The sequence below is a fragment of the Pan troglodytes genome, chromosome 13 (assembly GCF_028858775.2).
Source record: "Pan troglodytes isolate AG18354 chromosome 13, NHGRI_mPanTro3-v2.0_pri, whole genome shotgun sequence".
Lineage (NCBI taxonomy): Eukaryota > Metazoa > Chordata > Mammalia > Primates > Hominidae > Pan > Pan troglodytes.
In genome coordinates, this window is record NC_072411.2 from 3862728 (window position 1) to 3934816 (window position 72089).

Consider the following 72089-nt stretch of genomic DNA (forward strand, 5'->3'; position numbering starts at 1 on the left):
TCTACGCCGCCATCTGTATAAACATGGAAATATCTACACTGCTATCTCTATAAACATGGAAATATCTACACCGCTATCTGTATAAACATGGAAATATCTACACAGCTATCTCTATAAACATGGAAATACCTACACCGTGATCTGTATAAACATGGAAATATCTACACAGCTATCTCTATAAACATGGAAATATCTACACCGCTATCTGTATAAACATGGAAATATCTACACAGCTATCTGTATAAACATGGAAATATCTACACCGTTATCTGTATAAATATGGAAATATCTACACGGCTATCTCTATAAACATGGAAATATCTACACCGCTATCTGTATAAACCTGGAAATATCTACACAGCTATCTCTATAAACATGGAAATACCTACACCGCCATCTGTACAAACATGTAAATACCCACAAAGTCATCTGCATAAACATGGAAATATCTACACAGCCATCTGTATAAACATGGAAATATCTACACAGCCATCTGTATATACATGGAAATATCTACACCGCTATCTGTATAAACATGGAAATATCTACACCGCCTTCTACATATCCATGGAAATATCTGCGCCGTCTTCTGTATAAACATGGAAATATCTACACGGTCATCTGTGTATAGATGGAAATATCAACACCGCCATCTGTACAAACATGGAAATATCTGCACCGCTATCTGTATAAACATGGAAATATCTACACCGCGGTCTGTATAAACATGGAAATAGCTAAACCGCTATCTGTATAAACATGGAAATATCTACACTGCTATCTCTATAAACCTGGAAATATCTACACCGTGATCTGTTTAAACATGGAAATATTTACACTGCTATCTGCATAAACATGGAAATATCTACACCGTTATCTGTATAAATATGGAAATATCTACACCGCTATCTCTATAAACAGGGAAATATCTACACCGCCATCTGTATAAACATGGAAATATCTACACCGCTATCTGTATAAACATGGAGATATCTACACTGCGGTCTGTATAAACATGGAAATTTCTACACTGGTATCTGTATAAACATGGAAATATCTACACCACGATCTGTATAAACATGGAAATATTTACACCGCTATCTGTATAAACATGGAAATATCTGCACCGCTATCTCTATAAACATGGAAATATCTACAAAACCATCTGTATAAACATGGAAATACCTACACAGTCATGTGTAGGAACATGGAAAAATCTACACTGCCATCGGTATAAACATGGAAATATCTACAGAGCCCTCTGTATAAATATGGAAATATCTGCATAGGCATCTGTATAAACATGGTAATATCTGCACCGCTATCTGTATAAACATGGAAGTAACTACACCGCTGTCTCTATAAACATGGAAATATGTACAACGCTATGTGTATAAACATGGAAATATCTCCACTGCTGTCTGTATAAACATGGAAATATCTACACCGTGATCTGTATAAACATGGAAATAACTACACCGCTGTCTCTATAAACATGGAAATATGTACACCGCTATGTGTATAAACATGGAAATATCTCCACTGCTGTCTGCATAAACATGGAAATATCTACACCGCGATCTGTATAAACATGGAAATATCTACACCGCTATCTGTATAAACATGGAAATATCTACACAGCTATCTCTATAAACATGGAAATACCTACACCGCCATCTGTATAAACATGGAAATATCTACACAGCTATCTCTATAAACATGGAAATACCTACACCGCCATCTGTATAAACATGGAAATACCTACAAAGTCATCTGTATAAACATGGAAATATCTACACAGCCAACTGTATAAACATGGAAATATCTACACAGCCATCTGTATATACATGGAAATATCTACACCACTATCTGTATAAACATGGAAATATCTACACCGCCTTCTTCATATCCATGGAAATATCTGCGCAGCCTTCTGTATAAACATGGAAATATCTACACAGTCATCTGTGTATAGATGGACATATCAACACCGCCATCTTTACAAACATGGAAATATCTGCACCGCTATCTGTATAAACATGGAAATATCTACACCGCGGTCTGTATAAACATGGAAATAGCTAAACCGCTATCTGTATAAACATGGAAATATCTTCACTGCTATCTGTATAAACCTGGAAATATCTACAACGTGATCTGTATAAACATGGAAACATTTACACTGCTATCTGTATAAACATGAAAATATCTACACCGTTATCCGTATAAATATCGAAATATCTACACCGCTATCTCTATAAACATGGAAATATCTACACCGCTATCTGTATAAACATGGAAATATCTACACAGCTATCTCTATAAACATGGAAATACCTACACCGCCATCTGTATAAACATGGAAATAACTACAAAGTCGTCTGTATAAACTTGGAAATATCTACACAGCCATCTGTATGAACATGGAAATATCTACACAGCAATCTGTATATACATGGAAATATCTACACTGCTATCTGTATAAACCTGGAAATATCTACACCGGGATCTGTATAAACATGGAAATATTTACACTGCTATCTGTATAAACATGGAAATATCTACACCGTTATCTGTATAAATATGGAAATATCTACACCGCTATCTCTATAAACATGGAAAAATCTACATCGCCATCTGTATAAACATGGAAATATCTACACTGCTATCTCTATAAACATGGAAATATCTACAATGCCATCTGTAAAAACATGGAAATACCTATACAGTCATCTGTATAAACATGGAAATATCTACACCACCATCTGTAGAAACATGGAAATATCTACAATGCCATCTGTATACACATGGAAATACCTACACGGCAATCTGTGTATAGATGGAAACACCAACACCGCCATCTGTACAAACATGGAAATATCTACACCTCTATCTGTATAAACATGGAGATATCTACACTGCGGTCTGTATAAACATGGAAATTTCTACACCGGTATCTGTATAAACATTGAAATATCTACACCACGATCTGTATAAACATGGAAATATTTACACCGCTATCTGTATAAACATGGAAATATCTACACCGCTATCTCTATAAACATGGAAATATCTACAAAGCCATCTGTATAAACATGGAAATACCTACACAGTCATGTGTAGGAACATGGAAAAATCTACACTGCCATCTGTATAAACATGGAAATATCTACAGAGCCCTCTGTATTAATATGGAAATATCTTCACAGGCATCTGTATAAACATGGAAATATCTGCACCGCTATCTGTATAAACATGGAAATACCTACACCGCTGTCTCTATAAACGTGGAAATATGTACACCGGTATGTGTATAAACATGGAAATATCTACACTGCTGTCTGTATAAACATGGAAATATCTACACCGCGATCCCTATAAACATGGAAATATCTACACCGCTATCTGTATATACACGGAAATATCTACACAGCTATCTCTATAAACATGGAAATACCTTCACCGCCATCTGTATAAACATGGAAAAACCTACAAAGTCATCTGTATAAACATGGAAATATCTACACGGTCATCTGTGTATAGATGGAAATATCAACACCGCCATCTGTACAAACATGGAAATATCTGCACCGCTATCTGTATAAACATGGAAATATCTACACCGCCTTCTACATATCCATGGAAATATCTGCGCCGTCTTCTGTATAAACATGGAAATATCTACACGGTCATCTGTGTATAGATGGAAATATCAACACCGCCATCTGTACAAACATGGAAATATCTGCACCGCTATCTGTATAAACATGGAAATATCTACACCGCGGTCTGTATAAAGATGGAAATAGCTAAACCGCTATCTGTATAAACATGGAAATATCTACACTGCTATCTCTATAAACCTGGAAATATCTACACCGTGATCTGTATAAACATGGAAATATTTACACTGTTATCTGCATAAACATGGAAATATCTACACCGTTATCTGTATAAATATGGAAATATCTACACCGCTATCTCTATAAACATGGAAATATCTACACCGCCATCTGTATAAACATGGAAATATCTACACTGCTATCTCTATAAACATGGAAATATGTACAATGCCATCTGTAAAAACATGGAAATACCTATACAGTCATCTGTATAAACATGGAAATATCTACACCACCATATGTATAAACATGGAAATATCTACAATGCCATCTGTATACACATGGAAATACCTACACGGCAATCTGGGTATAGATGGAAACACCAACACCGCCATCTGTACAAACATGGAAATATCTACAACGCTATCTGTATAAACTTGGAGATATCTACACTGCGGTCTGTATAAACATGGAAATTTCTACACTGGTATCTGTATAAACGTGGAAATATCTACACCACGATCTGTATAAACATGGAAATGTTTACACCGCTATCTGTATAAACATGGAAATATCTGCACCGCTATCTCTATAAACATGGAAATATCTACAGAGCCCTCTGTATAAATATGGAAATATCTGCATAGGCATCTGTATAAACATGGTAATATCTGCACCGCTATCTGTATAAACATGGAAGTAACTACACCGCTGTCTCTATAAACATGGAAATATGTACAACGCTATGTGTATAAACATGGAAATATCTCCACTGCTGTCTGTATAAACATGGAAATATCTACACCGTGATCTGTATAAACATGGAAATAACTACACCGCTGTCTCTATAAACATGGAAATATGTACACCGCTATGTGTATAAACATGGAAATATCTCCACTGCTGTCTGCATAAACATGGAAATATCTACACCGCGATCTGTATAAACATGGAAATATCTACAACGCTATCTGTATAAACATGGAAATATCTACACAGCTATCTCTATAAACATGGAAATACCTACACCGCCATCTGTATAAACATGGAAATATCTACACAGCTATCTCTATAAACATGGAAATACCTACACCGTCATCTGTATAAACATGGAAATACCTACAAAGTCATCTGTATAAACATGGAAATGTCTACACAGCCAACTGTATAAACATGGAAATATCTACACAGCCATCTGTATATACATGGAAATATCTACACCACTATCTGTATAAACATGGAAATATCTACACCGCCTTCTTCATATCCATGGAAATATCTGCGCCGCCTTCTGTATAAACATGGAAATATCTACACGGTCATCTGTGTATAGATGGACATATCAACACCGCCATCTGTACAAACATGGAAATATCTGCACCGCTATCTGTATAAACATGGAAATATCTACACCGCGGTCTGTATAAACATGGAAATAGCTAAACCGCTATCTGTATAAACATGGAAATATCTACACTGCTATCTGTATAAACCTGGAAATATCTACAACGTGATCTGTATAAACATGGAAATATTTACACTGCTATCTGTATAAACATGGAAATATCTACACCGTTATCTGTATAAATATGGAAATATCTACACCGCTATCTCTATAAACATGGAAATATCTACACCGCTATCTGTATAAACATGGAAATATCTACACAGCTATCTCTATAAACATGGAAATACCTACACCGCCATCAGTATAAACATGGAAATAACTACAAAGTCGTCTGTATAAACATGGAAATATCTACACAGCCATCTGTATGAACATGGAAATATCTACACAGCCATCTGTATATACATGGAAATATCTACACTGCTATCTGTATAAACCTGGAAATATCTACACCGTGATCTGTATGAACATGGAAATATTTACACTGCTATCTGTATAAACATGGAAATATCTACACCGTTATCTGTATAAATATGGAAATATCTACACCGCTATCTCTATAAACATGGAAATATCTTCATCGCCATCTGTATAAACTTGGAAATATCTACACTGCTATCTCTATAAACATGGAAATATCTACAATGCCATCTGTAAAAACATGGAAATACCTATACAGTCATCTGTATAAACATGGAAATATCTACACCACCATCTGTAGAAACATGGAAATATCTACAATGCCATCTGTATACACATGGAAATACCTACACGGCAATCTGTGTATAGATGGAAACACCAACACCGCCATCTGTACAAACATGGAAATATCTACACCTCTATCTGTATAAACATGGAGATATCTACACTGCGGTCTGTATAAACATGGAAATTTCTACACCGGTATCTGTATAAACATGGAAATATCTACACCACGATCTGTATAAACATGGAAATATTTACACCGCTATCTGTATAAACATGGAAATATCTACACCGCTATCTCTATAAACATGGAAATATCTACAAAGCCATCTGTATAAACATGGAAATACCTACACAGTCATGTGTAGGAACATGGAAAAATCTACACTGCCATCTGTATAAACATGGAAATATCTACAGAGCCCTCTGTATAAATATGGAAATATCTTCATAGGCATCTGTATAAACATGGAAATATCCGCACCGCTATCTGTATAAACATGGAAATACCTACACCGCTGTCTCTATAAACGTGGAAATATGTACACCGCTATGCGTATAAACATGGAAATATCTCCACTGCTGTCTGTATAAACATGGAAATATCTACACCGCGATCTGTATAAACATGGAAATATCTACACCGCTATCTGTATAAACATGGAAATATCTACACAGCTATCTCTATAAACATGGAAATACCTACACCGCCATCTGTATAAACATGGAAATACCTTCAAAGTCATCTGTATAAACATGGAAATATCTACACAGCCACCTGTATAAACATGGAAATATCTACACAGCCATCTGTATATACATGGAAATATCTACACCGCTATCTGTATAAACATGGAAATATCTACACGGCCTTCTACATATCCATGGAAATATCTGCGCCGCCTTCTGTATAAACATGGAAATATCTACACGGTCATCTGTGTATACATGGAAATATCAACACCGCCATCTGTACAAACATGGAAATATCTGCACCGCTATCTGTATAAACATGGAAATATTTTCAAAGCGGTCTATATAAACATGGAAATATCTACACCGTGATCTGTATTAACAAGAAAATATTTACACTGCTATCTGTATAAACATGGAAATATCTACACCGATATCTGTATAAATATGGAAATATCTACACCGTTATCTCTATAAACATGGAAATATCTACAATGCCATCTGTAAAAACATGGAAATACCTATACAGTCATCTGTATAAACATGGAAATATCTACACCACGGTCTGTATAAACATGGAAATATCTACAATGCCATCTGTATACACATGGAAATACCTACACGGCAATCTGTATATAGATGGAAACATCAACACCGCCATCGGTACAAACATGGAAATATCTACACCGCTATCTGTATAAACATGGAAATATCTACACCACGGTCTGTATAAACATGGAAATATTTACACCGATATGTGTATAAACATGGAAATATCTACACCGCTATCTCTATAAACATGGAATTATCTACAAAGCCATCTGTATAAACATGGAAATAACTACACAGTCATGTGTAGGAACATGGAAAAATCTACACTGCCATTTGTATAAACATGGAAATATCTACAGAGCCCTCTCTATAAATATGGAAATATCTGCATAGGCATCTGTATAAACATGGAAATATCTGCACCGCTATCTCTATAAACATGGAAATACCTACATCGCTGTCTCTATAAACATGGAAATATGTACACCGCTATCTGTATAAACATGGAAATATCTACACAGCTATCTCTATAAACATGGAAATAGCTACAGCGCCATCTGTATAAACATGCAAATACCTACAAAGTCATCTGTATAAACATGGAAATATCTACACAGCCATCTGTATAAACATGGAAATATCTACACAGCCATCTGTATATACATGGAAATATCTACACCGCTATCTGTATAAACATGGAAATATCTACACCGCCTTCTACATATCCATGGAAATATCTGCGCCGCCTTCTGTATAAACATGGAAATATCTTCACGGTCATCTGTGTAAAGATGGAAATATCAACACCGCCATCTGTACAAACATGGAAATATCTGCACCACTATCTGTATAAACATGGAAATATCTACACCGCGGTCTGTATAAACATGGAAATAGCTAAACCGCTATCTGTGTAAACATGGAAATATCTACACCGCTATCTCTATAAACCTGGAAATATCTACACAGTGATCTGTATAAACATGGAAATATTTACACTGCTATCTGTATAAACATGGAAATATCTACACCGTTATCTGTATAAACATGGAAATATCTACACGGCCATCTGTATAAACATGGAAATATCTACACTGCTATCTCTATAAACATGGAAATATCTACAATGCCATCTGTAAAAACATGGAAATACCTATACAGTCATCTGTATAAACATGGAAATATCTACACCGCTATCTGTATAAACATGGAAATATCTACACCGCCTTCTACATATCCATGGAAATATCTGCGCCGCCTTCTGTATAAACATGGAAATATCTACACGGTCATCTGTGTATAGATGGAAATATCAACAACGCCATCTGTAAAAACATGGAAATATCTGCACCGCTATCTGTATAAACATGGAAATATCTACACCGCGGTCTGTATAAACATGGAAATAGCTAAACCGCTATCTGTATAAACATGGAAATATCTACACTGCTATCTCTATAAACATGGAAATATCTACTATGCCATCTGTAAAAACATGGAAATACCTATACAGTCATCTGTATAAACATGGAAATATCTACACCACCATCTGTATAAACATGGAAATATCTACAATGCCATCTGTATACACATGGAAATACCTACACGGCAAACTGTGTATAGATGGAAACACCAACACCGCCATCTGTACAAACATGGAAATATCTACACCGCTATCTGTATAAACATGGAGATATCTACACTGCGGTCTGTATAAGCATGGAAATTTCTACACCGGTATCTGTATAAACATGGAAATATCTACACCACGATCTGTATAAACATGGAAATATTTACACCGCTATCTGTATAAACATGGAAATATCTACACCGCTATCTCTATAAACATGGAAATATGTACAAAGCCATCTGTATAAACATGGAAATACCTACACAGTCATGTGTAGGAACATGGAAAAATCTACACTGCCATCTGTATAAACATGGAAATATCTACAGAGCCCTCTGTATAAATATGGAAATATCTGCATAGGCATCTGTATAAACATGGAAATAACTGCACCGCTATCTGTAGAAACGTGGAAATACCTACACCGCTGTCTCTATAAACAAGGAAATATGTACACCGCTATGCGTATAAACATGGAAATATCTCCACTGCTGTCTGTATAAACATGGAAATATCTACACCGTGATCTGTATAAACATGGAAATATCTACACCGCTATCTGTATAAACATGGAAATATCTACACAGCAATTTCTATAAACATGGAAATACCTACACCGCCATCTGTACAAACATGGAAATATCTACACAGCTATCTCTATAAACATGGAAATACCTACACCGCCATCTGTATAAACATGGAAATACCTACAAAGTCATCTGTATAAACATGGAAGTATCTACACAGCCATCTGTATCAACATGGAAATATCTACACAGCCATCTGTATATACATGGAAATATCTACACCGCTATCTGTATAAACATGGAAATATCCACACGGCCTTCTACATATCCATGGAACTATCTGCGCCGCCTTCTGTATAAACATGGAAATATCTACACGGTCATCTGTGTATAGATGGAAATATCAACACCGCCATCTGTACAAACATGGAAATATCTGCACCGCTATCTGTATAAACATGGAAATATCTTCAAAGCGGTCTGTATAAACATGGAAATATCTACACCGTGATCTGTATAAACATGGAAATATCTACACTGCTATCTGTATAAACATGGAAATATCTACACCGTTATCTGTATAAATATGGAAATATCTACACCGCTATCTCTATAAACATGGAAATATCTACAATGCCATCTCTAAAAACATGGAAATACCTATACAGTCATCTGTATAAACATGGAAATATCTACACCACCATCTGTATAAACATGGAAATATCTACAATGCCATCTGTATACACATGGAAATACCTACACGGCAATCTGTGTATAGATGGAAACACCAACAACGCCATCTGTACAAACATGGAAATATCTACACCGCTATCTGTATAAACATGGAGATATCTACACTGCGGTCTGTATAAACATGGAAATTTCTACACCGGTATCTGTATAAACATGGAAATATCTACACCACGATCTGTATAAACATGGAAATATTTACACCGCTATCTGTATAAACATGGAAATATCTACACCGCTATCTCTATAAACATGGAAATATCTACAATGCCATCTGTATAAACATGGAAATACCTACACAGTCATGTGTAGGAACATGGAAAAATCTACACTGCCATCTGTATAAACATGGAAATATCTACAGAGCCCTCTGTATAAATATGGAAATATCTTCATAGGCATCTGTATAAACATGGAAATATCTGCACCGCTATCTGTATAAACATGGAAATACCTACACCGCTGTCTCTATAAACGTGGAAATATGTACACCGCTATGCGTATAAACATGGAAATATCTCCACTGCTGTCTGTCTAAACATGGAAATATCTACACCGCGATCTGTATAAACATGGAAATATCTACACCGCTATCTGTATAAACATGGAAATATCTACACAGCTATCTCTATAAACATGGAAATAACTACACCGCCATCTGTATAAACATGGAAATACCTACAAAGTCATCTGTATAAACATGGAAATATCTACACAGCCATCTGTATAAACATGGAAATATCTACACAGCCATCTGTATATACATGGAAATACCTACACCGCTATCTGTATAAACATGGAAATATCTACACGGCCTTCTACATATCCATGGAAATATCTGCGCCGCCTTCTGTATAAACATGGAAATATCTACACGGTCGTCTGTGTATAGATGGAAATATCAACACCGCCATCTGTACAAACATGGAAATATCTGCACCGCTATCTGTATAAACATGGAAATATTTTCAAAGCGGTCTGTATAAACATGGAAATATCTACACCATGATCTGTATAAACAAGGAAATATTTACACTGCTATCTGTATAAACATGGAAATATCTACACCGATATCTGTATAAATATGGAAATATCTACACCGTTATCTCTATAAACATGGAAATATCTACAATGCCATCTGTAAAAACATGGAAATACCTATACAGTCATCTGTATAAACATGGAAATATCTACACCACCATCTGTATAAACATGGAAATATCTACAATGCCATCTGTATACACGTGGAAATACCTACACGGCAATCTGTGTATAGATGGAAACACCAACACCGCCATCTGTACAAACATGGAAATATCTACACCGCTATCTGTATAAACATGGAGATATCTACACTGCGGTCTGTATAAACATGGAAATTTCTACACCGGTATCAGTATAAACATGGAAATATCTACACCACGATCTGTATAAACATGGAAATATTTACACCGCTATCTGTATGAACATGGAAATATCTACACCGCTATCTCTATAAACATGGAAATATCTACAAAGCCATCTGTATAAACATGGAATTACCTACTCAGTCATGTGTAGGAACATGGAAAAATATACACTGCCATCTGTATAAACATGGAAATATCTACAGAGCCCTCTGTATAAATATGGAAATATCTGCATAGGCATCTGTATAAACATGGAAATGTCTGCACCGCTATCTGTAGAAACATGGAAATACCTACACCGCTGTCTCTATAAACATGGAAATATGTACACCGCTATGCGTATAAACATGGAAATATCTCCACTGCTGTCTGTATAAACATGGAAATATCTACACCGCGATCTATATAAACATGGAAATATCTACACCGCTATCTGTATAAACATGGAAATATCTACACAGCTATCTCTATAAACATGGAAATACCTTCACCGCCATCTGTATAAACATGGAAATACCTACAAAGTCATCTGTATAAACATGGAAATATTTACAAAGCCATCTGTATAAACATGAAAATATCTGCACAGCCATCTGTATATACATGGAAATATCAACACCGCCTTCTGTACAAACATGGAAATATCTGCACCGCTATCTGTATAAACATGGAAATATCTACACCGCGGTCTGTAGAAACATGGAAATAGCTAAACTGCTATCTGTATAAACATGGAAATATCTACACTGCTATCTCTAAAAACCTGGAAATATCTACACCGTGATCTGTATAAACATGGAAATATTTACACTGCTATCTGTGTAAACATGGAAATATCTACAGCGTTATCTGTATAAATATGGAAATATCTACACTGCTATCTCTATAAACACGGAAATATCTACACCGCCATCTGTATAAACATGGAAATATCTACACTGCTATCTCTATAAACATGGAAATATCTACAATGCCATCTGTAAAAACATGGAAATACCTATACAGTCATCTGTATAAACATGGAAATATCTACACCACCATCTGTATAAACATGGAAATATCTACAATGCCATCTGTATACACATGGAAATACCAACACGGCAATCTGTGTATAGATGGAAACAGCAACACCGCCATCTGTACAGACATGGAAATATCTACACCGCTATCTGTATAAACATGGAAATATCTACACTGCGGTCTGTACAAACATGGAAATTTCTACACCAGTATCTGTATAAAATGGAAATATCTACACCACGATCTGTATAAACATGGAAATATTTACACCGCTATTTGTATAAACATGGAAATATCTACACCACTATCTCTATAAACATGGAAATATCTACACCGCCATCTCTATAAACATGGAAATATCTATACCGTGATCAGTATAAACATGGAAATATCTACACCGGTATCTGTGTAAACATGGAAATATCTCCACCGCTATCTCTATAAAAATCAAAATATCTACACCGCCATCTGTATAAACATGGAAGTACTTACAAAGTTATCTGTATAAACATGGAAATATCTACACCGCCATCTGTAAAAACATGGAAATACGTATACAGTCATCTGTATAAACACGGAAATATCTACACCGCCATCTGTATAAACATGGAAATATCTACAATGCCATCTGTATACACATGGAAATACCTACACGGCAATCTGTGTATAGATGGAAACCTCAACACCGCCATCTGTACAGACATGGAAATATCTACACCGCTATCTGTATAAACATGGAAATATCTACACTGCGGTCTGTATAAACATGGAAATTTCTACACCGGTATCTGTATAAACATGGAAATATCTACACCACGATCTGTATAAACAAGGAAATATTTACACCGCTATCTGTATGAACATGGAAATATCTACACCGCTATCTGTATAAACACGGAAATATCTACAAAGCCATCTGTATAAACATGGAAATACCTACACAGTCATGTGTAGGAACATGGAAAAATCTACACTGCCATCTGTATAAACATGGAAATATCTACAGAGCCCTCTGTATGAATATGGAAATATCTGCATAGGCATCTGTATAAACATGGAAATATCTGCACCGCTAACTGTATAAACATGGAAATACCTACAGCGCTGTCTCTATAAACATGGAAATATGTACACCGCTATGTGTATAAACATGGAAATATCTCCACTGCTGTCTGTATAAACATGGAAATATCTACACCGCGATCTGTATAAACATGGAAATATCTACACCGCTATCTGTATAAACATGGAAATATCTACACAGCTATCTCTATAAACATGGAAATACCTACACCGCCATCTGTATAAACATGGAAATACCTACAAAGTCATCTGTATAAACATGTAAATATCTACAAAGCCATCTGTATAAACATGGAAATATCTACACAGCCATCTGTATATACATGGAAATATCTACATCACTATCTGTATAAACATGGAAATATCTACACCGCCTTCTACATATCCAAGGAAATATCTGCACCGTCTTCTGTATAGCTTGGAAATATCTACACAGTCATCTGTGTATAGATGGAAATATCAATACCGCCATCTGCACAAACATGGAAATATCTGCACCGCTATCTGTATAAACATGGAAATATCTACACCGCGGTCTGTATTAACATGGAAATAGCTAAACAGCTATCTGTATAAACATGGAAATATCTACACTGCTATCTCTATAATCCTGGAAATATCTACAACGTAATCTGTATAAATATGGAAATATTTACACTGCAATCTGTGTAAACATGGAAATATCTACACCGTTATCTGTATAAATATGGAAATATCTACACCGCTACCTCTATAAACACGGAAATATCTACACCGCCATCTGTATAAACATGGAAATATCTACACTGCTATCTCTATAAACATGGAAATATCTACAATGCCATCTGTAAAAACATGGAAATAACTATACAGTCATCTGTATAAACATGGAAATATCTACACCACCATCTGTATAAACATGGAAATATCTACAATGTCAACTGTATACACATGGAAATACCTACACGGCAATCTGTGTATAGATGGAAACATCAACACCGCCATCTGTACAAACATGGAAATATCTACACCGCTATCTGTATAAACATGGAAATAGCTACACTGCGGTCTGTATAAACATGGAAATTTCTACACCGGTATCTGTATAAACATGGAAATATCTACACCACGATCTGTATAAACATGGAAATATTTACACCGCTATCTGTATAAACATGGAAATATCTACACCGCTATCTCTATAAACATGGAAATAACTACAAAGCCATCTGTATAAACATGGAAATACCTACACAGTCATGTGTAGGAACATGGAAAAATCTACACTGCCATCTGTATAAACATGGAAATATCTACAGAGCCCTCTGTATAAATATGGAAATATCTGCATAGGCATCTGTATAAACATGGAAATATCTGCACCGCTCTCTGTATAAACATGGAAATACCTACACCGCTGTCTCTATAAACATGGAAATATGTACAATGCTATGAGTATAAACATGGAAATATCTCCACTGCTGTCTGTATAAACATGGAAATACCTACACCACCGTCTGTATAAACATGGAAATACGTACAAAGTCATCTGTATAAACATGGAAATATCTACACAGCCATCTGTATAAACATGGAAATATCTACACAGCCATCTGTATATACATGGAAATATCTACACCGGTATCTGTATAAACATAGAAATATCTACAACACGATCTGTATAAACATGGAAATATTTACACCGCTATCTGTATAAACATGGAAATATCTACACCGCTATCTCTATAAACATGGAAATATCTACACCGCCATCTCTATAGACATGGAAATATCTACACCGTCATCAGTATAAACATGAAAATATCTACATGGCTAACTGTATACACATGGAAGTATCTCCACCGCTATCTCTATAAACATCGAAATATCCACACCGCCATCTGTAAAAACATGGAAATATTTACAAAGTTATCTGTATAAACATGGAAATATCTACACCGCCATCTGTAAAAACATGGAAATACGTATACAGTCATCTGTATAAACATGGAAATATCTACAGCGCCATCTGTATAAACATGGAAATATCTACAATGCCATCTGTATACACATAGAAATACCTAAACGGCAATCTGTTTATAGAAGGAAACCTAAACACCGCCATCTGTACAGACATGGAAATATCTACACCGCTATCTGTATAAACATGGAAATATCTACACTGCGGTCTGTATAAACATGGAAATTTCTACACCGGTATCTGTATAAACATGGAAATAACTACTCCACGATCTGTATAAATATGGAAATATTTACACCGCTATCTGTATAAACATGGAAATATCTACACCGCTATCTCTATAAACATGGAAATATCTACAAAGCCATCTGTATGAACATGGAAATACCTACACAGTCATGTGTAGGAACGTGGAAAAATCTACACTGCCATCTGTATAAACATGGAAATATCTACAGAGCCCTCTGTATAAATATGGAAATAACTGCATAGGCATCTGTATAAACATGGAAATATCTGCACCGCTATCTGTATAAACATGGAAATACCTACACCGCTGTCTCTATAAACATGGAAATATGTACACCGCTATGTGTATAAACATGGAAATATCTCCACTGCTGTCTGTATAAACATGGAAATATCTACACCGCGATCTGTATAAACATGGAAATACCTACACCGCCATCTGTATAAACATGGAAATATCTACACTGCTATCTCTATAAACATGGGAATATCTACAATGCCATCTCTAAAAACATGGAAATACCTATACAGTCATCTGTATAAACATGGACATATCTACACCACCATCTGTATAAACATGGAAATATCTACAATGCCATCTGTATACACATGAAAATACCTACACGGCAATCTGTGTATAGATGGAAACACCAACACCACCATCTGTACAAACTTGGAAATATCTACACCGCTATCTGTATAAACATGGAAATATCTACACCGCCTTCTACATATCCATGGAAATATCTGCGCCGCCTTCTGTATAAACATGGAAATATCTACACGGTCATCTGTGTATAGATGGAAATATCAAGAACGCCATCTGTACAAACACGGAAATATCTGCACCGCTATCTGTATAAACATGGAAATATTTACACTGCTATCTCTATAAACATGGGAATATCTACAATGCCATCTGTAAAAACACGGAAATACCTATACATTCATCTGTATGAAGATGGAAATATCTACACCACCATCTGTATAAACATGGAAATATCTACACTGCGGTCTGTACAAACATGGAAATACCTACAGGGTAATCTGTGTATAGATGGAAACATCAACACCGCCATCTGTACAAACATGGAAATCTCTGCACCGCTATCTGTATAAACATGGAAATATCTACTCCGCCTTCTACATATCCATGGAAATATCTGCGCCGCCTTCTGTATAAACATGGAAATATCTACACGGTCATCTTTGTATAGATGGAAATATGAACACCGCCATCTGTACAAACATGGAAATATCTGCACCGCTATCTGTATAAACATGGAAATATCTACACCGCGGTCTGTATAAACATGGAAATAGCTAAACAGCTATCTGTATAAACATGGAAATATCTACACTGCTATCTCTGTAAACCTGGAAAGGTCTACACCGTGATCAGTATAAACATGGAAATATTTACACTGCTATCTGTATAAACATGGAAATATCTACAACGTTATCTGTATTAATATGGAAATATCTACACCGCTATCTCTATAGACATGGAAATATCTACACCGCCATCTGTATAAACATGGAAATATCTACACTGCTATCTCTATAAACATGGAAATATCTACAATGCCATCTGTAAAAACATGGAAATACCTATACAGTCATCTGTATAAACATGGAAATATCTACACCACCATCTGTATAAACATGGAAATATCTACAATGCCATCTGTATACACATGGAAATACCTACACGGCAATCTGTTTATAGATGGAAACATCAACACCGTCATCTGTACAAACATGGAAATATCTACACCGCTATCTGTATAAACATGGAAATATCTACACTGTGGTCTGTATAAACATGGAAATTTCTACACCGGTATCTGTATAAACATGGAAATATCTACACCACGATCTGTATAAACATGGAAATATTTACACCGCTATCTGTATAAACATGGAAATATCTACACCGTTATCTCTATAAACATGGAAATATCTACAAAGCCATCTGTATAAACATGGAAATACCTACACAGTCATGTGTAGGAACATGGAAAAATCTGCACTGCCATCTGTATAAACATGGAAATATCTACAGAGCCCTCTGTATAAATATGGAAATATCTGCATAGGCATCTGTATAAACATGCAAATATCTGCACCGCTATCTGTATAAACATGGAAATACCTACACCGCTGTCTCTATAAACATGGAAATATGCACAACGCTATGTGTATAAACATGGAAATATCTCCACTGCTGTCTATATAAACATGTAAATATCTACACCGTGATCTGTATAAACATGGAAATATCTACACCGCTATCTGTATAAACATGGAAATATCCACACAGCTATCTCTATATACATGGAAATACCTACACCGCACTCTGTATAAACATGGAAATACCTACAAAGTCATCTGTATAAACATGTAAATATCTACACAGCCATCTGTATAAACATGGAAATATCTACACAGCCATCTGTATATACATGGAAATATCTACACCGCTATCTGTATAAACATGGAAATATCTACACGGCCTTCTACATATCCATGGAAATATCTGCACCGCCTTCTGTATAAACATGGAAATATCTACACGGTCATCTGTGTATAGATGCAAATATCAACACCGCTATCTGTACAAACATGGAAATATCTACTCTGCTATCTGTATAAACATGGAAATATCTACACTGTGGTCTGTATAAACATGGAAATTTCTACAGCGGTATCTGTATAAACATGGAAATATCTACACCACGATATGTATAAACATGGAAATATTTACACCGCTATCTGTATAAACATGGAAATATCTACACCGCTATCTCTATAAACATGGAAATATCTACAAAGCCATCTGTATAAACATGGAAATACCTACACACTCATGTGTAGGAACATGGAAAAATCTACACTGCCATCTGTATAAACATGGAAATATCTACAGAGCCCTCTGTATAAATATGGAAATATCTGCATAGGCATCTGTATAAACATGGAAATATATGCACCGCTATCTCTATAAGCATGGAAATACATATACCGCTGTCTCTATAAACATGGAAATATGTACACCGCTATGTGTATAAACATGGAAATATCTCCACTGCTGTCTGTATAAACATGGAAATATCTACACCGCGATCTGTATAAACATGGAAATATCTACACCGCTATCTGCATAAACATGGAAATATCTACACAGCTATCTCTATAAACATGGAAATACCTACACCGCCATCTGTATAAACATGGAAATACCTACAAAGTCATCTGTATAAACATGGAAATATCTACAAAGCCATCTTTATAAACATGGAAATATCTACAGAGAAATCTGTATATACATGGAAATACCTACACCGCTATCTGTATAAACATGGAAATATCTACACCGCCTTCTACATATCCATGGAAATATCTGCGCCGCCTTCTGTATAAACATGGAAATATCTACACGGTCATCTGTGTATAGATGGAAATATCAACACCGCCATCTGTACAAACATGGAAATATCTGCACCGCTATCTGTATAAACATGGAAATATCTACACCGCGGTCTGTATGAACATGGAAATAGCTAAACCGCTATCTGTATAAACATGGAAATATCTACACTGCTATCTCTATAAACCTGGAAATATCTACAACGTGATCTGTATAAACATGGAAATATTTACACTGATATCTGTATAAACATGGAAATATCTACACCGTTATCTGTATAAATATGGAAATATCTACACCGCTATCTGTATAAACACGGAAATATCTACACCGCCATCAGTATAAACATGGAAATATCTACACTGCTATCTCTATAAACATGGAAATATCTACAATGCCAACTGTAAAAACATGGAAATACCTATACAGTCATCTGTATAATCATGGAAATATCTACACCACCATCTGTATAAACATGGAAATATCTACAATGCCATCTGTATACACATGGAAATACAAACACGGCAATCTGTGTATAGATGGAAACAGCAACACCGCCATCTGTACAGACATGGAAATATCTACACCGCTATCTGTATAAACATGGAAATATCTACACTGCGGTCTGTATAAACATGGAAATTTCTACACCGGTATCTGTATAAACATAGAAATATCTACACCACGATCTGTATAAACATGGAAATATTTACACCGCTATCTGTATAAACATGGAAATATCTACACCGCTATCTCTATAAACATGGAAATATCTACACCGCCATCTCTATAAACATGGAAATATCTACACCGTGATCAATATAAACATGGAAATATCTACACCGCTATCTGTAGAAACATGGAAATATCTCCACCGCTATCTCTATAAACATCGAAATATCTACACCGCCATCTGTATAAACATGGAAGTACTTACAAAGTTATCTGTATAAACATGGAAACATCTACACCGCCATCTGTAAAAACATGGAAATACGTATACAGTCATCTGTATAAACATGGAAATATCTACACCGCCATCTGTATAAACATGGAAATATCTACAATGCCATCTGTATACACATGGAAATACCTACACGGCAATCTGTGTATAGATGGAAACCTCAACACCGCCAACTGTACAGACATGGAAATATCTACACCGCTATCTGTATAAACATGGAAATATCTACACTGCGGTCTGTGTAAACATGGAAATTTCTACACCGGTATCTGTATAAACATGGAAATATCTACACCACGATCTGTATAAACATGGAAATATTTACACCACTATTTGTATAAACATGGAAATATCTGCACCGCTATCTCTATAAACCTGGAAATATCTACAAAGCCATCTGTATAAACATGGAAATATCTACACAGCCATCTGTATATACATGGAAATATCTACACCGCTATCTGTATAAACATGGAAATATCTACACCGCCTTCTACATATCCATGGAAATATCTGTACCGCCTTCTGTATAAACTTGGAAATATCTACACGGTCATCTGTGTATAGATGGAAATATCAACACCGCCATCTGTTCAAACATGGAAATATCTGCACCGCTATCTGTATAAACATGGAAATATCTACACCGCGGTCTGTATTAACATGGAAATAGCTAAACCGCTATGTGTATAAACATGGAAATATCTACACTGCTCTCTCTATAAACCTGGAAATATCTACAACGTGATCTGTATAAACATGGAAATATTTACACTGCTATCTGTATAAACATGGAAATATCTACACCGTTATCTGTATAAATATGGAAATATCTACACCGCTATCTCTATAAACACGGAAATATCTACACCGCCATCTGTAGAAACATGGAAATATCTATACTGCTATCTCTATAAACATGGAAGTATCTACAATGCCATGTGTAAAAACATGGAAATAACTATACAGTCATCTGTATAAACATGGAAATATCTACACCACCATTTGTATAAACATGGAAATATCTACAATGCCATCTGTATACACATGGAAATACCAACACGGCAATCTGTGTATAAAAGGAAACAGCAACACCGCCATCTGTACAGACATGGAAATATCTACACCGCTATCTGTATAAACATGGAAATATCTATACTGCGGTCTGTATAAAGATGGAAATTTCTACACTGGTATCTGTATAAACTTAGAAATATCTACACCACGACCTGTATAAACATGGAAATATTTACACCGCTATCTGTATAAACATGGAAATATCTACACCGCTATCTCTATAAACATGGAAATATCTACACCGCCATCTCTATAAACATGGAAATATCTACACCGTGATCAGTATAAACATGGAAATATCTACACCGCTATCTGTATAAACATGGAAATATCTCCACCGCTATATCTATAAACATCAAAATATCCACACCGCCATCTGTATAAACATGGAAATACTTACAAAGTTATCTGTATAAACATGGAAACATCTACACCACCATCTGTAAAAACATGGAAATACGTATAAAGTCATCTGTATAAACATGGAAATATCTACAATGCCATCTGTATACACATGGAAATACCTACACGGCAATCTGTGTATAGATGGAAACCTCAACACCGCCACCTGTACAGACATGGAAATATCTACACCGCTATCTGTATAAACATGGAAATATCTACACTGCGGTCTGTATAAACATGGAAATTTCTACACCGGTATCTGTATAAACATGGAAATATCTACTCCACGATCTGTAGAAACATGGAAATATTTACACCGCTATCTGTATAAACATGGAAATATCTACACCGCTTTCTCTATAAACATGGAAATATCTACAAAGCCATCTGTGTAAACATGGAAATACCTACACAGTCATGTGTAGGAACATGGAAAAACCTACACTGCCATCTGTATAAACATGGAAATATCTACAGATCCCTCTGTATAAATATGGAAATATCTGCATAGGCATCTGTATAAACATGGAAATATCTGCACCGCTATCTGTATAAACATGGAAATACCTACACCGCTGTCTCTATAAACATGGAAATATGTACACCGCTATGTGTATAAACATGGAAATATCTCCACTGCTGACTGTATAAACATGGAAACATCCACACCGCGATCTGTATAAACATGGAAATATCTACACCGCTATCTGTATAAACATGGAAATATCTACACAGCTATCTCTGTAAACATGGAAATACTTACACCACCATCTGTATAAACATGGAAATACCTACAAAGTCATCTGTATAAACATGGAAATATCTACAAAGCCATCTGTATAAACATGGAAATATCTACACAGCCATCTGTATATACATGGAAATATCTACACCGCTATCTGTATAAACATGGAAATATCTACACCGCCTTCTACATATCCATGGAAATATCTGCGCCACCTTCTGTATAAACTTGGAAATATCTACACGGTAATCTGTGTATAGATGGAAATATCAACACCGCCTTCTGTACAAACATGGAAATATCTGCACCACTATCTGTATAAACATGGAAATATCTACACCGCGGTCTGTAGAAACATGGAAATAGCTAAACTGCTATCCGTATAAACATGGAAATATCTACACTGCTATCTCTATAAACCTGGAAATATCTACACCGTGATCTGTATAAACATGGAAATATTTACACTGCTATCTGTGTAAACATGGAAATATCTACAGCGTTATCTGTATAAATATGGAAATATCTACACTGCTATCTCTATAAACACGGAAATATCTACACCGCCATCTGTATAAACATGGAAATATCTACACTGCTATCTCTATAAACATGGAAATATCTACAATGCCATCTGTAAAAACATGGAAATACCTATACAGTCATCTGTATAAACATGGAAATATCTACACCACCATCTGTATAAACATGGAAATATCTACAATGCCATCTGTATACACATGGAAATACCAACACGGCAATCTGTGTATAGATGGAAACAGCAACACCGCCATCTGTACAGACATGGAAATATCTACACCGCTATCTGTATAAACATGGAAATATCTACACTGCGGTCTGTACAAACATGGAAATTTCTACACCAGTATCTGTATAAAATGGAAATACCTACACCACGATCTGTATAAACATGGAAATATTTACACCGCTATTTGTATAAACATGGAAATATCTACACCACTATCTCTATAAACATGGAAATATCTACACCGCCATCTCTATAAACATGGAAATATCTATACCGTGATCAGTATAAACATGGAAATATCTACACCGGTATCTGTATAAACATGGAAATATCTCCACCGCTATCTCTATAAACATCAAAATATCTACACCGCCATCTGTATAAACATGGAAGTACTTACAAAGTTATCTGTATAAACATGGAAATATCTACACCGCCATCTGTAAAAACATGGAAATACGTATACAGTCATCTGTATAAACATGGAAATATCTACACCGCCATCTGTATAAACATGGAAATATCTACAATGCCATCTGTATACACATGGAAATACCTACACGGCAATCTGTGTATAGATGGAAACCTCAACACCGCCATCTGTACAGACATGGAAATATCTACACCGCTATCTGTATAAACATGGAAATATCTACACTGCGGTCTGTATAAACATGGAAATTTCTACACCGGTATCTGTATAAACATGGAAATATCTACTCCACGATCTGTAGAAACATGGAAATATTTACACCGCTATCTTTATAAACATGGAAATATCTACACCGCTTTCTCTATAAACATGGAAATATCTACAAAGCCATCTGTGTAAACATGGAAATACCTACACAGTCATGTGTAGGAACATGGAAAAACCTACACTGCCATCTGTATAAACATGGAAATATCTACAGATCCCTCTGTATAAATATGGAAATATCTGCATAGGCATCTGTATAAACATGGAAATATCTGCACCGCTATCTGTATAAACATGGAAATACCTACACCGCTGTCTCTATAAACATGGAAATATGTACACCGCTATGTGTATAAACATGGAAATATCTCCACTGCTGACTGTATAAACATGGAAACATCCACACCGCGATCTGTATAAACATGGAAATATCTACACCGCTATCTGTATAAACATGGAAATATCTACACAGCTATCTCTGTAAACATGGAAATACTTACACCACCATCTGTATAAACATGGAAATACCTACAAAGTCATCTGTATAAACATGGAAATATCTACAAAGCCATCTGTATAAACATGGAAATATCTACACAGCCATCTGTATATACATGGAAATATCTACACCGCTATCTGTATAAACATGGAAATATCTACACCGCCTTCTACATATCCATGGAAATATCTGCGCCACCTTCTGTATAAACTTGGAAATATCTACACGGTAATCTGTGTATAGATGGAAATATCAACACCGCCTTCTGTACAAACATGGAAATATCTGCACCGCTATCTGTATAAACATGGAAATATCTACACCGCGGTCTGTAGAAACATGGAAATAGCTAAACTGCTATCTGTATAAACATGGAAATATCTACACTGCTATCTCTATAAACCTGGAAATATCTACACCGTGATCTGTATAAACATGGAAATATTTACACTGCTATCTGTGTAAACATGGAAATATCTACAGCGTTATCTGTATAAATATGGAAATATCTACACTGCTATCTCTATAAACACGGAAATATCTACACCGCCATCTGTATAAACATGGAAATATCTACACTGCTATCTCTATAAACATGGAAATATCTACAACGCCATCTGTAAAAACATGGAAATACCTATACAGTCATCTGTATAAACATGGAAATATCTACACCACCATCTGTATAAACATGGAAATATCTACAATGCCATCTGTATACACATGGAAATACCAACACGGCAATCTGTGTATAGATGGAAACAGCAACACCGCCATCTGTACAGACATGGAAATATCTACACCGCTATCTGTATAAACATGGAAATATCTACACTGCGGTCTGTACAAACATGGAAATTTCTACACCAGTATCTGTATAAAATGGAAATATCTACACCACGATCTGTATAAACATGGAAATATTTACACCGCAATTTGTATAAACATGAAAATATCTACACCACTATCTCTATAAACATGGAAATATCTACACCGCCATCTCTATAAACATGGAAATATCTATACCGTGATCAGTATAAACATGGAAATATCTACACCGGTATCTGTATAAACATGGAAATATCTCCACCGCTATCTCTATAAACATCAAAATATCTACACCGCCATCTGTATAAACATGGAAGTACTTACAAAGTTATCTGTATAAACATGGAAATATCTACACCGCCATCTGTAAAAACATGGAAATACGTATACAGTCATCTGTATAAACATGGAAATATCTACACCGCCATCTGTATAAACATGGAAATATCTACAATGCCATCTGTATACACATGGAAATACCTACACGGCAATCTGTGTATAGATGGAAACCTCAACACCGCCATCTGTACAGACATGGAAATATCTACACCGCTATCTGTATAAACCTGGAAATATCTACACTGCGGTCTGTATAAACATGGAAATTTCTACACCGGTATCTGTATAAACATGGAAATATCTACACCACGATCTGTATAAACAAGGAAATATTTACACCGCTATCTGTATGAACATGGAAATATCTACACCGCTATCTGTATAAACACGGAAATATCTACAAAGCCATCTGTATAAACATGGAAATACCTACACAGTCATGTGTAGGAACATGGAAAAATCTACACTGCCATCTGTATAAACATGGAAATATCTACAGAGCCCTCTGTATAAATATGGAAATATCTGCATAGGCATCTGTATAAACATGGAAATATCTGCACCGCTAACTGTATAAACATGGAAATACCTACACCGCTGTCTCTATAAACATGGAAATATGTACACCGCTATGTGTATAAACATGGAAATATCTCCACTGCTGTCTGTATAAACATGGAAATATCTACACCGCGATCTGTATAAACATGGAAATATCTACACCGCTATCTGTATAAACATGGAAATATCTACACAGCTATCTCTATAAACATGGAAATACCTACACCGCCATCTGTATAAACATGGAAATACCTACAAAGTCATCTGTATAAACATGGAAATATCTACAAAGCCATCTGTATAAACATGGAAATATCTACACAGCCATCTGTATATACATGGAAATATCTACATCACTATCTGTATAAACATGGAAATATCTACACCGCCTTCTACATATCCAAGGAAATATCTGCACCGCCTTCTGTATAGCTTGGAAATAGCTACACGGTCATCTGTGTATAGATGGAAATATCAATACCGCCATCTGTACAAACATGGAAATATCTGCACCGCTATCTGTATAAACATGGAAATATCTACACCGCGGTCTGTATTAACATGGAAATAGCTAAACCGCTATGTGTATAAACATGGAAATATCTACACTGCTCTCTCTATAAACCTGGAAATATCTACAACGTGATCTGTATAAACATGGAAATATTTACACTGCTATCTGTATAAACATGGAAATATCTACACCGTTATCTGTATAAATATGGAAATATCTACACCGCTATCTCTATAAACACGGAAATATCTACACCGCCATCTGTAGAAACATGGAAATATCTATACTGCTATCTCTATAAACATGGAAGTATCTACAATGCCATGTGTAAAAACATGGAAATAACTATACAGTCATCTGTATTAACATGGAAATATCTACACCACCATCTGTATAAACATGGAAATATCTACAATGCCATCTGTATACACATGGAAATACCAACACGGCAATCTGTGTATAAAAGGAAACAGCAACACCGCCATCTGTACAGACATGGAAATATCTACACCGCTATCTGTATAAACATGGAAATATCTATACTGCGGTCTGTATAAAGATGGGAATTTCTACACTGGTATCTGTATAAACTTAGAAATATCTACACCACGATCTGCATAAACATGGAAATATTTACACCGCTATCTGTATAAACATGGAAATATCTACACCGCTATCTCTATAAACATGGAAATATCTACACCGCCATCTCTATAAACATGGAAATATCTACACCGTGATCAGTATAAACATGGAAATATCTACACCGCTATCTGTATAAACATGGAAATATCTCCACCGCTATATCTATAAACATCAAAATATCCACACCGCCATCTGTATAAACATGGAAATACTTACAAAGTTATCTGTATAAACATGGAAACATCTACACCACCATCTGTAAAAACATGGAAATACGTATAAAGTCATCTGTATAAACATGGAAATATCTACAATGCCATCTGTATACACATGGAAATACCTACACGGCAATCTGTGTATAGATGGAAACATCAACACCGCCATCTGTACAGACATGGAAATATCTACACCGCTATCTGTATAAACATGGAAATATCTACACTGCGGTCTGTATAAACATGGAAATTTCTACACCGGTATCTGTATAAACATGGAAATATCTACTCCACGATCTGTAGAAACATGGAAATATTTACACCGCTATCTGTATAAACATGGAAATATCTACACCGCTTTCTCTATAAACATGGAAATATCTACAAAGCCATCTGTATAAACATGGAAATACCTACACAGTCATGTGTAGGAACATGGAAAAACCTACACTGCCATCTGTATAAACATGGAAATATCTACAGATCCCTCTGTATAAATATGGAAATATCTGCATAGGCATCTGTATAAACATGGAAATATCTGCACCGCTATCTGTATAAACATGGAAATACCTACACCGCTGTCTCTATAAACATGGAAATATGTACACCGCTATGTGTATAAACATGGAAATATCTCCACTGCTGACTGTATAAACATGGAAATATCCACACCGCGATCTGTATAAACATGGAAATATCTACACCGCTATCTGTATAAACATGGAAATATCTACACAGCTATCTCTGTAAACATGGAAATACTTACACCACCATCTGTATAAACATGGAAATACCTACAAAGTCATCTGTATAAACATGGAAATATCTACAAAGCCATCTGTATAAACATGGAAATATCTACACAGCCATCTGTATATACATGGAAATATCGACACCGCTATCTGTATAAACATGGAAATATCTACACCGCCTTCTACATATCCATGGAAATATCTGCGCCACCTTCTGTATAAACTTGGAAATATCTACACGGTAATCTGTGTATAGATGGAAATATCAACACCGCCTTCTGTACAAACATGGAAATATCTGCACCGCTATCTGTATAAACATGGAAATATCTACACCGCGGTCTGTAGAAACATGGAAATAGCTAAACTGCTATCTGTATAAACATGGAAATATCTACACTGCTATCTCTATAAACCTGGAAATATCTACACCGTGATCTGTATAAACATGGAAATATTTACACTGCTATCTGTGTAAACATGGAAATATCTACACCGTTATCTGTATAAATATGGAAATATCTACACTGCTATCTCTATAAACACGGAAATATCTACACCGCCATCTGTATAAACATGGAAATATCTACACTGCTATCTCTATAAACATGGAAATATCTACAATGCCATCTGTAAAAACATGGAAATACCTATACAGTCATCTGTATAAACATGGAAATATCTACACCACCATCTGTATAAACATGGAAATATCTACAATGCCATCTGTATACACATGGAAATACCAACACGGCAATCTGTGTATAGATGGAAACAGCAACACCGCCATCTGTACAGACATGGAAATATCTACACCGCTATCTGTATAAACATGGAAATATCTACACTGCGGTCTGTACAAACATGGAAATTTCTACACCAGTAACTGTATAAAATGGAAATATCTACACCACGATCTGTATAAACATGGAAATATTTACACCGCTATTTGTATAAACATGGAAATATCTACACCACTATCTCTATAAACATGGAAATATCTACACCGCCATCTCTATAAACATGGAAATATCTACACCGTGATCAGTATAAACATGGAAATATCTACACCGGTATCTGTATAAACATGGAAATATCTCCACCGCTATCTCTATAAACATCAAAATATCTACACCGCCATCTGTATAAACATGGAAGTACTTACAAAGTTATCTGTATAAACATGGAAATATCTACACCGCCATCTGTAAAAACATGGAAATACGTATACAGTCATCTGTATAAACACGGAAATATCTACACCGCCATCTGTATAAACATGGAAATATCTACAATGCCATCTGTATACACATGGAAATACCTACACGGCAATCTGTGTATAGATGGAAACCTCAACACCGCCATCTGTACAGACATGGAAATATCTACACCGCTATCTGTATAAACATGGAAATATCTACACTGCGGTCTGTATAAACATGGAAATTTCTACACCGGTATCTGTATAAACATGGAAATATCTACACCACGATCTGTATAAACAAGGAAATATTTACACCGCTATCTGTATGAACATGGAAATATCTACACCGCTATCTGTATAAACACGGAAATATCTACAAAGCCATCTGTATAAACATGGAAATACCTACACAGTCATGTGTAGGAACATGGAAAAATCTACACTGCCATCTGTATAAACATGGAAATATCTACAGAGCCCTCTGTATGAATATGGAAATATCTGCATAGGCATCTGTATAAACATGGAAATATCTGCACCGCTAACTGTATAAACATGGAAATACCTACAGCGCTGTCTCTATAAACATGGAAATATGTACACCGCTATGTGTATAAACATGGAAATATCTCCACTGCTGTCTGTATAAACATGGAAATATCTACACCGCGATCTGTATAAACATGGAAATATCTACACCGCTATCTGTATAAACATGGAAATATCTACACAGCTATCTCTATAAACATGGAAATACCTACACCGCCATCTGTATAAACATGGAAATACCTACAAAGTCATCTGTATAAACATGTAAATATCTACAAAGCCATCTGTATAAACATGGAAATATCTACACAGCCATCTGTATATACATGGAAATATCTACATCACTATCTGTATAAACATGGAAATATCTACACCGCCTTCTACATATCCAAGGAAATATCTGCACCGTCTTCTGTATAGCTTGGAAATATCTACACGGTCATCTGTGTATAGATGGAAATATCAATACCGCCATCTGCACAAACATGGAAATATCTGCACCGCTATCTGTATAAACATGGAAATATCTACACCGCGGTCTGTATTAACATGGAAATAGCTAAACAGCTATCTGTATAAACATGGAAATATCTACACTGCTATCTCTATAATCCTGGAAATATCTACAACGTAATCTGTATAAATATGGAAATATTTACACTGCAATCTGTGTAAACATGGAAATATCTACACCGTTATCTGTATAAATATGGAAATATCTACACCGCTACCTCTATAAACACGGAAATATCTACACCGCCATCTGTATAAACATGGAAATATCTACACTGCTATCTCTATAAACATGGAAATATCTACAATGCCATCTGTAAAAACATGGAAATAACTATACAGTCATCTGTATAAACATGGAAATATCTACACCACCATCTGTATAAACATGGAAATATCTACAATGTCAACTGTATACACATGGAAATACCTACACGGCAATCTGTGTATAGATGGAAACATCAACACCGCCATCTGTACAAACATGGAAATATCTACACCGCTATCTGTATAAACATGGAAATAGCTACACTGCGGTCTGTATAAACATGGAAATTTCTACACCGGTATCTGTATAAACATGGAAATATCTACACCACGATCTGTATAAACATGGAAATATTTACACCGCTATCTGTATAAACATGGAAATATCTACACCGCTATCTCTATAAACATGGAAATAACTACAAAGCCATCTGTATAAACATGGAAATACCTACACAGTCATGTGTAGGAACATGGAAAAATCTACACTGCCATCTGTATAAACATGGAAATATCTACAGAGCCCTCTGTATAAATATGGAAATATCTGCATAGGCATCTGTATAAACATGGAAATATCTGCACCGCTCTCTGTATAAACATGGAAATACCTACACCGCTGTCTCTATAAACATGGAAATATGTACAATGCTATGAGTATAAACATGGAAATATCTCCACTGCTGTCTGTATAAACATGGAAATACCTACACCACCGTCTGTATAAACATGGAAATACGTACAAAGTCATCTGTATAAACATGGAAATATCTACACAGCCATCTGTATAAACATGGAAATATCTACACAGCCATCTGTATATACATGGAAATATCTACACCGGTATCTGTATAAACATAGAAATATCTACAACACGATCTGTATAAACATGGAAATATTTACACCGCTATCTGTATAAACATGGAAATATCTACACCGCTATCTCTATAAACATGGAAATATCTACACCGCCATCTCTATAGACATGGAAATATCTACACCGTCATCAGTATAAACATGAAAATATCTACATGGCTAACTGTATACACATGGAAGTATCTCCACCGCTATCTCTATAAACATCGAAATATCCACACCGCCATCTGTAAAAACATGGAAATACTTACAAAGTTATCTGTATAAACATGGAAATATCTACACCGCCATCTGTAAAAACATGGAAATACGTATACAGTCATCTGTATAAACATGGAAATATCTACAGCGCCATCTGTATAAACATGGAAATATCTACAATGCCATCTGTATACACATAGAAATACCTAAACGGCAATCTGTTTATAGAAGGAAACCTAAACACCGCCATCTGTACAGACATGGAAATATCTACACCGCTATCTGTATAAACATGGAAATAGCTACACTGCGGTCTGTATAAACATGGAAATTTCTACACCGGTATCTGTATAAACATGGAAATATCTACACCACGATCTGTATAAACATGGAAATATTTACACCGCTATCTGTATGAACATGGAAATATCTACACCGCTATCTCTATAAACATGGAAATATCTACAAAGCCATCTGTATGAACATGGAAATACCTACACAGTCATGTGTAGGAACGTGGAAAAATCTACACTGCCATCTGTATAAACATGGAAATATCTACAGAGCCCTCTGTATAAATATGGAAATAACTGCATAGGCATCTGTATAAACATGGAAATATCTGCACCGCTATCTGTATAAACATGGAAATACCTACACCGCTGTCTCTATAAACATGGAAATATGTACACCGCTATGTGTATAAACATGGAAATATCTCCACTGCTGTCTGTATAAACATGGAAATATCTACACCGCGATCTGTATAAACATGGAAATATCTACACCGCTATCTGTATAAACATGGAAATATCTACACAGCTATCTCTATAAACATGGAAATACCTACACCGCCATCTGTATAAACATGGAAATACCTACAAAGTCATCTGTATAAACATGGAAATATCTACAAAGCCATCTGTATAAACATGGAAATATCTACACAGCCATCTGTATATAAATGGAAATATCTACACCGCTATCTGTATAAACATGGAAATATCTACACCGCCTACTACATATCCATGGAAATATCTGCGCCACCTTCTGTATAAACTTGGAAATATCTACACGGTCATCTGTGTATAGATGGAAATATCAACACCGCCTTCTGTACAAACATGGAAATATCTGCACCGTTATCTGTATAAACATGGAAATATCTACACCGCGGTCTGTATAAACATGGAAATAGCTAAACCGCTATCTGTATGAACATGGAAATATCTACACTGCTATCTCTATAAACCTGGAAATATCTACACCGTGATCTGTATAAACATGGAAATATTTACACTGCTATCTGTATAAACATGGAAATATCTACACCGTTATCTGTATAAATATGGAAATATCCACACCGCTATCTCTATAAACATGGAAATATCTACACTGCCATCTGTATAAACATGGAAATATCTACACTGCTATCTCTATAAACATGGAAATATCTACAATGCCATCTGTAAAAACATGCAAATACCTATACAGTCATCTGTATAAACATGGAAATATCTACACCACCATCTGTATAAACATGGAAATATCTACAATGCCATCTGTATACACATGGAAATACCAACACGGCAATCTGTGTATAGATGGAAACAGCAACACCGCCATCTGTACAGACATGGAAATATCTACACCGCTATCTGTATAAACATGGAAATATCTACACTGGGGTCTGTATAAACATGGAAATTTCTACACCGGTATCTGTATAAACATGGAAATATCTACATCACGATCTGTATAAAAATGGAAATATTTACAACGCTATCTGTATAAACATGGAAATATCTACACCGCTATCTCTATAAACATGGAAATATCTACACCGCCATCTCTATAAACATGGAAATATCTACACCGTGATCAGTATAAACTTGGAAATATCTACACCGCCATCTGTATAAACATGGAAATATCTCCACCGCTATCTCTATAAACATCGAAATATCTACACCGCCATCTGTATAAAAATGGAAGTATTACAAAGTTATCTGTATAAACATGGAAATATCTACACCGCCATCTGTATAAACATGGAAATATCTACACAGCCATGTGTATATACATGGAAATATCTACACCGCTATCTATATAAACATGGAAACATCTACACTGCTATTTGTATAAACATGGAAATGTCTCCACTGCTATCTCTATAAGTATCGAAATATCTACACCGCCATCTGTACAAACATGGAAATATCAAAACCGCTATCTGTATAAACATGGAAATATCTATACTGCGGTCTGTATAAACATGGAAATTTCTACACCGGTATCTGTATAAACATGGAAATATCTACACAGCGATCTGTATAAACATGGAAATATTTACACCGCTATCTGTATAAACATGGAAATATCTACACCGCTATATCTATAAACATGGAAATATCTAGAAAGCCGTCTGTATAAACTTGGAAATACCTACACAGTCATGTGTAGGAACATGGAAAAATCTACACTGCCATCTGTATAAACATGGAAATAGCTACAGAGCCCTCGGTATAAATATGGAAATTTCTGCATAGGCATCTGTATAAACATGGAAATATCTGCACCGCCATCTGTAGAAACATGGAAATACCTACAGCGCTGTCTCTATAAACATGGAAATATGTACACCGCTATGTGTATAAACATGGAAATATCTCCACTGCTGTCTGTATAAACATGGAAATATCTACACCGCGATCTGTATAAACATGGAAATATCTACACCACGATCTGTATAAACATGGAAATATTTACACCGCTATCTGTATAAACATGGAAATATCTTCACCGCTATCTCTATAAACATGGATATATCTACAAAGCAATGTGTATAAACATGGAAATACCTACACAGTCATGTGTAGGAACATGGAAAAATCTACACTGCCATCTGTATAAACATGGAAATATCTACAGAGCCCTGTGTATAAATATGGATATATCAGCATTGGCATCTGTATAAACATGTAAATATCTGCACCGCTATCTGTATAAACATGGAAATACCTACACCGCTGTCTCTATAAACATGGAAATATGTACACCGCTATGTGTATACACATGGAAATATCTCCCCTGCTGTCTCTATAAACATGGAAATATCTACACCGTGATCTCTATAAACATGGAAATATCTACACCGCTATCTGTATAAACATGGAAATATCTACACAGCTATCTCTATAAACACGGAAATACCTACACCGCCATCTGTATAAACATAGAAATACCTACAAAGTCATCTGTATAAACACGGAAATATCTACACAGCCATCTGTATAAACATGGAAATATCTACACAGCCATCTGTATATACATGGAAATATCAACACCGCTATATGTATAAACATGGAAATATCTACACCGCCTTCTACATATCCATGGAAATGTCTGCACCGCCTTCTGTATAAACATGGAAATATCTACAGGGTCATCTGTGTAAAGATGGAAATATCAACACCACCATCTTTAGAAACATGGAAATATCTGCACTGCTATCTGTATAAACATGGAAATATCTACACCGCGGTCTGTATAAACATGGAAATAGCTAAACCGCTATCTGTATAAACATGGAGATATCTACACTGTGGTCTGTATAAACATGGGAATTTCTACAACGGTATCTGTATAAACATGGAAATATCTACACCACGATCTGTATAAACATGGAAATATTTACACCGCTATCTGTATAAACATGGAAATATGTACACGGTCATCTGTGTATAGATGGAAATATCAACACCGCCATCTGTACAAACATGGAAATATCTGCACCGCTATCTGTATAAACATGGAAATATCTACACCGCGGTCTGTATAAACATGGAAATAGCTAAACCGCTATCTGTATAAACATGGAAATATCTACACTGCTATCTCTATAAACATGGAAATATCTACAATGCCATCTGTAAAAACATGGAAACACCTATACAGTCATCTGTATAAACATGGAAATATCTACACAGCCATCTGTATATACATGGAAATATCTACAACGCTATATCTATAAACATGATAATTTCTACAAAACCATCTGTATAAACATGGAAATACCTACACAGTCATGTGTAGGAACATGGAAAAATCTACACTGCCATCTGTATAAACATGGAAATATCTACAGAGCCCTCTGTATAAATATGGAAATATCTGCGTAGGCATCTGTATAAACATGGAAATATCTGCACCGCTATCTGTATAAACATGGAAATACCTACACCGCTGTCTCTATAAACATGGAAATATGTACAAAGCTATGAGTATAAACATGGAAATATCTCCACTGCCGTCTGTATAAGAATGGAAATATCTACACCGTGATCTGTATAAACATGGAAATATCTACACCGCTATCTGTATAAACATGGAAATATCTCCACTGCTATCTCTATAAACATCGAAATATCTACACCGCCATCTGTATAAACATGGAAATACTTAGAAAGTTATCTGTATAAACGTGGAAATATCTACACCGCCATCTGTATAAACATGGAAATATCTACACAGCCATGTGTATATACATGGAAATATCTACACCGCTATCTATATAAACATGGAAATAACTACACCGCTATTTGTATAAACGTGGAAATGTCTCCCCTGCTATCTCTATAAACATCGAAATATCTACACCGCCATCTGTACAAACATGGAAATACCTACACCGCGGTCTGTATAAACATGGAAATAGCTAAACCGCTATCTGTATAAACCTGGAAATATCTACACTGCTATCTCTATAAACCTGGAAATATCTACACCGTGATCTGTATAAACATGGAAATATTTACACTGCTATCTGTATAAACATGGAATATCTACACCGTTATCTGTATAAATATGGAAATAACTACACCGCTATCTCTATAAACATGGAAATATCTTCACCGCCATCTGTATAAACATGGAAATATCTACACTGCTATCCCTATAAACATGGAAATATCTACAATGCCATCTGTATACACATGGAAATACCTACACGGCAATCTGTGTATAGATGGAAACACCAACACCGCCATCTGTACAAACATGGAAATATCTACACCGCTATCTGTATAAACATGGAGATATCTACACTGCGGTCTGTATAAACATGGAAATTTCTACAACGGTATCTGTATAAACATGAAAATATCTACACCACGATCTGTATATACATGGAAATATTTACACCGCTATCTGTATAAACATGGAAATATCTACACCGCTATCTCTATTAACATGGAAATATCTACAAAGCCATCTGTATAAACATGGAAATACCTACACAGTCATGTGTAGGAACATGGAAAAATCTACACTGCCATCTGTATAAACATGGAAATTTCTACAGAGCCCTCTGTATAAATATGCAAATATCTGCATAGGCATCTGTATAAACATGGAAATATCTGCACCGCTATCTGTATAAACATGGAAATACCTACACCGCTGTCTCTATAAACATGGAAATATGTACACCACTATGTGTATACACATGGAAATATCTCCTCTGCTGTCTGTATAAACATGGAAATATCTACACCGTGATCTCTATAAACATGGAAATATCTACACCGCTATCTGTATAAACATGGAAATATCTACACAGCTATCTCTATAAACATGGAAATACCTACACCGCCATCTGTATAAACATGGAAATACCTACAAAGTCATCTCTATAAACATGGAAATACCTACACCGCCATCTGTATAAACATGGAAATACCTACAAAGTCATCTGTATAAACATGGAATTATCTAGAAAGCCATCTGTATAAACATGGAAATATCTACACAGCCATCTGTATATACATGGAAATGTCTGCGCCGCCCTCTGTATAAACATGGAAATATCTACACGGTCATCTGTGTAAAGATGGAAATATCAACACCGCCATCTTTACAAACATGGAAATATCTGCACCGCTATCTGTATAAACATGGAAATATCTACACCGCGGTCTGTATAAACATGGAAATAGCTAAACCGCTATCTGTATAAACATGGAAATATCTACACTGCTATCTCTGTAAACCTGCAAATATCTACACCGTGATCTGTATAAACATGGAAATATTTACACTGTTATCTGTATATACTTGGAAATATCTACACCGTTATCTGTATAAATATGGAAATATCTACACCGCTATCTCTATGAACATGGAAATATCTACACCGCCATCTTTATAAACATGCTAATATCTACAGTGCTATCTCCATAAACATGGAAATATCTACAATGCCATGTGTAAAAACATGGAAATACCTATACAGTCATCTGTATAAACTTGGAAATATCTACACCACCATCTGTATAAACATGGAAATATCTACAATGCCATCTGTATACACATGGAAATACCTACACGGCAATCTGTGTATAGATGGAAACACCAACACCGCCATCTGTAGAAACATGGAAATATCTACATCGCTATCTGTATAAACATGGAGATATCTACACTGTGGTCTGTATAAACATGTAAATTTCTACACCGGTATCTGTATAAACATGGAAATATCTACACCACAATCTGTATAAACATGGAAATATTTACACCGCTATCTGTATAAACATGGAAATATCTACACCGCTATCTCTATAAACATGGATATATCTACAAAGCAATCTGTATAAACATGGAAATACCTACACAGTCATGTGTAGGAACATGGAAAAATCTACACTGCCATCTGTATAAACATGGAAATATCTACACCGCCTTCTACATATCCATGGAAATATCTGCGCCGCCTTCTGTATAAACACGGAAATCTCTACACGGTCATCTGTGTATAGATGGAAATATCAACACCACCATCTGTACAAACATGGAAATCTCTACACCGCTATCTGTATAAACATGGAAATGTCTACACCGCGGTCTGTATAAACATGGAAATAGCTAAACCGCTATTTGTATAAACATGGAAATATCTACACTGCTATCTCTATAAACATGGAAATATCTACAATGCCATCTGTAAAAACATGGAAATACCTATACAGTCATCTGTACAAACATGGAAATATCTACACCACCATCTGTATAAACATGGAAATATCTACAATGTCATCTGTATACACATGGAAATACCTACACGGCAATCTGTGTATAGATGGAAACATCAACACCGCCATCTGTACAAACATGGAAATATCTACACCGCGGTCTGTATAAACATGGAAATATCTACACCGCCTTCTACATATCCATGGAAATATCTGCGCCGCCTTCTGTATAAACATGGAAATATCTACACGGTCATCTGTGTATAGATGGAAATATCAACACCGCTATCTGTACAAACATGGAAAAAACTGCACCACAATCTGTATAAACATGGAAATATCTACACCGCGGTCTGTATAAACATGGAAATATCCACACCGCTATCTGTATAAACATGGAAATATCTACACTGCTATCTCTATAAACATGGAAATATCTACAATGCCATCTGTAAAAACATGGAAATACCTATACAGTCATCTGTATAAACATGGAAATATCTACACCACCATCTGTACAAACATGGAAATATCTACAATGTCATCTGTATACACATGGAAATACCTACACGGCAATCTGTGTATAGATGGAAACATCAACACCGCCATCTGTACAAACATGGAAATATCTACACCGCCATCTGTATAAACATGGAAATATCCACACTGCGGTCTGTATAAACATGGAAATATATACACCGCTATCTGTATAAACCTGGAAATATATACACCGCTATCTCTATAAACATTGAAGTATCTACAAAGCCATCTGTATAAACATGGAAATACCTACAAAGTCATCTGTATAAACATGGAAATATCTACACAGCCATCTGTATAAACATGGAAATATCTACACAGCCATCTGTATATACATGGAAATATCTACACCGCTATCTGTATAAACATGGAAATATCTACACCGCCTTCTACATATCCATGGAAATGTCTGCGCCGCCTTCTGTATAAACATGGAAATAGCTACACGGTCATCTGTGTAAAGATGGAAATATCAACACCACCATCTGTACAAACATGGAAATATCTGCACCGCTATCTGTATAAACATGGAAATATCTACACCGCGGTCTGTATAAACATGGAAATAGTTAAACCGCATTCTGTATAAACATGGAAATATCTACAATGCTATCTCTGTAAACCTGGAAATATCTACACTGTGATCTGTATAAACATGGAAATATTTACACTGTTATCTGTAGAAACATGGAAATATCTTCACCGTTATCTGTATAAATATGGAAATATCTACACCGCTATCTCTATAAACATGGAAATATCTACACCGCCATCTGTATAAACGTGGAAATATCTACACTGCTATCTCTATAAACATGGAAATATCTACAATGCCCTCTGTAAAAACATGGAAATACCTATACAGTCATCTGTATAAACATGGAAATATCTACACCACCATCTGTATAAACATGGAAATATCTACACAGCTATCTCTATAAATATGGAAATACCTACACCGCCATCTGTATAAACATGGAAATACCTACAAAGTCATCTGTATAAACATGGAAATATCTACACAGCCATCTGTATAAACATGGAAATATCTACACAGCCATATGTATAAACATGGAAATATCTACACCGCTATCTGTATAAACATGGAAATATCTACACCACCTTCTACATATCCATGGAAATATCTGCGCCGCCTTCTGTATAAACATGGAAATATCTAAACGGTCATCTGTGTATAGATGGAAATAACAACACCGCCATCTGTACAAACATGGAAATATCTGCACCGCTATCTCTATAAACATGGAAATATCTACACTGCGGTCTGTATAAACATGGAAATTTCTACACCGGTATCTGTATAAACATGGAAATATCTACACCACGATCTGTATAAACATGGAAATATTTACACCGCTATCTGTATAAACATGGAAATATCTACACCGCTGTCTCTATTAACATGGAAATATCTACAAAGCCATCTGTATAAACATGGAAATACCTACACAGTCATGTGTAGGAACATGGAAAAATCTACACTGCCATCTGTATAAACATGGAAATATCTACAGAGCCCTCTGTATAAATATGGAAATATCTGCATAGGATCTGTATAAACATGGAAATATCTGCACCGCTATCTGTATAAACATGGAAATACCTACACCGCTGTCTCTATAAACATGGAAATATGTACACCGCTATGTGTATACACATGGAAATATCTCCACTGCTGTCTGTATAAACATGGAAATATCTACACCGTGAACTGTATAAACATGGAAATATCTACACCGCTATCTGTATAAACATGGAAATATCTACACAGCTATCTCTATAAACATGGAAATACCTACACCGCCATCTGTATAAACATGGAAATACCTACAAAGTCATCTCTATAAACATGGAAATACCTACACCGCCATCTGTATAAACATGGAAATACCTACAAAGTCATCTGTAAAAACATGGAAATATCTACACAGCCATCTGTATAAACATGGAAATATCTACACAGCCATCTGTATATAAATGGAAATATCTACACCGCTATCTCTATAAACATGGAAATATCTACAACGCCATCTGTAAAAACATGGAAATACCTGTACAGTCATCTGTAAAAACATGGAAATATCTACACCACCATCTGTATAAACATGGAAATATCTACAATGTCATCTGTATACACATGGAAATACCTACACGGCAATCTGTGTATAGATGGAAACATCAACACCGCCATCTGTACAAACATGGAAATATCTACACCGCGGTCTGTATAAACATGGAAATATCTACACCGCCTTCTACATATCCATGGAAATATCTGCGCCGCCCTCTGTATAAACATGGAAATATCTACAAGGTCATCTGTGTATAGATGGAAATATCAACACCGCCATCTGTACAAACATGGAAATAACTGCACCACTATCTGTATTAACATGGAATTATCTACACCGCGGTCTGTATAAACATGGAAATAGCTAAACCGCTATCTGTATAAACATGGAAATATGTACACTGCTATCTCAATAAACATGGAAATATCTACAATGCCATCTGTAAAAACATGGAAATACCTACACAGTCATCTGTATAAACATGGAAATATATACACCACCATCTGTACAAACATGGAAATATCTACAATGTCATCTGTATACACATGGAAATACCTACACGGCAATCTGTGTATAGATGGAAACATCAACACCGCCATCTGTACAAACATGGAAATATCTACACCGCCATCTGTATAAACATGGAAATATCTACACCGCCTTCTACATATCCATGGAAATGTCTATGCCGCCTTCTGTATAAACATGGAAATATCTACACGGTCATCTGTGTAAAGATCGAAATATCAACACCACCATCTGTACAAACATGGAAATATCTGCACCGCTATCTGTATAAACATGGAAATATCTACACCGCGGTCTGTATAAACATGGAAATAGTTAAACCGCTATCTGTATAAACATGGAAATATCTACAATGCTATCTCTGTAAACCTGGAAATATCTACACCGTGATCTGTATAAACATGGAAATATTTACACCGTTATCTGTAGAAACATGGAAATATCTTCACCGTTATCTGTATAAATATGGAAATATCTACACCGCTATCTCTATAAACATGGAAATATCTACACCGCCATCTGTATAAACATGGAAATATCTACACTGCTATCTCTATAAACATGGAAATATCTACAATGCCATCTGTAAAAACATGGAAATACCTACACAGTCATCTGTATAAACATGGAAATATCTACACCACGATCTGTATAAACATGGAAATATCTACACAGCTATCTCTATAAATGTGGAAATACCTACACCGCCATCTGTATAAACATGGAAATACCTACAAAGTCATCTGTATAAACATGGAAATATCTACACAGCCATCTGTATAAACATGGAAATATCTACACAGCCATATGTATAAACATGGAAATAACTACACCGCTATCTGTATAAACATGGAAATATCTACACCGCCTTCTACATATCCATGGAAATATCTGCGCCGCCTTCTGTATAAACATGGAAATATCTACACGGTCATCTGTGTATAGATGGAAATAACAACACCGCCATCTGTACAAACATGGAAATATCTGCACGGCTATCTCTATAAACATGGAAATAACTACACTGCGGTCTTTATAAACATGGAAATTTCTACACCAGTATCTGTATAAACATGGAAATATCTACACCACGATCTGTATAAACATGGAAATATTTACACCGCTATCTGTATAAACATGGAAATATCTACAACGCTATCTCTATAAACATGGAAATATCTACAAAGCCATCTGTATAAACATGGAAATACCTACACAGTCATGTGTAGGAACATGGAAAAATCTACACTGCCATCTGTATAAACATGGAAATATCTACAGAGCCCTCTGTATAAATATGGAAATATCTGCATAGGCATCTGTATAAACATGGAAATACCTACACCGCTGTCTCTGTAAACATGGAAATATGTACAACGCTATGAGTATAAACATGGAAATATCTCCACTGCTGTCTGTATAAGCATGGAAATATCTACACCGTGATCTGTATAAACATGGAAATATCTACACCGCTATCTGTATAAACCTCGAAATATCTACACAGCTATCTCTATAAACATGGAAATACCTACACCGCCATCTGTATAAACATGGAAATACCTACAAAGTCATCTGTATAAACATGGAAATATCTACACAGCCATCTGTATAAAAATGGAAATATCTACACAGCCATATGTATAAACATGGAAATATCTACACCGCTATCTGTATAAACATGGAAATATCTACACCACCTTCTACATATCCATGGAAATATCTGCGCCGCCTTCTGTATAAACATGGAAATATCTAAACGGTCATCTGTGTATAGATGGAAATAACAACACCGCCATCTGTACAAACATGGAAATATCTGCACCGCTATCTCTATAAACATGGAAATATCTACACTGCGGTCTGTATAAACATGGAAATTTCTACACCGGTATCTGTATAAACATGGAAATATCTACACCACGATCTGTATAAACATGGAAATATTTACACCGCTATCTGTATAAACATGGAAATATCTACACCGCTGTCTCTAATAACATGGAAATATCTACAAAGCCATCTGTATAAACATGGAAATACCTACACAGTCATGTGTAGGAACATGGAAAAATCTACACTGCCATCTGTATAAACATGGAAATATCTACAGAGCCCTCTGTATAAATATGGAAATATCTGCATAGGATCTGTATAAACATGGAAATATCTGCACCGCTATCTGTATAAACATGGAAATAGCTACACCGCTGTCTCTATAAACATGGAAATATGTACACCGCTATGTGTATACACATGGAAATATCTCCACTGCTGTCTGTATAAACATGGAAATATCTACACCGTGAACTGTATAAACATGGAAATATCTACACCGCTATCTGTATAAACATGGAAATATCTACACAGCTATCTCTATAAACATGGAAATACCTACACCGCCATCTGTATAAACATGGAAATACCTACAAAGTCATCTCTATAAACATGGAAATACCTACACCGCCATCTGTATAAACATGGAAATACCTACAAAGTCATCTGTATAAACATGGAAATATCTACACAGCCATCTGTATAAACATGGAAATATCTACACAGCCATCTGTATATAAATGGAAATATCTACACCGCTATCTCTATAAACATGGAAATATCTACAACGCCATCTGTAAAAACATGGAAATACCTGTACAGTCATCTGTAAAAACATGGAAATATCTACACCACCATCTGTATAAACATGGAAATATCTACAATGTCATCTGTATACACATGGAAATACCTACACGGCAATCTGTGTATAGATGGAAACATCAACACCGCCATCTGTACAAACATGGAAATATCTACACCGCGGTCTGTATAAACATGGAAATATCTACACCGCCTTCTACATATCCATGGAAATATCTGCGCCGCCCTCTGTATAAACATGGAAATATCTACAAGGTCATCTGTGTATAGATGGAAATATCAACACCGCCATCTGTACAAACATGGAAATAACTGCACCACTATCTGTATAAACATGGAAGTATCTACACCGCGGTCTGTATAAACATGGAAATAGCTAAACCGCTATCTGTATAAACATGGAAATATGTACACTGCTATCTCAATAAACATGGAAATATCTACAATGCCATCTGTAAAAACATGGAAATACCTACACAGTCATCTGTATAAACATGGAAATATATACACCACCATCTGTACAAACATGGAAATATCTACAATGTCATCTGTATACACATGGAAATACCTACACGGCAATCTGTGTATAGATGGAAACATCAACACCGCCATCTGTACAAACATGGAAATATCTACACCGCCATCTGTATAAACATGGAAATATCTACACCGCCTTCTACATATCCATGGAAATGTCTATGCCGCCTTCTGTATAAACATGGAAATATCTACACGGTCATCTGTGTAAAGATCGAAATATCAACACCACCATCTGTACAAACATGGAAATATCTGCACCGCTATCTGTATAAACATGGAAATATCTACACCGCGGTCTGTATAAACATGGAAATAGTTAAACCGCTATCTGTATAAACATGGAAATATCTACAATGCTATCTCTGTTAACCTGGAAATATCTACACCGTGATCTGTATAAACATGGAAATATTTACACCGTTATCTGTAGAAACATGGAAATATCTTCACCGTTATCTGTATAAATATGGAAATATCTACACCGCTATCTCTATAAACATGGAAATATCTACACCGCCATCTGTATAAACATGGAAATATCTACACTGCTATCTCTATAAACATGGAAATATCTACAATGTCATCTGTAAAAACATGGAAATACCTATACAGTCATCTGTATAAACATGGAAATATCTACACCACGATCTGTATAAACATGGAAATATCTACACAGCTATCTCTATAAATGTGGAAATACCTACACCGCCATCTGTATAAACATGGAAATACCTACAAAGTCATCTGTATAAACATGGAAATATCTACACAGCCATCTGTATAAACATGGAAATATCTACACAGCCATATGTATAAACATGGAAATAACTACACCGCTATCTGTATAAACATGGAAATATCTACACCGCCTTCTACATATCCATGGAAATATCTGCGCCGCCTTCTGTATAAACATGGAAATATCTACACGGTCATCTGTGTATAGATGGAAATAACAACACCGCCATCTGTACAAACATGGAAATATCTGCACGGCTATCTCTATAAACATGGAAATAACTACACTGCGGTCTTTATAAACATGGAAATTTCTACACCAGTATCTGTATAAACATGGAAATATCTACACCACGATCTGTATAAACATGGAAATATTTACACCGCTATCTGTATAAACATGGAAATATCTACAACGCTATCTCTATAAACATGGAAATATCTACAAAGCCATCTGTATAAACATGGAAATACCTACACAGTCATGTGTAGGAACATGGAAAAATCTACACTGCCATCTGTATAAACATGGAAATATCTACAGAGCCCTCTGTATAAATATGGAAATATCTGCATAGGCATCTGTATAAACATGGAAATACCTACACCGCTGTCTCTGTAAACATGGAAATATGTACAACGCTATGAGTATAAACATGGAAATATCTCCACTGCTGTCTGTATAAGCATGGAAATATCTACACCGTGATCTGTATAAACATGGAAATATCTACACCGCTATCTGTATAAACCTCGAAATATCTACACAGCTATCTCTATAAACATGGAAATACCTACACCGCCATCTGTATAAACATGGAAATACCTACAAAGTCATCTGTATAAACATGGAAATATCTACACAGCCATCTGTATAAACATGGAAATATCTACACAGCCATCTGTATATACATGGAAATATCTACACCGCTATCTGTATAAACATGGAAATAGCTACACCGCCTTCTACATATCCATGGAAATATCTGTGCCGCCTTCTGTATAAACATGGAAATATCTACACGGTCATCTGTGTATAGATGGAAATATCAACACCGCCATCTGTACAAACATGGAAACATCTGCACTGCTATCTCTATAAACATGGAAATATCTACACCGCGGTCTGTATAAACATGGAAATAGCTAAACCGCTATCTGTATAAACATGGAAATATCTACACTGCTATCTCTATAAACATGGAAATATCTACAATGCCATCTGTATGCACATGGAAATACCTACACGGCAATCTGTGTATAGATGGAAACACCAACACCGACATCTGTACAAACATGGAAATATCTACACCGCTATCTGTATAAACATGGAAATATCTACACTGCGGTCTGTATAAACATGGAAATTTCTACACCGGTATCTCTATAAACATGGAAATATCTACACCCCGATCTGTATAAACATGGAAATATTTACACCACTATCTGTATAAACATGGAAATATCTACACCGCTATCTCTATAAACATGGAAATACCTTCAAAGCCATCTGTATAAACATGGAAATACCTACACAGTCATGTGTAGGAACATGGAAAAATCTACACTGCCATCAGTATAAACATGGAAATAACTACAGAGCCCTCGGTATAAATATGGAAATATCTGCATAGGCATCTGTATAAACATGGAAATATCTGCACCGCTATCTGTATAAACATGGAAATACCTACAACGCTGTCTCTATAAACATGGAAATATTTACACCGCTATGTGTATAAACATGGATATATCTCCACTGCTGTCTGTATAAACATGCAAATATCTCCACTGCTGTCTGTATAAACATGCAAATGTCTACACCACGATCTGTATAAACATGGAAATATCTACACCGCTATCTGTATAAACATGGAAATATCTACACAGCTATCTCTATAAACATGGAAATACCTTCACCGCCATCTGTATAAACATGGAAATACCTACAAAGTCATCTGTATAAACATGGAAATATCTACACAGCCATCTGTATAAACATGGAAATATCTACACAGCCATCTGTATATACATGGAAATATCTACACCGCTATCTGTAGAAACATGGAAATATCTACACCGCCTTCTACATATCAATGGAAATAACTGCGCTGCCTTCTGTATAAACATGGAAATATCTACACGGACATCTGTGTATAGATGGAAATATCAACACCGCCATCTGTACAAACATGGAAATATCTGCACCGCTATCTCTATAAACAAGGAAATATCTACACCGCGGTCTGTATAAACATGGAAATAGCTAAACCGCTATCTGTATAAACATGGAAATATCTACACTGCTATCTCTATAAACCTGGAAATATCTACACCGTAATCTGTATAAACATGGAAATATTTCACTGCTATCTGTATAAACATGGAAATATCTACACCGTTATCTGTATAAATATGGAAATATCTACACCGCTATCTCTATAAATATGGAAATATCTACACCGCCATCTGTATAAACAGGGAAATATCTACACTGATATCTCTATAAACATGGAAATATCTACAATGCCATCTGTAAAAACATGGAAAAACCTATACAGTCATCTTTATAAACATGGAAATATCTACACTACCATCTGTATAAACATGCAAATATCTACAAAGCCATCTGTATACACATGGAAATACCTACACAGCAATCTGTGTATAGATGGAAACATCAACACCGCCATCTGTAAAGACATGGAAATATCTACACCGCTATCTGTATAAACATGGAAATTTCTACACTGTGGTCTGTATAAACATGGGAATATCTGCACCGCGATCTGTATAAACATGGAAATATCTACACCGCTGTCAGTATAAACATGGAAATATCTACACCATCTTCTACATATCCATGGAAATATCTGCGCCACCTTCGGTATAAACATGGAAATATCTACACGGTCATCTGTGTAAAGATGGAAATATCAACACCGCCATCTGTACAAACATGGAAATATCTGCACCGCTATCTGTATAAACATGGAAATATCTACACCGCGGTCTGTGTAAACATGGAAATAGCTAAACCGCTATCTGTATAAACATGTAAATATCTACACTGCTATCTCTATAAACCTGGAAATATCTACACCGTGATCTGTATAAACATGGAAATATTTACACTGCTATCTGTATATACATGGAAATATCTACAGCGTTATCTGTATAAATATGGAAATAACTACACCGCTATCTCTATAAACATGGAAATATGTACACCGCCATCTGTAGAAACATGGAAATATCTACAATGTCATCTGTATACACATGGAAATACCTACACGGCAATCTGTGTATAGATTGAAACATCAACACCGCCATCTATACAAACATGGAAATATCTACACCGCGGTCTGTATAAACATGGAAATATCTACACCGCCTTCTACATATCCATGGAAATATCTGCGCCGCCTTCAGTATAAACATGGAAATATCTACACGGTCATCTGTGTATAGATGTAAATATCAACACCGCCAGCTGTACAATCATGGAAATAACTGCACCACTATCTGTATAAACATGGAAATATCTACACAGCGGTCTGTATAAACATGGAAATAGCTAAACCGCTATCTGTATAAACATGGAAATACCTACACCGCTGTCTCTATAAACATGGAAATATGTACACCGCTATGTGTATACACATGGAAATATCTCCACTGCTGTCTGTATAAACATGGAAATATCTACACCGCGATCTCTATAAACATGGAAATATCTACACCGTGATCTGTATAAACATGGAAATATCTACACCGCTATCTGTATAAACATGGAAATATCTAAACAGCTATCTCTATAAACATGGAAATACCTACACCGCCATCTGTATAAACATGGAAATACCTACAAAGTCATCTGTATGAACATGGAAATATCTACACAGCCATCTGTATATACATGGAAATATCTACACCGCTATCTGTATATACATGGAAATATCTACACCGCCTTCTACATATCCATGGAAATATCTGCGCCGCCTTCTGTATAAACATGGAAATATCTACACAGTCATCTGTGTATAGATGAAAATATCAACACCGCCATCTGTACAAACATGGAAATATCTGCACCGATATCTGTATAAACATGGAAATATCTACACCGCGGTCTGTATATAAACGGAAATAGCTAAACCGCTATCTGTATAAACATGGAAATATCTACACTGCTATCTCTATAAACATGGAAATATCTACAATGCCATCTGTAAAAACATGGAAATACCTATACAGTCATCTGTATAAACATGGAAATATCTACACCACCATCTGTATAAACATGGAAATATCTACAATGTCATCTGTATACACATGGAAACACCTACACGGCAATCTGTGTATAGATGGAAACATCAACACCGCCATCTGTACAAACATGGAAATATCTACACTGCTATCTGTATAAACATGGAAATATCTAAACTGCGGTCTGTATAAAAATGGAACTTTCTACAACAGTATCTGTATAAACATGGAAATATCTACACCACGATCTGTATAAACATGGAAATATTTACACCGCTATCTGTATAAACATGGAAATATCTACAAAGCCATCTGTATTAACATGGAAATACCTACACAGTCATGTGTAGGAACATGGAAAATCTACACTGCCATCTGTATACATGGAAATATCTACAGAGCCCTCTGTATAAATATGGAAATATCTGCATTGGCATCTGTATAAACATGGAAATAACTGCACCGCTATCTGTATAAACATGGAAATAGCTACACCGCTGTCTCTATAAACGTGGAAATATGTACAACGCTATGAGTATAAACATGGAAATATCTCCACTGCTGTCTGTATAAACATGCAAATATCTACACCGTGATCTGTATAAACATGGAAATATCCACACCGCTATCTGTATAAACATAGAAATATCTACACAGCTATCTCTATAAACATGGAAATACCTACACCGCCATCTGTATAAACATGGAAATACCTACAAAGTCATCTGTATGAACATGGAAATATCTACACAGCCATCTGTATAAACATAGAAATATCTACACAGCCATCTGTATATACATGGAAATATCTACACCGCTATCTGTATGAACATGGAAATATCTACACCGCCTTCTACATTTCCATGGAAATATCTGCGCCGCCTTCTGTATAAACATGGAAATATCTACACGGTCATCTGTCTATAGATGGAAATATCAACCCTGCCATCTGTACAAACATGGAAATATCTGCACCGCTGTCTGTATAAACATGGAAATATCTACACCGCGGTCTGTATAAACATGGAAATTTCTGCACCGCTATCTGTATAAACATGGAAATATCTACACCGCGGTCTGTATAAACATGGAAATAGCTAAACCGCTATCTGTATAAACATGGAAATATCTACACTGCTATCTCTGTAAACATGGAAATATCTACAATGCCATCTGTAAAAACATGGAAATACCTATACAGTCATCTGTATAAACATGGAAATATCTACACCACCATCTGTATAATCATGGAAATATCTACAATGTCATCCGTATACACATGGAAATACCTACACGGCAATCTGTGTATAGCTGGAAACATCAACACCGCCATCTGTACAAACATGGAAATATCTACACCGCGGTCTGTATAAACATGGAAATAGCTAAACCGCTATCTGTATAAACATGGAAATATCTACACTGCTATCTCTATAAACCTGGAAATATCTACAATGCCATCTGTAAAAACATGGAAAAACCTATACAGTCATCTGTATAAACATGGAAATATCTACACCACCATCTGTATAAAAATGGAAATATCTACAATGCCATCCGTATACACATGGAAATATCTACACGGACATCTGTGTATAGATGGAAATATCAACACCGCCATCTGTACAAACATGGAAATATCTGCACCGCTATCTGTATAAACAAGGAAATATCTACACCGCGGTCTGTATAAACATGGAAATAGCTAAACCGCTATCTGTATAAACATGGAAATATCTACACTGCTATCTCTATAAACCTGGAAATATCTACACCGTAATCTGTATAAACATGGAAATATTTCACTGCTATCTCTATAAACATGGAAATATCTACACCGTTATCTGTATAAATATGGAAATATCTACACCGCTATCTCTATAAATATGGAAATATCTACACCGCCATCTGTATAAACAGGGAAATATCTACACTGATATCTCTATAAACATGGAAATATCTACAATGCCATCTGTAAAAACATGGAAAAACCTATACAGTCATCTTTATAAACATGGAAATATCTACACCACCATCTGTATAAACATGCAAATATCTACAAAGCCATCTGTATACACATGGAAATACCTACACAGCAATCTGTGTATAGATGGAAACATCAACACCGCCATCTATACAGACATGGAAATATCTACACCGCTATCTGTATAAACATGGCAATTTCTACAATGTGGTCTGTATAAACATGGGAATATCTGCACCGCGATCTGTATAAACATGGAAATATCTACACCGCTGTCTGTATAAACATGGAAATATCTACACCGTCTTCTACATATCCATGGAAATATCTGCGTCGCCTTCGGTATAAACATGGAAATATCTACACGGTCATCTGTGTAAAGATGGAAATATCAACACCGCCATCTGTACAAACATGGAAATATCTGCACCGCTATCTGTATAAACATGGAAATATCTACACCGCGTTCTGTATAAACATGGAAATAGCTAAACCGCTATCTGTATAAACATGTAAATATCTACACTGCTATCTCTATAAACCTGGAAATATCTACACCGTGATCTGTATAAACATGGAAATATTTACACTGCTATCTGTATATACATGGAAATATCTACAGCGTTATCTGTATAAATATGGAAATAACTACACCGCTATCTCAATAAACATGGAAATATGTACACCGCCATCTGTATAAACATGGAAATATCTACAATGTCATCTGTATACACATGGAAATACCTACACGGCAATCTGTGTATAGATGGAAACATCAACACCGCCATCTGTACAAACATGGAAATATCTACACCGCGGTCTGTATAAACATGGAAATATCTACACCGCCTTCTACATATCCATGGAAATATCTGCGCCGCCTTCTGTATAAACATGGAAATATCTACACGGTCATCTGTGTATAGATGTAAATATCAACACCGCCAGCTGTACAATCATGGAAATAACTGCACCACTATCTGTATAAACATGGAAATATCTACACAGCGGTCTGTAAAAACATGGAAATAGCTAAACCGCTATCTGTACAAACATGGAAATATCTACACTGCTATCTCTAGAAACATGGAAATATCTACAATGCCATCTGTAAAAACATGGAAATGCCTATACAGTCATCTGTATAAACATGGAAATATCTACACCACCATCTGTATAAACATGCAAATATCTACAATGTCATCTGTATACACATGGAAATAACTACACGGCAATCAGTGTATAGATGGAAACATCAACACCGCCATCTGTACAAACATGGAAATATCTACACCGCGGTCTGTATAAACATGGAAATAGCTAAACCGCTATCTGTATAAACATGGAAATATCTACACTGCAATCTCTATAAACCTGGAAATATCTACAATGCCATCTGTAAAAACATGGAAATACCTATACATTCATCTGTATAAACATGGAAATATCTACACCACCATCTGTATAAACATGGAAATATCTACAATGTCATCTGTATACACATGGAAAAACCTACACGGCAATCTGTGTATAGATGGAAACATCAACACCGCCATCTGTACAAACATGGAAATAACTACACCGCTATCTGTATAAACATGGAAATATCTACACTGCGGTCTGTATAAACATGGAAATTTCTACACCGGTATCTGTATAAACATGGAAATATCTACACCACGATCTGTATAAACATGGAAATATTTACACCGCTATCTGTATAAACATGGAAATATCTACACCGCTATCTCTATAAACATGGAAATATCTGCAAAGCCATCTGTATAAACATGGAAATACCTACACAGTCATGTGTGGGAACATGGAAAAATCTACACTGCCATCTGTATAAACATGGAAATATCTACAGAGCCCTCTGTATAAATATGGAAATATCTGCATAGGCATCTGTATAAACATGGAAATATCTGCACCGCTATCTGTATAAACATGGAAATACCTACACCGCTGTCTCTATAAACATGGAAATATGTACAACGCTATGAGTATAAACATGGAAATATCTCCACTGCTGTCTGTATAAGCATGGAAATATCTACACCGTGATCTGTATAAACATGGAAATATCTACAACGCTATCTGTATAAACATGGAAATATCTTCACAGCTATCTCTATAAACATGGAAATACCTACACCGCCATCTGTATTAACATGGAAATACCTACAAAGCCATCTGTATAAACATGGAAATATCAACACCACCATGTGTACAAACATGGAAATCTCTACACCGATATCTGTATAAGCATGGAGATATCTACACCGCGGTCTGTATATACATGGAAATAGCTAAACCGCTATCTGTATAAACATGGAATTATCTACACTGCTATCTCTATAAACATGGAAATATCTACAATGCCATCTGTAAAAACATGGAAATACCTATACAGTCATCTGTACAAACATGGAAATATCTACACCACCATCTGTATAAACATGGAAATATCTTCAATGTCATCTGTATACACATGGAAATACCTACACGGCAATCTGTGTATAGATGGAAACATCAACACCGCCATCTGTACAAACATGGAAATATCTACACCGCGGTCTGTATAAACATGGAAATATCTACACCGCCTTCTACATATCCATGGAAATATCTGCGCCGCCTTCTGTATAAACATGGAAATATCTACACGGTCATCCGTGTATAGATGGAAATATCAACACTGCCATCTGTGCAAACATGGAAATAACTGCAGCACTATCTGTATAAACATGGAAATATCTACACCGCGGTCTGTATAAACATGGAAATTTCTACACCGGTATCTGTATAAACATGGAAATATCTACACCACGATCTGTATAAACATGGAAATATATACACCGCTATCTGTATAAACCTGGAAATATCTACACCGCTATCTCTATAAACATGGAAGTATCTACAAATCCATCTGTATAAACATGGAAATACCTACACAGTCATGTGTAGGAACATGGAAAAATCTACACTGCCATCTGTATAAACATGGAAATATCTACAGAGCCCTCTCTATAAATATGGAAATATCTGCATAGGCATCTGTATAAACATGGAAATATCTGCACCGCTATCTGTATAAACATGGAAATACCTACACCGCTGTTTCTATAAACATGGAAATATGTACACCGCTATGTGTATACACATGGAAATATCTCCACTGCTGTCTGTATAAACATGGAACTATCTCCACCGTGATCTCTATTAACATGGAAATATCTACACCGCTATCTCTATAAACATGGAAATATCTACACCGCCATCTGTATAAACATGGAAATATCTACACCGCTATCTCTATAAACACGGAAATATCTACAATGCCATCTGTAAAAACATGGAAATACCTATACAGTCATCTGTATAAACATGGAAATATCTACACCACCATCTGTATAAACATGGAAATATCTACAATGCCACCTGTATACACATGGAAATACCTACACGGCAATCTGTGTATAGATGGAAACACCAACACCGTCATCTGTACAAACATGGAAATATCTACACCGCTGTCTGTACAAACCTGGAGATATGTACACTGTGGTCTGTATAAACATGGAAATTTCTGCACCGGTATCTGTATAAACATGGAAATATCTACATCACGATCTGTATAAACATGGAAATATCTACACCGCTATCTGTATAAACATGGAATTATCTACACAGCTATCTCTATAAACATGGAAATACCTACACCGCCATCTGTATAAACATGGAAATACCTACAAAGTCATCTGTATAAACATGGAAATATCTACACAGCTTTCTGTATAAACATGGAAATATCTACATAGCCATATGTATAAACATGGAAATATCTACACCGCTATCTGTATAAACATGGAAATATCTACACCGCCTTCTACATATCCATGGAAATATCTGCGCCTCCTTCTGTATAAACATGGAAATATCTACACGGTCATCTGTGAATAACTGGAAATATCAACACCGCCATCTGTACAAACATGGAAATATCTGCACCGCTATCTGTATAAACATGGAAATATCTACACCGCGGTCTGTATAAACATGGAAATAGCTAAACCGCTATCTGTATAAACATGGAAATATCTACACTGCTATCTCTATAAACATGGAAATATCTACAATGCCATCTGTAAAAACATGGAAATACCTATACAGTCATCTGTATACACATGGAAATATCTACACCACCATCTGTATAAATATGGAAATATCTACAAGTTCATCTGTATACACATGGAAATACCTACACGGCAATCTGTGTATAGATGGAAACATCAACAGCGCCATCTGTACAAACATGGAAATATCTACACCGCTATCTGTATAAACATGGAAATATCTACACCGGTATCTGTATAAAAATGGAAATATCTACACCATGATCTGTATAAACATGGAAATATTTACACCGCTATCTGTATAAACATGGAAATATCTACAACGCTATCTCTATAAACATGGAAATATCTACAAAGCCATCTGTATAAACATGGAAATAACTACACAGTCATGTGTAGGAACATGGAAAAATCTACACTGCCATCTGTATAAACATGGAAATATCTACAGAGCCCTCTGTATAAATATGGAAATATCTGCATAGGCATCTGTATAAACATGGAAATATCTGCACCGTTATCTGTATAAACATGGAAATAACTACACCACTGTCTCTATAAACATGGAAATATGTACAACGCTATGAGTATAAACATGGAAATATCTCCACTGCTGTCTGTATAAGCATGGAAATATCTACACCGTGATCTGTATAAACATGGAAATATCTACACCGCTATCTGTATAAACATGGAAATATCTACACAGCTATCTCTGTAAAAATGGAAATACCTACACCGCCATCTGTATAAACATGGAAATACCTACACCGCTGTCTCTATAAACATGGAAATATGTACACCGCTATGTGTATACACGTGGAAATATCTCCACTGCTGTCTGTATAAACATGGAAATATCTACACCACCTTCTACATATCCATGGAAATATCTGCGCCGCCTTTTGTATAAACATGGAAATATCTACACGGTCATCGGTGTATAGATGGAAATATCAACACCGCCATCTGTACAAACATGGAAATATCTGCACCGCTATCTGTATAAACATGGAAATATCTACACCGCGGTCTGTATAAACATGGAAATAGCTAAACCGCTATCTGTATAAACATGGAAATATCTACACTGCTATCTCTATAAACATGGAAATATCTACAATGCCATCTGTAAAAACATGGAAATACCTATACAGTCATCTGTATACACATGGAAATATCTACACCACCATCTGTATAAACATGGAAATATCTACAAGTTCATCTGTATACACATGGAAATGCCTACACAGCAATCTGTGCATAGATGGAAACATCAACAGCGCCATCTGTACAAACATGGAAATATCTACACCGCTATCTGTATAAACATGGAAATATGTACACTGCGGTCTGTATAAACATGGAAATTTCTACACCGGTATCTGCATAAACATGGAAATATCTACACCACGATCTGTATAAACATGGAAATATTTACACCGCTATCTGTATAAACATGGAAATATCTACAACGCTATCTCTATAAACATGGAAATAACTACAAAGCCATCTGTATAAACATGGAAATACCTACACAGTCATGTGTAGGAACATGGAAAAATCTACACTGCCATCTGTATAAACATGGAAATATCTACAGAGCCCTCTGTATAAATATGGAAATATCTGCGTAGGCATCTGTATAAACATGGAAATATCTGCACCGTTATCTGTATAAACATGGAAATAACTACACCGCTGTCTCTATAAACATGGAAATATGTACAACGCTATGAGTATAAACATGGAAATATCTCCACTGCTGTCTGTATAAGCATGGAAATATCTACACCGTGATCTGTATAAACATGGAAATATCTACACCGCTATCTGTATAAAAATGGAAATATCTACACAGCTATCTCTGTAAACATGGAAATACCTACACCGCCATCTGTATAAACATGGAAATACCTACAAAGTCATCTGTATACACATGGAAATATCTACACAGCCATCTGTATAAACATGGAAATATCTACACAGCCATCTGTATATACATGGAAATATCTACACCGCTATCTGTATAAACATGGAAATATCGACACCGCCTTCTACATATCCATGGAAATATCTGTGCCGCCTTCTGTATAAACATGAAAATATCTACACGGTCATCTGTGTATAGATGGAAATATCAACACCGCCATCTGTACAAACATGGAAATATCTGCACCGCTATCTGCATAAACATGGAAATATCTAAACCGCAGTCTGTATAAACATGGAAAAAGCTAAACCGCTATCTGTATAAACATGGAAATATCTACACTGCTATCTCTATAAACATGGAAATTTCTACAATGCCATCTGTAAAAACATGGAAATACCTATACAGTCATCTGTATACACATGGAAATATCTACACCACCATCTGTATAAACATGGAAATATCTACAAGTTCATCTGTATACACATGGAAATGCCTACACGGCAATCTGTGCATAGATGGAAACATCAACAGCGCCATCTGTACAAACATGGAAATATCTACACCGCTATCTGTATAAACATGGAAATATCTACACTGCGGTCTGTATAAACATGGAAATTTCTACACCGGTATCTGTATAAACATGGAAATATCTACACCACGATCTGTATAAACATGGAAATATTTACACCGCTATCTGTATAAACATGGAAATATCTACAACGCTATCTCTATAAACATGGAAATAACTACAAAGCCATCTGTATAAACATGGAAATACCTACACAGTCATGTGTAGGAACATGGAAAAATCTACACTGCCATCTGTATAAACATGGAAATATCTACAGAGCCCTCTGTATAAATATGGAAATATCTGTGTAGGCATCTGTATAAACATGGAAATATCTGTACCGTTATCTGTATAAACATGGAAATAACTACACCGCTGTCTCTATAAACATGGAAATATGTACAACGCTATGAGTATAAACATGGAAATATCTCCACTGCTGTCTGTATAAGCATGGAAATATCTACACCGTGATCTGTATAAACATGGAAATATCTACACCGCTATCTGTATAAAAATGGAAATATCTACACAGCTATCTCTGTAAACATGGAAATACCTACACCGCCATCTGTATAAACATGGAAATACCTACAAAGTCATCTGTATACACATGGAAATATCTACACAGCCATCTGTATAAACATGGAAATATCCACACAACCATCTGTATATACATGGAAATATCTACACCGCTATCTGTATAAACATGGAAATATCTACACCGCCTTCTACATATCCATGGAAATATCTGTGCCGCCTTCTGTATAAACATGAAAATATCTACACGGTCATCTGTGTATAGATGGAAATATCAACACCGCCATCTGTACAAACATGGAAATATCTGCACCGCTATCTGTATAAACATGGAAATATCTAAACCGCAGTCTGTGTAAACATGGAAAAAGCTAAACCGCTATCTGTATAAACATGGAAATATCTACACTGCTATCTCTATAAACATGGAATTATCTACAATGCCATCTGTAAAAACATGGAAATACCTACACAGTCATCTGTATAAACATGGAATTATCTACACCACCATCTGTATAAACATGGAAATATCTACAATGTCATCTGTATACACATGGAAATAACTACACGGCAATCAGTGTATAGATGGCAACATCAACACCGCCATCTGTACAAACATGGAAATATCAACACCGAGGTCTGTATAAACATGGAAATACCTACACCGCTGTCTCTATAAACATGGAAATATCTACACCGCTATCTCTATAAACATGGAAATATCTACACCGCGGTCTGTATAAACACGGAAATAGCTAAACCGCTATCTGTATAAACATGGAAATATCTACACTGCTATCTCTATAAACCTGGACATATCTACACCGTGATCTGTGTAAACTTGGAAATATTTACACTGCTATCTGTATAAACATGGAAATATCTACACCGTTATCTGTATAAATATGGAAATATCTACTACGCTATCTCTATAAACATGGAAATATCTACACCGCCATCTGTATAAACATGGAAATATCTACACTGCTATCTCTATAAACATGCAAATATCTAGAATGCCATCTGTAAAAATATGGAAATACCTATACAGTCATCTGTATGAACATGGAAATATCTACACGACCATCTGTATAAACATGGAAATATCTACAATGCCATCTGTATACACATGAAAATACCTACTCGGCAATCTGTGTATAGATGGAAACATCAACACCGCCATCTGTACAAAGATGGAAATATCTACACCGCTATCTGTATATACATGGAGATATCTACACTGCGGTCTGTATAAACATGGAAATTTCTACACCGGTATCTGTATAAACATGGAAATATCTACACCACGATCTGTATAAACATGGAAATATTTACACCGCTATGTGTATAAACATGGAAATATCTACACCGCTATCTCTATAAACATGGAAATATCTACAAAGCCATCTGTATAAACATGGAAATACCTACACAGTCATTTGTAGGAACATGGAAAAATCTACACTGCCATTTGTATGAACATGGAAATATCTATAGAGCCCTCTGTATAAATATGGAAATATCTGCATAGGCATCTGTATAAACATGGAAATATCTGCACCGCTATCTGTATAAACATGGAAATACCTACACCGCTGTCTCTATAAACATGGAAATATGTACACCGCTATGTGTATAAACATGGAAATATCTCCACTGCCGTCTGTATAAACATGGAAATATCTACACTGCGTTCTGTGTAAACATGGAAATATCTACACCGCTATCTGTATAAACAAGGAAATATCTACACCGCCTTCTACATATCCATGGAAATATCTGCACCGCCTTCGGTATAAACATGAAATATCTACACGGTCATCTGTGTATAGATGGAAATATCAACACCGCCATCTGTACAAACATGGAAATAACTGCACCGCTATCTATATAAACATGGAAATATCTACACCGCAGTCTGTATAAACATGGAAATAGCTAAACCGCTATCTGTATAAACATGGAAATATCAACACCGCTATCTCTATAAACATGGAAGTATCTACAAAGCCATCTGTATAAACATGGAAATACCTACACAGTCATGTGTAAGAACATGGAAAAATCTACACTGCCATCTGTATAAACATGGAAATATCTACAGAGCCCTCTGTATAAATATGGAAATATCTGCATAGGCATCTGTATAAACATGGAAATACCTACACCGGTGTCTCTATAAACATGGAAATATGTACACCGCTATGTGTATAAACATGGAAATATCTCCACTGCCGTCTGTATAAACATGGAAATATCTACACAGCCATCTGTATATTCATGGAAATATCTACACCGCTATCTGTATAAACATGGAAATATCTACACCGCCTTCTACATATCCATGGAAATATCTGCGCCGCCTTCTGTATAAACATGGAAATATCTACACGGTCATCTGTCTATAGATGGAAATATCAACCCTGCCATGTGTACAAACATGGAAATATCAGCACCGCTATCTGTATAAACATGGAAATATTTACACCGCGGTCTGTATAAACATGGAAATAGCTAAACCGCTATGTGTATAAACATGGAAATATCTACACTGCTATCTCTGTAAACATGGAAATATCTACAATTCCATCTGTAAAAACGTGGAAATACCTATACAGACATCTGTATAAACAAGGAAATATCTACACCACCATCTGTATAATCATGGAAATATCTACAATGTCATCCGTATACACATGGAAATAGCTACACAGCAATCTGTGTATAGATGGAAACATCAAAACCGCCATCTGTACAAACATGGAAATATCTACACCGCGGTCTGTATAAACATGGAAATAGCTAAACCGCTATCTGTATAAACATGGAAATATCTACACTGCTATCTCTATAAACCTGGAAATATCTACAATGCCATCTGTAAAAACATGGAAAAACCTATACAGTCATCTGTATAAACATGGAAATATCTATACCACCATCTGTATAAACATGGAAATATCTACAATGTCATCTGTATACACATGGAAATACCTACACGGCAATCTGTGTATAGATGGAAACATCAACACCGCCATCTGTACAAACATGGAAATATCTACACCGCTATCTGTATAAACATGGAAATATCTACACTGCGGTCTGTATAAACATTGAAATTTCTAGACCGGTATATGTATAAACATGGAAATATCTACACCACGATCTGTATAAACATGGAAATATTTACACCGCTATCTGTATAAACATGGAAATATCTACACTGCTATCTCTATAAACCTGGAAATATCTACAAACCCATCTGTATAAACATGGAAATACCTACACAGTCATGTGTAGGAACATGGAAAAATCTACACTGCCATCTGTGTAAACATGGAAATATCTACAAAGCCCTCTGTATAAATATGGAAATATCTGCATAGGCATCTGTATAAACATGGAAATATCTGCACCGCTATCTGTATAAACATGGAAATACCTACACCGCTGTCTCTATAAACATGGAAATATGTACACCGCTATGTGTTTAAACATGGAAATATCTCCACTACAGTCTGTATAAACATGGAAATATCTACACTGCGATCTGTATAAACATGGAAATATCTACACTGCGATCTGTATAAACATGGAAATATCTACACCGCTATCTGTATAAACCTGGAAATATCTACACAGCTATCTCTATAAACATGGAAATAGCTACACCGCCATCTGTATAAACATGGAAATACCTACAAAGTCATCTGTATAAACATGGAAATATCTACCCAGCCATCTGTATAAACATGGAAATATCTACACAGCCATCTGTATATACATGGAAATATCTACACCGCTATCTGTATAAACATGGAAATATCTACACCGCCTTCTACATATCCATGGAAATACCTGCGCCGCCTTCTGTATAAACATGGAAATATCTACATGGTCATCTGTGTATAGATGGAAATATCAACAACGCCATCTGTACAAACATGGAAATATCTGCACTGCTAGCTGTATAAACATGGAAATATCTACACCGCAGTCTGTATAAACAAGGAAATAGCTAAACCGCTATCTGTATAAACATGGAAATATCTACACTGCTGTCTCTATAAACCTGGAAATATCTACACCGTGGCCTGTATAAACATAGAAATATTTACACTGCTATCTGTATAAACATGGAAATATCTACAACGTTATCTGCATAAATATGGAAATATCTACACCGCTATCTCTGTAAACATGGAAATATCTACACGGCCATCTGTATAAACATGGAAATATCTACACTGCTAACTCTATAAACATGGAAATATCTACAATGCCATCTGTAAAAACGTGGAAATACCTATACAGTCATCTGTATAAACATGGAAATATCTACACCACCATCTGTATAAACATGGAAATATCTACAATGCCATCTGTATACACATGGAAATACCTACACGGCAATCTGTGTATAGATGGAATCACCAACACCGCCATCTGTACAAACATGGAAATATCTACACCGCTATCTGTATAAACATGGAGATATCTACACTGCGGTCTGTATAAACATGGAAAATTCTACACCGGTATCTGTATAAACATGGAAATATCTACACCACGATCTGTATAAACATGGAAATATTTACACCGCTATCTGTATAAACATGGAAATATCTACACCGCTATCTCTATAAACATGGAAATATCTACAAAGCCATCTGTATAAACATGGAAATACCTACACAGTCATGTGTAGGAACATGGAAAAATCTACACTGCCATTTGTATAAACATGGAAATATCTACAGAGCCCTCTGTATAAATATGGAAATATCTGCATAGGCATCTGTATAAACATGGATATATCTGCACCGCTATCTGTGTAAACTTGGAAATACCTACACCGCTGTCTCTATAAACATGGAAATATGTACACCGCTATGTGAATAAACATGGAACTATCTCCACTGCTGTCTGTATAAAAATGCAAATATCTACACCGCGATCTCTATAAACATGGAAATATCTACACCATTATCTGTATATACATGGAAATATCTACACAGCTATCTCTATAAACATGGAAATACCTACACCGTCATCTGTATAAACATGGAAATACCTACAAAGTCGTCTGTATAAACATGGAAATATCTACACAGCCATCTGTATAAACATGGAAATATCTACACAGCCATCTGTATATACATGGACATATCTACACCGCTATCTGTATAAACATGGAAATATCTACACCGCCTTCTACATATCCATGGAAATATCTGCGCCGCCTTCTGTATAAACATGGAAATATCTACACGGTCATCTGTGTAAAGATGGAAATATCAACACCGCCATCTGTACAAACATGGAAATATCTGCACCGCTATCTGTATAAACATGGAAATATCTACACCGCGGTCTGTATAAACATGGAAATAGCTAAACCGCTATCTGTATAAACATTTAAATATCTACACTGCTATCTCTATAAACCTGGAAATATCTACACCGTGATCTGTGTAAACATGGAAATATTTACACTGCTATCTGTATAAACATGGAAATATCTACACCGTTATCTGTATAAATATGGAAATATCTACACTGCTATCTCTATAAACATGGAAATATCTACACCGCCATCTGTGTAATCATGGAAATATCTACACTGCTATCTCTATAAACATGGAAATATCTACAATGCCATCTGTAAAAACATGGCATTACCTATACAGACATCTGTATAAACATGGAAATATCTACACCGCCATCTGTATAAACATGGAAATATCTACAATGCCATCTGTTTACACTTGGAAATACCTACATGGCAATCTGTGTATAGATGGAAACATCAACACCGCCATCTGTACAAACATGGAAATATCTACACCGCTATCTGTATAAACATGGAGATATCTACACTGCGGTCTGTATAAACATGGAAATTTCTACACCGCTATCTGCATAAACATGGAAATATCTACACTGCTATCTCTATAAACATGGAAATATCTACAATGCCATCTGTAAAAACATGGAAATACCTATACAGTCATCTGTATAAACATGGAAATATCTACACCACCATCTGTATAAACATGGAAATTTCAACAATGTCATCTGTATACACATGGAAGTACCTACACGGCAATCTGTGTATAGATGGAAACATCAACACCGCCATCTGTACAAACATGGAAATATGTACACCGCTATCTGTATAAACATGGAAATATCTACACCGCGGTCTGTATAAACATGGAAATTTCTACAACATTATCTGTATAAACATGGAAATATCTACACCACGATCTGTATAAACATGGAAATATTTACACCGCTATTTGTATAAACATGGAAATATCTACACAGCTATCTCTATAAACGTGGAAATATCTACAAAGCCATCTGTATAAACATGGAAATACCAACACAGTCATGTGTAGGAACATGGACAAATCTACACTGCCATCTGTGTAAACATGGAAATATCTACAGAGCCCTCTGTATAAATATGGAAATATCTGCATAGGCATCTGTATAAACATGGAAATATCTGCACCGCTATCTGTATAAACATGGAAATAGCTACACCGCTGTCTCTATAAACATGGAAATATATACAACGCTATGAGTATAAACATGGAAATATCTCCACTGCAGTCTGTATAAACATGGAAATATCTCCACCGTGATCTGTATAAACATGGAAATATCTACACCGCTATCTGTATAAACATGGAAATATCTACACAGCTATGTCTATAAACATGGAAATACCTACACCGCCATCTGTATAAACATGGAAATACCTACAAAGTCATCTGTATAAACATGGAAATATCTACACAGCCATCTGTATAAACATGGAAATATCTACACAGCCATCTGTATATACATGGAAATACCTACACCGCTATCTGTATAAACATGGAAATATCTACACCACCTTCTACATATCCATGGAAATATCTGCACCGCCTTCTGTATAAACATGGAAATATCTTCACGGTCATCTGTGTAAAGATGGAAATATCAACACCGCCATCTGTACAAACATGGAAATTTCTGCACCGCTATCTGTATAAACATGGTAATATCTTCACGGTCATCTGTGTAAAGATGGAAATATCAACACCGCCATCTGTATAAACATGGAAATATCTACACTGCTATCTCTATAAACCTGGAAATATCTACACCGTGATCTGTATAAACATGGAAATATTTACACTCCTATCTGTATAAACATGGAAATATATACACCGTTATCTGTATAAATATGGAAATATCTACACCGCTATCTCTATAAACATGGAAATATCTGCACCGCTATCTGTATAAAGATGGAAATACCTACACCGCTGTCTCTATAAACATGGAAACATGTACACCGCTATGTGTATAAACATGGAAATATCTCCACCGCGATTTCTGTAAACATGGAAATATCTACACCGCTATCTATATAAACATGGAAATATCTACACAGCTATCTCTATAAACATGGAAATACCTACACCGCCATCTGTATAAACATGGAAATACCTACAAAGTCATCTGTATAAACATGGAAATATCTACACAGCCATCTCTATAAACATGGAAATATCTACACAGCCATCTGTATATACATGGAAATATCTACACCGCTATCTGTATAAACATGGAAATATCTACACCGCCTTCTACATACCCATGGAAATATCTGCGCCGCCTTCTGTATAAACATGGAAATATCTTCACGGTCATCTGTGTAAAGATGGAAATATCAACACCGCCATCTGTACAAACATGGAAATATCTGCACCGCTATCTGTATAAACATGGAAATATCTACACCGCAGTCTGTATAAACATGGAAATTTCTACACCGGTATCTGTATAAACATGGAAATATCTACACCACGATCTGTATAAACATGGAAATATTTACACCGCTATCTGTATAAACATGGAAATATCTACACCGCTATCTCTATAAACATGGAAGTATCTACAAATCCATCTGTATAAACATGGAAATACCTACACATTCATGTGTAGGAACATGGAAATACCTACACTGCCATCTGTATAAACATGGAAATATCTACAGAGCCCTCTGTATAAATATGGAAATATCTGCATAGGCATCTGTATAAACTTGGAAATATCTGCACCGCTATCTGTAGAAACATGGAAATACCTACACCGCTGTCTCTATAAACATGGAAATATGTACACCGCTATGTGTATAAACATGGAAATATCTCCACTGCTGTCTGTATAAACATGGAAATATCTCCACCACGATCTCTATAAACATGGAAATATCTACACCGCTATCTGTATAAACATGGAAATATCTACACAGCTATCTCTATAAACATGGAAATACCTACACCGCCATCTCTATAAACATGGAAATACCTACAAAGTCATCTGTATAAACATGGAAATATCTACACAGCCATCTGTATAAACATGGAAATATCTACACAGCCATCTGTATATACATGGAAATAACTACACCGCTATCTGTATAAACATGGAAATATCTACACCGCCTTCTACATATCAATGGAAATATCTGCGCCGCCTTCTGTATAAACATGGAAATATCTTCACGGTCATCTTTGTAAAGATGGAAATATCAACACCGCCATCTGTACAAACATGGAAATATCTGCACCGCTATCTGTATAAACATGGAAATATCTACACCGCCATCTGTGTAAACATGGAAATAACTACACTGCTATCTCTATAAACATGGAAATATCTACAATGCCATCTGTAAAAACATGGAAACACCTATACAGTCATCTGTATAAACATGGAAATATCTACACCACCATCTGTATAAACATGGAAATATCTACAATGCCATCTGTATACACATGGAAATACCTACACGGCAATCTGTGTATAGATGGAAACATCAACACCGCCATCTGTACAAATATGGAAATATCAACACCGCTATCTGTATAAACATGGACATATCTACACCACGATCTGTATAAACATGGAAATATTTACACCGCTATCCATATAAACATGGAAATATCTACACCGCTATCACTATAAACATGGAAATAAGTACAAAGCCATCTGTATAAACACGGATATACCTACACAGTCATGTGTCGGAACGTGGAAAAATCTACACTGCCATCTGTATAAACATGGAAATATCTACAGAGCCCTCTGTATAAATATGGAAATATCTGCATAGGCATCTGTATAAACATGGAACTGTCTGCACCGCTATCTGTATAAACATGGAAATACCTACACCGCTGTCTCTATAAACATGGAAATATGTACACCGGTATGTGTATAAACATGGAAATATCTCCACTGCTGTCTGTATAAACATGGAAATATCTACACCGTGATCTGTACAAACATGGAAATATCTGCACCTCTATCTGTATAAACATGGAAATATCTACAACGCGGTCTGTATAAACCTGGAAATACCTACAACGCCATCTGTATAAACATGAAATTACCTACAAAGTCATCTGTATAAACATGGAAATATCTACACAGCCATCTGTATAAACATGGAAATATCTACACAGCCATCTGTATATACATGGAAATATCTACACCGCTATCTGTATAAACATGGAAATATCTACACCGCCTTCTACATATCCATGGAAATATCTGCACCGCCTTCTGTATAAACATGGAAATATCTACACGGTCATCTGTGTATAGATGGAAATATCAACACCGCCATCTGTACAAACATGGAAATATCTACAAAGCCATCTGTATAAACATGGAAATACCTACACAGTCATGTGTAGGAACATGGAAAAATCTGCACTGCCATCTGTATAAACATGGAAATATCTACAGAGCCCTCTACATAAATATGGAAATTTCTGCATAGGCATCTGTATAAACATGGAAATATCTGCACCGCTATCTGTATAAACATGGAAATACCTACACCGCTGTCTCTATAAACATGGAAATATGTACAACGCTATGTGTATAAACATGGAAATATCTCCACTGCTGTCTGTATAAACATGTAAATATCTACACTGTGATCTGTATACACATGGAAATATCTACACCGCTATCTGTATAAACATTAAAATATCTTCACAGCTATCTCTATAAACATGGAAATACATACACCGCCATCTGTATAAACATGCAAATACCTACAAAGTCATCTGTATAAACATGGAAATATCTTCACAGCCATCTGTATAAACATGGAAATATCTACACAGCCATCTGTATATACATGGAAATATCTACACCGTTATCTGTATAAACATGGAAATATCTACACCGCCTTCTACATATCCATGGAAACATCTGCGCCGCCTTCTGTATTAACATGGAAATATCTACACGGTCATCTGTGTAGAGATGGAAATATCAACACCGCCATCTGTACAAACATGGAAATATCTGCACCGCTATCTGTATAAACATGGAATTATCTACATGTCGGTCTGTATAAACATGGAAATAGCTAAACCGCTATCTGTATAAACATGGAAATATCTACACTGCTATGTCTATAAACCTCGAAATATCTACACCGTGATCTGTATAAACATGGAAATATTTACACTGCTATCTGTATAAGCATGGAAATATCTACACCGTTATCTGTATATATATGGAAATATCTACACCGCTATGTCTATAAACATGGAAATATCTACACCGCCATCTGTATAAACATGGAAATATCTACACTGCTATCTCTATAAACTTGGAAATATCTACAATGCCATCTGTAAAAACATGGAAATACCTATACAGTCATCTGTATAAACATGGAAATATCTACACCACCATCTGTATAAACATGGAAATATCTACAATGCCATCTGTATACACATGGAAATACCTACACGGCAATCGGTGTATAGATGGAAACACCAACACCGCCATCTGTACAAACATGGAAATATCTACACCGCTATCCGTATAAACATGGAGACATCTACACTGCGGTCTGTATAAACATGGAAATTTCTACACCAGTATCTGTATAAACATGGAAATATCTACACCACGATCTGTATAAACATGGAAATATTTACACCGCTATCTGTATAAACATGGAAATATCTACACCGCTATCTCTATAAACATGGAAATAACTACAAAGCCATCTGTATAAACATGGAAATACCTACACAGTCATGTGTAGGAACATGGAAAAATCTACACTGCCATCTGTATAAACATGGAAATATCTACAGAGCCCTCTGTATAAATATGGAAATATCTGCATAGGCATCTGTATAAACATGGAAATATCTGCACCGCCATCTGTATAAACCTGGAATTACCTACACCGCTGTCTGTATAAACATGGAAATATGTTCACCGCTATGTGTATAAACATGGAAATATCTCCACTGCTGTCTGTATAAACATGGAAATATCTACACCGCGATCTCTATAAACATGGAAATATCTACACCACTATCTGTATAAACATGGAAATATCTACACAGCTATCTGTATAAACATGGAAATACTTACACCGCCATCTGTATAAACATGGAAATACCTACAAAGTCTTCTGTATAAACATGGAAATATCTGCACAGCCATCTGTATAAACATGGAAATATCTACACAGCCATCTGTATATACATGGAAATATCTACACCACCATCTGTATAAACATGGAAATATCTACAATGCCATCTGTATACACATGGAAATACCTACACGGCAATCTGTGTATAGATGGAAACATCAACACCGCCATCTGTATAAACATGGAAATACCTACAAAGTCATCTGTATAAACATGGAAATATGTACACAGCCATCTGTATAAACATGGAAATATCTACACAGCCAACTGTATATACATGGAAATATCTACTCCACTATCTGTATAAACATGGAAATATCTACACCGCCTTCTACATATCTATGGAAATATCTGCGCCGCCTTCTGTATAAACATGGAAATATCTACACGGTCATCTGTGTATAGATGGAAATATCAACACCGCCATCCATACAAACATGGAAATATCTGCACCGCTATCTGTATAAACATGGAAATATCTACACCGCGGTCTGTATAAACATGGAAATAGCTAAACCGCTATCTGTATAAACATTTAAATATCTACACTGCTATCTCTATAAACCTGGAAATATCTACACCGTGATCTGTGTAAACATGGAAATATTTACACTGCTATCTGTATAAACATGGAAATATCTACACCGTTATCTGTATAAATATGGAAATATCTACACTGCTATCTCTATAAACATGGAAATATCTACACCGCCATCTGTGTAATCATGGAAATATCTACACTGCTATCTCTATAAACATGGAAATATCTACAATGCCATCTGTAAAAACATGGCATTACCTATACAGACATCTGTATAAACATGGAAATATCTACACCGCCATCTGTATAAACATGGAAATATCTACAATGCCATCTGTTTACACTTGGAAATACCTACATGGCAATCTGTGTATAGATGGAAACATCAACACCGCCATCTGTACAAACATGGAAATATCTACACCGCTATCTGTATAAACATGGAGATATCTACACTGCGGTCTGTATAAACATGGAAATTTCTACACCGCTATCTGCATAAACATGGAAATATCTACACTGCTATCTCTATAAACATGGAAATATCTACAATGC